The sequence below is a fragment of the Schistocerca piceifrons genome, chromosome 2 (genome assembly GCF_021461385.2).
Source record: "Schistocerca piceifrons isolate TAMUIC-IGC-003096 chromosome 2, iqSchPice1.1, whole genome shotgun sequence".
NCBI lineage: Eukaryota > Metazoa > Arthropoda > Insecta > Orthoptera > Acrididae > Schistocerca > Schistocerca piceifrons.
In genome coordinates this window covers 92,962,294-93,034,382 of record NC_060139.1, presented here as the reverse complement: position 1 = coordinate 93,034,382, position 72,089 = coordinate 92,962,294, and the positions used below count along the sequence as shown (strand labels likewise).

Below are 72,089 nucleotides of genomic sequence, written 5' to 3'. Positions count from 1 at the left end.
CTTCTAAGATAAGTTGTAAGGTCAGTATTGCCTCACGTGTTCCAGTGTTTCTACGGAATCCAAACTGATCTTCCCCGAGGTTGGCTTCTACTAGTTTTTCCATTCGTCTGTAAAGAATTCGTGTTAGTATTTTGCAGCTGTGACTTATTAAGCTGATAGTTCGGTAATTTTCACACCTGTCAACACCTGCTTTCTTTGGGATTGGAATTATTATGTTCTTCTTGAAGTCTGAGGGTATTTCGCCTGTTTCATACATCTTGCTCACCAGATGGTAGAGTTTTGTCAGGACTGGCTCTCCCACGGCCGTCAGTAGTTCCAATGGAATATTGTCTACTCCGGGGGCCTTGTTTCGACTCAGGTCTTTCAGTGCTCTGTCAAACTCTTCACGCAGTATCATATCTCCCATTTCATCTTCATCTACATCCTCTTCCATTTCCATAATTAAGATGGTCGATATGAGCGACATCTAAGTTCTCCTTGTAGCATTAATCTGCCTTGTGTAGCTCCAACACTCACTGGTACGAGAGCCGTTGCCAACTAACACCCTTGCAGTTTCGTACGGGTGGGTGACGAGAGAGACGCTTTCCATAACTGACTTCAGGAATGTGTGCGTGCACAGGGAAGTGAGGAGTGCTTTCCCTCCTACAGTGTCATATGCAGATCTCAGATGAATGAGTACGACTGATGACATCTCTTTACTCTGGAAGCCAGGTTCTAAGAAGACTGTTAGGGATTTGATTTCTGCAGCTCTGATTAGGCTTGAATACTGCCTGTTAAACCGACATGCTAAGATCTTGTGATATATGTGACTGTAGGCTTTCCCGGCGTAAACTATTGATGAAAGTTTCTCGGGTCTCCAGCCGGGTGGTAGCGTTGGTATCTCGCGACGTTTCGGGAAGTATCATACTACCCATATTCGCCAGAAGATGGCAAAACGAGAAGGAGAAATTAAGATGTCGCGCATATCGACCATAACACCTGACTTCCCGAAACGTCGCGAGATATCAACGCTACCACCCGGCTGGAGACCCGAGAAAACTTCATCAATCGTGTGACATATTTCATTGTATGCCAATGTTACCAGGAGCTTATGTAGCATTCTAGTAAAGCTATGAGTCTATAACTTTCTGGCTTGCCATATTCTTTAGCTGGATTCAGTAAGACTATGACTCTTACTCGTTACACTTGACACAGTATATTGCCCGTTTGCAGATTTTGTGAAGAACTCAGTAAGCCACTTTTCTCATATTTTCCACAGCACTTTCCCTGGTTTCATTTATTTTATGGAAGTCGTTAATTTGTTAGTGCTGAATGGCAGGGAATATTGTTTTGACTTAGCAAGCTATTTTGCAAGGCTTTCATTTCCTTTTAACCTCATTTTCTCGGACTTGAGGAATTCTCAGAATGGACACGATGTTGGGTGCTACTTGGTAGAGGGTACGAGTGTCACTGAATACTACGTCGGCTCCTATCGATACCTGACGGGAGCAGTCAAACAGGATGCTGCACCACGGAGGGGTGCTTTTGTGGCTGCCCTGCAAGTCGAGCCAGGAGCAAAAGAGGGGATTAATACCCAAGACGGAAAGCGGCAGAGGACCTTGCTCGCTGGGGTCTTACGCTAGACGGCTGGTTTCGTTCGTCGCCTGATGTGGGAGAGTGCAAAAGCACCACACATTGCAGTGCGTAACACCATTATAGATTATGAGTAGTAAGTATAGTGTAATTAAGTGTATGTAACTATGAAGTGTTTATTCTGTATGGGTTAAGATCTTTGAATTGTTGGATGGAAATGGGACTTTATAATGTATAATTTGTTTAACTTAACAGTGTGCTTAAATAATGCAATTTTATAAAATATGTCTCTTTGAAGAAACAAAATTGGATGTAAATAACTGCTTCATACTCAGGGAAATTATATTATGTAACTTAAAAGACGTAAGAAACCCCTCCAATACGGAAGGAGTTTGGCGCGCAAGGAAAGGCGTAAGTGGCGGCCAATCTGGGCGGCAAGAGAGAGAACACAGTAGGCAGTCAGTAGCTGGCAGTGGCTTAGTCAACACTGTAGGTGCCAAGCGAGGCAGTCTGAAACCAAATCTATGATGGAATAGCCTCGGATGTGGTTCCGGCTGTTAAATGGTGCTCTCGCATTTGGAATTGCTCTAAAAATGATTAACTCGTCGCCAAGAAGAAATGAAATAGAGCATCAGAAGACCAAATAGCCGCCGCGTGCTTGTCACCACTGTAGCGCAACTGTTTCTACAACTTCGGAGAACAGAAATGTATATCAGTATAAACCAGTGTGTTTTAGCAACAATAATTCAAGTGTTGCAAAATTTGTGTTTTATCGTTGAAATTGTCCTCTTCATAGTACCAAGCAGGATCCTATCCTAAAAGTGCTAAAGACCGAGTGTACTGTTTATGAAGAAATGCTAATTTGTTTGTATTTCAATGTGCCTAAGTTTCAGTTTTAAAGCATATAAAAGTTGCTAGTTAAATCATTGGTTTCAGCAGATAAAGAGAGAGGCACATAACATTAAACTTATGAAAAGCTTTAATTTGCTATGAACTGCTTTTACTTTGAAATTGCGAAAGTTCCAGTACCAGTGAACGTAAATGTGGTTAATTAAATTCACTTGCTTCACAAGTGGTGTTATAAGATACTTAATTTTGATCCTATTTCGAATTTAACTCCAACTTGAAATCATTTTGAAGTTAATTACGTATATTGTCAGTGAAAATGTTAAAAAAGCACTGCGAGATAATTAATATCAAGTGGGATTGGAAATCAGTATTATTGTAATGAAAAGTGTTTCTGTAAGGTGTGCATAGTTGATGATGAAGTAAAGAACAGTTTAAGGGGCCCCACTTTAACTTTACCAGCAGGAGAAAGTTAATTTGAATCTGGTTTTTGTTCATGCCTCTGTAACATTACCACTGTGTAACGAATATGAATTGTGTTATTTCAGTGTTATATTATTACTTTTGTGATGTGTAACATGCGTGTTAGTCAAACTTGAACTCTTGTCAGATGCTATGTAGTCTCGTGTTGTCTTTGGAAACATTTTTTATGCTGAATTAGTTAAAGGTTCAGGTGATAATTGTATTTAACATGGGAAAAGTCTGCTTTACATTTCTCTAATTGCTAACCTACGCTGTTTATAATTATAGCTACCCATGAGTAGTTCGTCCGGTTGTTGTAGGTGTTCATTGCACTTTACCAAGAATAAATTTGTGAAACTTACGTTTGCAAGAGTATATACAATTCCATCGAGACTAATGTTTGCACATTATTATGCCTAACTAGGCTGCCGACCGTTTCTTTTTCTTTCATTTTCGCAATCTTTCACTACTTTCATTATTTTCTAAATTATTGTCTGTTTTCTGCTAATTGCCACCTAAACGGAATTCAGGTTAGATTCCCTCTGTCCGTTACGTCAAAGCACAGTCAAATTTTCACATTTTCACCAAAGGGCAAGGCTTACAGTAAGTTAAAGTCATATTTGGCAGATTTAAAATTCCGCGGTAGCGTTATAAGTGGGCGCGTTGCACCAACGGTTTATCGATGTGTAGTGCACAGTGAGGAACGGTGTTATCGATCAATGTCGTCTGGAATCATACTGCTTATCTTGCATAGAAGGTTTCTGACACGCAGGTTATGAACTTGGCTGAAGCGTGCTGAGGCATATATGCAGGGGGATCGAGCTGCCCCTACCTATAGGCTTTAAGCAGCCAGCAACACCTTCAAAAACCACGCTTACTAGGAATACACTTCTTTGCTGTACTAACAGCACCACCAACAAAGAGTTCGAACTTCTTTGTGCGATCTATCCTGCACAGTTATCTGAATTGGCCTTTTGGAAATTCCACAGGCTAAGTAACGCTGTTATTGAAGGGGCATTAATTCCAAATTCAACAGTCATCCTACTTCTTCATTTCAGGAAGAACTTAAGAACTTCCTCTATGTAGCGGAGTGTGCGCCAATTTCAAACCTCCTGATAGATTAGAAGTGTGTGCCACACTGAGACTTGAACTAGGAACCTTTGCCTTTAATGAGCAATTACTCTCTGAACTGAACTATGCAGGCACCGTCACAAATGCACTTCCGCTAGTACGCTGTACTGGAGAGAGATGCTTAAAAGAACCAAAAGTAACAGTGAGTGCGCTGCAAGGAAGAACAGCTCATGTTCTCAACGTCCATACTCGTTTTATCAAGCGAAATTATCCCCGTAATCAGACTGTACCATGGAACTGATGTTGTGTGTGGTAAAGAACAATCGTTGGAGGATTTTGAGGAAAGACTGTAGAATTTGGACTAATTTTACATTTGGTGTAATGAATAGAACCCCTATCTAAATGTGCACAAATGCTGGAGAATGCTCTTAGAAAAACGGAGAAAAGGTGTTGATTCAAGTTTCTAGAGCTCGTCGCAATGTGTAGGCGTTCCTGCAGAAAGTACAGCTCAGCGCCAGTACGGAGTGGCCGTGCGATTCTAGGCACTTCAGTCTGGAACTGCGTGACCGCTAAGGTCGCAGGTTCGAATCCTGCTTCGGGCATGGATGTGTGTGATATCCTTAGGTTAGTTAGGTTTAAGTAGTTCTAAGTTATAGGGGACTAATGACCACAGATGTAAAGTCCCATAGTGCTCGGAGCCACTTTTGAGCCAGTAAGGACACGAAAATTAAAGCTGATAACCGGTGCCTGCCATGTCCACGTATATGTTCTGTTGCGACACGCATAACCACATTTTCCAGTTACACCACCGGCAGGCACTCCTGTAATTGACTAACGGATACAGCAGAGATTGGCCGGCCGGAGTGGCCGTGAGGTTCTAGGCACTACAGTCTGGAACCGAGCGACCGCTACGGTCGCAGGTTCGAATCCTGCCTCGGGCATGGATGTGTGTGATGTCCTTAGGTTAGTTAGGTTTAATTAGTTCTAAGTTCTAGGCGACTGATGACCTGAGAAGTTAAGTCGCATAGTGCTCAGAGCCATTTGAACTATTTTTTGAACAGCAGAGATTCCCAACCTTCCTTACTCTACCGCCTCTTATTCGCAAAAAAGTTACTATATGCCTCATTTTCAGATACATAAACTCACACACATACTCCCGTTCGTGAAATCAATAGGGTAAATATTTCAACTTTTCCTGATTATATGAGACATTTTCCCATAATGATCCTATCACATTTCCCTTGGATGGACGATATTAAATATATTGGAAGAACGGTCACTTTTTTTTAATTTAACGTTAGTAACAGATGTTGAAACTATTGGTGTATTACTCAAAAATGATTAACAGAAACTCGTCCTTTCATCTTGTTATGGCCACTACGAAAAAATGAATGAGGATGCCCGGACTGGTATTTAAAACTAGGGCCCTCTCAAGTTCAGTGTCTACTGCTCCACCCTCTCGCTTGGTGCTGCAACGTGAGGTGTCCAGTTCAGCTGTTGCGCTCCCGACGTGGCTTCGAAACCAAACTACGTAATTGTTGAGAAAACGCCTGTGAGATCTTTTTGTCCGCGATGGACGCTGTAAACTCTTGAAGCCGTGGTCGATGTCTTGCTTATTCTTTGTTTCTTTATAATGAAATCAGAGTTATAAACGCCATGGTAATTTCTTTCATAAGAATTATGAGATGCAAGGCTATGTATGGTCATGCTTTCCGCGGATTGTTAAGACTAGTAAGTGACTAGTAGCACGACCAAGCAGTAGAAAATATTTCAAATATAAATTTCAAAACAATATTCTGCCTTTACGGAGACTGCAATCTGCGTAAACAACGGAAAGGAATACAGTAAAACGAAAATTAATAATAAAATCTCATAACTGGTCGTGGTTTAAATAAATATTAGTACAATGAAGCGCATCTCTTTAAATTAATTACTATGCCTCTCAGTTGCGGACGTCCTATGTGCCAAATCTTGCAAAGTAAAATGAACATACTGTTTCTCATCCCCTGTGAAGGGAATTTAGCCTTGTCTCCGACGGCGTTTACTGAATGTTATATTGCCCGTGACATGAATTAATATTATCCAGAGTGCATTAAATAAGTTAAAATGGATGAACTAATACTGCAACAGCTTACATAAAATCTTCTTCATCTAGTAGGAAGACGGGCGTAAATTCTTTTACCCTCTTGGTTTGTTACTCCACTGGCCTTTCGCTACGCTGGTCAGTTTTCAGCTACGCAAGGAGTAGCTAATATAAAGTGCAAATACCTAACCGTAATGAGGACTGATCTACTTTAATACGGTAGTGCAGAGTTGGGTAACAGACGTCACAAGAGGCGAGCCTACCAGTATAAAAGAAGGCAGGGATTACTGCGTTTTCAGTATACAAGCAGTAACAGCAGGGTAAGTGCGTCAGAAGGGCTTTGTGACAAACTGCCTCTTGGCTTCTGTCTCGCGTTCTTGTCCGACGTTTGTTTCAAGACTTACCTGATATTTCATCAGCACGAGTGGCTGGCACTGCCAAAGCTGGTGGTGGACTGGAGAATCGCTCGAGCGCGGCCTTAGATTATATCTACCTGGCGTGCCGATGACCAAGGGCCTTTCTGCAGTCAAGAGAGGAGGAGATCTTCAGATTTTTCCGATACCTTCACCAACGACGGATGAAGAAAGTGCGATTTATATTCTCTCTCACCTTCCTGTAACTGTGCCGGGATGAAGGGGTTACATCGAAGTTCTTGGCTGGGACAAGATCGACAGAATCACTCACAGGAGCATGCAGAACGTGCTCGAGCGCTGCAGTGTGAGACAGAAGTAAGAGTTTATAAATGTAAGCGCCAAGTACATCGTATGTACGACAGGATGGAACGGGCTGTTCTTCGTGAGCACATTTATGTAGCACGGAGACACTTGACAAGAACGTCTAGAGGACTAATCGTGAAACATGAGGAACTTTTGGACGTTTTCTGTCAGCTTAGTTGCAGAATACATCGAGACAAAGCCTCAAGGTGAACGGGACCCAGATTTCCACGCTGCAGCGAAAGAGCGTTGGAGGTAGCAAAGGGAGAACCGCACCGGAAATGACCACGGTAAAGCCTTTGGGCCTTGGGACGTCGGAGGCCGCGAATTCGTCTCCAGTCCACCACCAGCAATGGAGGGTGAAGCATTGACGATGCCAGACACTAGAGCTAGCGAAACGTCAGAAAAATCATCAAACAAATGTCGGTCGAAGAACCCGAGACAGAGGCCAACAGACAATTTCTCGGTACGTAGGTACGAAAGGCTTAACACTTTTGTCGAGCTCTGCGACTTAGTTCGAGGACTATTCATTGGATGTCCTCTAAGTAACAAGTCAATAAAGAATATTTGCATCTTTCTAAAGCTGCCCAAGTGGACTGCTGGTGACGTAATCGTGAAACAACAACCCCATCTAAATGAAGCCTAGGCAGACGTCATGAACTGACGGACGACTGTCGAGAACTGCGGAGGGTGGTTGTAAAAAGCCGCATGAGATCAGCGGAGGAAATAACTCGTGAATTCCAAGGTGACAGCAGCAATCTAGCTAACACAATGACTGTGCGCAGGCACTCGTAGTTAGTGAGAATGGTGCCCAATGCTTGAGCAACGCCTCGTACGCCCCACATTTCTGCAGTGATTCTAACCGACACTTGAAGTAATGTGAAGTTCGTCTCCACTGAACAGCTGGAGTGCTGAGTCACACTATACCCTTTGGCAATGCGACTGGAGGTCTGAGTTAGGCGAGTTCCTGAAGATTGTTACCTGCCATCTTGTGTATTTACAAGGGTGAACTGCAAAGGAGGTGGTGTTGCGGTATGTAGGTGCTTTTCGTGTTCAGACTGTCTCTCTTCATTGAGTTTAAGAGGATGTTAAATCTGCAAGTAAATTCATACGTTTTAGATCAGTGTGTACTGCGTACAGTAGAGGAACATTTCGGAGAAGGTGTATCAGCATAATAATGCATCCTGTGCTACAACTGCATCTGTGAGGTAATAGTTTGTAGAAAATAGCCTTCCTGATATAGACTGGCTGACTCCTAGTCTCGACCTGAACCCAACCGAACATCTCTAGATTGACGTAGAACATCGAATTCTCTCCGGAGTCCAGCGTCCAACGTCACTATGTTCTCTAGGTTATGCTCTTGAGGAAGAAGTGGTTGCCATTCCTCCACAAACAGTAAGCTAACTCACAGAAAACGTCCCGAGCAGTGTTCAGATCGTCATAAACGCGAAGAGTTGACACACCTCGTATTAATGTTCACTAATAGATGTCCGATTACTTTTGATCGGGTGCATTATTTAGAACTGCATTTTGAGATATGTGTGTGTGTGTGTGTGTGTGTGTATGTGTGAAATCTTATGGGACGTAACTGCTAAGGTCATCAGTCCCTAAGCTTACACACTACTTAACCTAAATTATCCTAAGGACAAACACACACACCCATGCCTGAGGGAGGACTCGAGCCTCCGCCGGGACCAGCCGCACAATTCATGACTTCAGCGCCCAAGACCCCTCGGCTAATCCCGCGCGGCTTTCAGATATGCATTGGGTTAGTTTAGCATTGATGAATCTTTTCAGCTGATTTTTTTTAGGGTATTGCCCAGTTATGTGGTAACTGATCCCCAACGCCCACTAAGTCTACCATGGGCCAGGGACACGCTCTTGTATCTTCTTGACGTCCACCAATCCCGTTGGTAGTCACTAGTCTAAAGGTTTGCACCAACGACGTGCTTTCAAAAAATGGTTCAAATGGCTCTGAGCACTATGCGACTTAACTTCTGAGGTCATCAGTCGCCTAGAACTTGCAACTAATTAAACCTAACTAACCTAAGGACATCACATTCATCCATGCCTGGGGCAGGATTCGAACCTGCGACCGGAGCGGTCGCTCGGCTCCAGATTCTAGCGCCTAGAACCGCACGGCCACTCCGGCCGGCGACGTGCTTTCGAATCACGAACCAATGAAAATGTGGTTTGCACTGTTCATAGTCTATAGTTATTCGAAAGTTAACTATAATTGCTGCCTGATTCTAAGGATCAACGGAGTCTACTAACCATCTTGCCTGTTGAAACAGTTTTTAAAATTTATATTTTGTCCTGGACTACAGAGTTCACAGTACTTGCGTAACACTCGGGTACCTTTTCACAAGTCGTCGTGGCACGGACAGAAGTAGATGCTTATAACTTCCACAAGTCACACGGACTCGAAAGTCGTCTATAGTTTTACAGGTATTCAACGCTTATTTCACTAGGAGACCATATATACAATATCTAAACAGAATATTCATCAGAATGGATGCAATTATTTGAATGTTAATTTACAGTTAATGAAGCACAAGCCGATAATACGCACTGTAACGGGGATGTCATAACACGCGCTACTGTTTAGCCGTAACTTCTACTTGCAAACTACTGCATTCACGCATTCAGAGTTCAGAGGGAGCACGATGTCGATATGAGCAGCAGATGGCGACTTGACTTTACACTCACAGGGTATAGCACTAAGAAACGATATGGAATGAAGTGAAGAGGTAAAATTTTAAATTGTAGATGATGAATGGAATGTTTGCTGGTTTTTGGAGTCCGTATCAAGTTGGTATGACAACACATGTTTACGGAATTAAGACACCTCTGCTAGGTCCTAACTGATCGGTATGGCTTATATTGTACGAAAGAACAACAGAGATGCAAAGGAATTGCTGTAGCAATTTAGGAAAATCGGTTACGTTCTTATTCCGAAGCATTTTTGTGGTTTGACTGAAGAAAGTATGTCCTGATACACCTATCTGTTTCTGAGTAGGGTTCGTAGAATGAATAATTACAGTGCTTACAAAGGCAAACAGACTATTATTCTTCCCTCTATCACTACAAGATTAGGTTAGGACAGAAAACTCTTAAGTTAAAGCACAGTTGACGTTTTTCTGCAGATGACTACAGCCTGGAAATTCATTGCGACGAGAGGCTACGGCCACAACGACGGCCAATGAGCGCAGAGGGCGCCGAAGTATATCCGGTAAGCGAACGCGTTTGGGTGAGTCTAGCACCCAAGTTTTGTACGACTAAGTAGCAGTTGTGTTACGCTGTGGTGTTGTGCTCCAGTACACTTAAAGGCTAGAATTTTGCTATATAAAGTGCGATTTGAAAGAAAAGAGCGTTTAAAATATTATTGCAGCTTCCTATCATTTTCTTAGTTCACACTTAAGGATTTACTTACTTATTAGTATTAAAGTTCGTTTATCCTCTCTGAACATCAACAGAAATTTAAAATGTGGCATTTGGATTTTGCTATTATTGCGTCTTAAAAACGCCATACGTCAACTATCTTAGTCCAGTGACGTTAACGCATTTCATCTTAATATCGTGAGAAATTCAGAGGCTTATGGCGATTTCAGAAGTAGCTAATTCAATGATAAAAAAAGCTATACATAGCAAACGTCACAGAAAATTCGTATCGATAGGAACACACATACGAATTAAAGACTTTCCTGGGTTTGACCTTTTTAGCTAATGTTATTAGTAAGTGCGCACTTTAGTAGAGCACCTGTGGCAGATTAATATCAATGGATACATTACCTCACGGTCGCTCTTGATCAGCTGTCTTTTCGCAGCCGTTGTTTATATTTCCACAGTCGCTTAACAATCGATGAAAGGTTGATCAAGGTACTTAAGTATTCTTCGAAGGTAAACAGAATTCATATCACATGAATTCTACTTTCTATGTGCATAAGGCATATTAACGACAACACAACACTAATTGCTCAGTACTTGCTGAACCCACTGACACCATACAACCCTTCCGTAATTATGTTTTACGGTTCCCGTAACGTTGATTTTCGAATCCAGTTCAATACGCTATCCCATATCCTGCTATTGTGAAACGAGCATCGCTACTCACGCCAGACGATACTAAGATAATAGATTTCCATGGAGAGTGCCAGACGATACTAAGATAATAGAATTCCAGGGAGAGCAGCTCATTTGGCTAATTCAAAAATGGTACCGCACTTGAACAACAGAAGCAGCTGCGTGGTATTCAGGGTTAATTAATTTGCTTTGGAAAGTATCCTACTTGCATTAAATAACTAATTAAATGTCTGCCCCCGGTAGCTGAGCGGTCAGATTGTCAATCCTGATGGCCCGGGTTCGATTCCCGGCTGGGTCGGAGATTTTCTCCGCTCATGGACTGGAATCTACCACAGCCACCAGATTCATCACAATACATCGATGAAATCCACAAGCTCGATTTGTGGCATGTCGTTGCGAATGAACTCTCGCACTTTCTTTTTGATCAACTCCATGATGAAGTGGATAATTTCCATCGATTCGACGTCCACTACCCTGCTCGGACCTCACTGTCAGATTCGCCATCATCACACTGTAAACGTCGACGTAAATTCGAGTAATAGACATCATACATCTACGCGTTACACAACTTTGACAGACTGGAATTTGCAGTAGTTTAGAAGTCACAGTGAGAGTAAAATATTCCTTGAGTTACCATCGCAACTTAAATAAACAAGCTGACAGTCCCGAAAAATTTATTTAGGCTGTGGTTTTAACAGACGCTTATAAACATAGACGTTACGCTGATTACGGTGTAGTAATCTGAATACGTGATACGTTTTCACCGGGAATACTCGAGGGCGAACGATGACAGTTAAGCGGCGAGCGGCCGCAACAGTTGCCAGAACTGAACAATGAGGCCCCCTGCGCCTTTGGCCCCGCTCTGGGCGACAGCGGAGAACAAGGGCGCTCGCTGCAATTAGCGGGTGTCAACACGCACGGCCGCAGAACAATGCGCTACGCGCAGGCGGCCGCAAGAGTGGAGTTAAGGCGGCGCAGGGGCCTCAGTCGATTAATCTGCGCCCGCCTATGAGGCATCTGGCCGCACCAGCGAGTACGTGTAACACGTTTCCTCTGGGTAGCAATTATAAGTAACATAAATTTTTGTTTGAGGGACTTCCCCAACTTTTCTGCAAAAATGTTCATAGTAAACAAATCCACGACAGTTGCAAAAGACTTTACTGAGCAAAGTCTTGCATAACAGAGGTCGCCATGCAGTACCATGGCTTCGGGATCTTAGCCCTATCATCAGTTGTATCTGAAACCTAGCCTACGCGCCAGGGGTTAGAAAACCACACTTTTGTCCATACCTCCGCTCTGTTGGTGCTAGGAGGTTGTGAACCACTCGATGCTGACACTAACGAGACCTGCTGCTTCTCTGCAAAATTTTGTTGAAAACGATCCAGGGGGTTTGGGAGACGTACACACCAACACACATACACGCTGCTTTATTTTATGTAATAGATTACTTTAGCATCTACTGCTTCACCTGCCTAGACTGCAGGGCCTGCAGAGATTTTTGTTTTGTTTTTACTATTCGAATTTTTCTGTTTTCACAAATTGCAACAGCTTCTAAGCTTTTCACACTAATGAAGACAATATAAGCATAATCTTTTCCGCATGTACTGCTGGACTCCAAAGTTTTTATTAATCATGCCTTTTGCGTACTTGTAGAAATACTTCAATAGCAACTTTCATCCCCTAAATATTTCTTTATATCTAATCGAAAAATCAAATATCAGTTTTCATAAATTTAATTTTAACATTTTTTTAAAGTAACGAATTATTTTCGTAAATTTTTTATCCCATATTGCACTCCCTTAGGGGTTGAATTCCCAGATAGACTGAAACACATATTTCTTTATTTCTAGCTGAGAAGTCAAAATACTAATTGTCATAGTTGTAACCTTTAAAATCCTTTAGTAGTTCTTTAGTAATTATTTAATTTCGAAAAAACAAATTTGTTGCCAAACACAAAATTCTTAGTAAAAAGCTCTTATTTAATTTTTACATCATTATTATTTCCTAATCCCATCACTGCAGAATTATTATTAATTTGTTTATAACCAATCTGAACCTCTCCCTATTATACAGACACCTCACATGAATACGCCTGCACAACTGAACTAGTTATGAAAGATGACAAAGTGGGAGAGGTAGCCCAAATCTTATTGGCCCACTAGGATACAGACGAGTTTTCCGCCATATTAATATGCTCTCATTGGTGCAGGATTTTCCACCAATTTTATATCGAATTACATAGTGACCTAGTTCATAGGCCTAAGGTGTGTGGGTAGTGTAAGGATTTACCTGGGTCGACACTTTGCCACCAGAGTGTGTATAAAATTTTATAGTTTTCACACTTTGGGTTTAATGAATTGGCCATTATCAGTGTTGTTAGAGACAAACTGGTAGTGTGAAAAATATAAAAAATGTACACAGTCTGATGGAAATATGTTCTTCATAACAGGAACAACTCCACACAATTGCATAATGTGTGTGAATAGGCCAGAGGCCAGAGGTTTCCCTCATGTGACATTAAACAGGTCCCTCTCTATGAGTGGATCGGGGGAGGGGGAGGGACCTTAAATTTACATAGGAAAAATGTGTAACCTGACACTGGAAGTCCTTATCAGCGATCTGGGATAAGATGGTTAACTAGGCCCCTTCTCTGACTGGTAACCTACTATTACCATTTACAATGAACACGCCATGGCGATAATAAAGGACCAGCGTGATGAAAATTGATTCAAACAGCCGTAACTTATTCCCAGGTATGTGCCGGTGGTTCTTTTGAAGATTCTTCAGATTGGCAGTGAATCTAAGAATAACTCACTAGTTGTGAAGGACGTATTAATTCGTTAACTCTTCCTTCTATAGAACTCTTGCCATTATTTGTTCCACAGTTCTGTAGCTAAAACATCAGCTCTCGATAGGAAGCTTGAAACATGAGTAGACTCCATAGCAAAAACATGCTATTTCGTTTTCTTGTATGCAGTAACGCCTTTTTACTCAACAGAAAAATGTTTAGAAGTTAATATATGTCATGCAAAAGCGGCGAGTATTCCTCCTGCTGTCTATGCGATGAAGTATACAATGCATTGATCGGGAGTCCGATAGTGTATTGATTGGTTCTTTTATTTATTGGTAAGTGTATCGCTGTCCTAGTATAGCGGCTGTGATCTCTGTTGTTAGCACAATGATATACAATCGAAGCACATTTGCTTTTGTCAATGAGATTCCAATATGATCCTCCGCTTCCTTTCCCACTCACAGGTACCTGTGTCTGCTGAACTGACACTGCTTTAGCCTGAAACGAACCTTGCAAGGATATCCGTCACTGAAGTCTTTCTCAAGCCAACTACCAAAAAATTCAAGACTCCTAGTACACTACAATAAACACTGGAGGAGGTGCGTAAAATATTCGGGTCATAAAATCCTGCGGGGCAAATGAACCAAGACGAAACAAGATATAGTTTTAGGCTTTATTTATTATTGCGCTTGCATCCAGCAGTCCTTTGGTTGTATAGCAATATGTATAAATAACACAACATCGCCTTCATCTTCCGTCACCTAGCAGTGATTTTACTGTCGATATTTAAACAACTTTGTTTCAGTTTACAACCAGAAAACTCGGTGATCTGTGAAACCTTTCGTTCACTTAATGCAAACAATTTGCACGTTTGCATTCGTCTAACAATGGAATGTTCCCCCTGATGAGCTCTCAAATGTGAGCATGATGAAAGCCGTTTAATTAATCGAAAGCAACAAAAATGACATCGGCAGGTTAAATTGTATGAACGTATAATTGACTTTAAAGGGTAAAGCGCTGTTTCCATCCATTTGCTCTATTAGTGGGAAGTATCTGTTTTCAAGCAATTTTCTCCTAATGGAGGACGGACAGTCATTTTACACATTGATATGACGTCAGGGAATTAGTATAGCTGTCAGACAGTTGGCAGGAGTCTTTGTATTTGACGTATGAAACGATGTTACTGTTCCACACGTGCATTCAGCCGCCACATAAAACTCTCACCTTGGTCGGTCTATAAGTAAATTCGCTTTAGATGAGTAACAGAAAGTTTCATTTGTGACAACGGCGGTGACTCAAGTCAGAGATAGTGGCAGTAGCTTACAATTTAAGAAGCAGTCGCCTCTGATTCTGAAACAAAGAGTGACTTTAAAAAGACCCCTTGTTCAATGAATAATAGAGCTATTTCTATCAACGAAAAAGAAGTAATAAAATTTCCTGTACTGTAGCACAGTCATATGAATTATATTTTACTCAGAAATTCATCATAATCACATCCAATTATGGTTCAGGCTCCCTTGCTTTTCGAGTTTCAAGTGGATTGCAGCTGATCTTTCCATCTCTTCTTAGGACGCCCAACATACTTTTTACCTTTAGGTGTAGGTTTGTATAATATTTTAGGTATTCATTTTTCTGGCATCATTTTAACGTGTTCATGACATTCCTTTCTGTACTCCTCTACTTTCTGAAACATGCTTTTGACACCCAGTTTATATTTTTTTATCCGAACTATAAGTTTGTACCCTGCTGGAGGTCGTAGGAGCTTCAACTATACTGCCTCAGTCCTCCTACTTTGACTAGTTTAGAACTGGTACTGTCATCACATTATAAAATTTTTCCACCTTCTCTTTTCTGCCTTTTTTTTGTTTGTTCTAGCGGCCTATCATCAATTATTACATTGGCTATTAAATGCTCCTTACCATCGAATGACATTGTCTTAGTTTTAGCTTTACATTTGTCATGTTATAATAATTTGCCACCTTATGCAAGGACCAAATTGTTCTTTGTTATTTATCTGCTGAGACCGCTAAGATTATTTTATTACCAGCAAACAAGAGTGTATTTATAACTTTATTACCAAGCTTTACTTTATTCTACTGTACTTTAATGACATGGTCTATGTATGCATTAAATAATGTGGGTAATAGCGATCACATTTTTCTCATTTCTTGATAGATGTTTCTGGCAAACGGACTTTCTTTTTGTACTTTTATTTTGTTATGAATACACATACTTTCAATTACATTTATTAGATCCTGGGGTATACTATTCTTTTCTAAAATTTCCCATAATTTATCTCAGTTAACTTTATCAATTTCTTTCTCATATTCAATAAAGTTTATGTGTGTGGGATAACTGTATACTTCGTGTTATTCAATAATTTAGGATACCGGAAATACGACGTCAAAGCTAGATCTGACATCCATTTCGTTCTTCAGTATGGAGAGTTTCCCTAAGCACCTTTAGAGTCCAAGAGTAATTAACTTGGTATATATGTTGTATCCAGAGCTCAGAAGACTAAAACCTCCATAACTCTCACGTTTCCCGCGATCCCCTATAGTAAATAATGTGATAATAACTGCTGTTTGCCAGTCCTCCGACATTTTGTTATATTTACATCAAGGATTTAGAAAATTCCATAGTTTTGTGAGTAATTATTCTGAAGCATTTCTAAATAATTCCACACGGAGATTGTGTTACACCAGATATTTTCTGCTTTTAGATGTTTTAGCACAATCTTTAGTTCTTCCATTGATATAAGATCAACATACTCATCACTAATTGCAGTTTTCGCGTTCTTCTCATGACCTGCCTGCAGATTTTGGTAATCGTTCAAACACTCATTTTCTGAAATTTTGTTAATTTGTACCATATGTCTTTCACCTTTATTAAGTTGTTTCAGCGCCCTATAGGCTTTAGTTTGTTTCCGATCTACATCATGCTCCACGTCCCCCTGAGAATGTTCCAAGGTTTGTTGTTTTATTTCTCATGTCCCTCTTTTGACCAATGCAGGTGTAGCGCTTATAGTCGATATAGTGTTATTATTTATTTGAGTGTAAATGTCTCATGCAGGCCTGTTTCTTACATTTTGTAATGTTTGCTAGTTCTTGGTGCCAGATTGGGAGTCTAATTTGGTTTTTATACTTCATCCTTTTACCTAAAGCTTCACCACCAGTTACGTGTGGTATTCTTACTATTTCTTTCCATTTTTGCATATGTTTTAGTATTTCGTCTACTCATTTCCGTTTAACCGTGTAATGTTTGGTCTTGTAGCAAATGTATTCTATAGATTTCTTCTCGTGTCGGTTTCCCGATTTTGGCATTATTGTTATACAGTGAGATGCTTCTATTTGATATTACGAGATATTGGTCAGCACAGCATCGTGTCTTCTGTAGACACTGGTGTCTTCTGCTGACTGGATGGCTTTCTCATTTACTATAACATAGTCTATTCTAGTTCTAGTACACCCAGCATTCCATGTAAATTTATGAATATCATATGGGGGAAAAACGTTTTGTTATCTTTAAATGATCGAAAAGAGAAAAACTTAACTGATCTCCATTATAGTTTTTGATATGTTCCCCATGTAGCCCCGCTGTTCCTTTAACAGTGGATTTATCTTTCCTTCTATTGAAATCTCTGACAGTTATTAAATATTCTACTTTAAGTATTCCGTCGTCTCACTTTCCCTCCTCCAGCGCATATATACCAATTATGTGCCATAGCTTTCCCAATATCTTTAATCTTAAAAGTATCAATCATTCATTAACGAACGTATATAATTGCAACCATTTTACATCGGTTCTTTTAATCATAGCTGCAACTCCGACTTTTGTCGTTCATTTCTACTTACTCCGCTGTGTGTCATGATTCAAACATCAATTTCTTCAGAACCTTGTCAGTTTCGTCTTTGTTTCTAATATTACAGCTATGTCATTTTTTCTGTCTTTAATTCCCTTCCTAGTTGTTCGTTATTAGTACTCATTCTTCTAACATTCCATGTGGCTATTTCCCGAATTATCCCACTCCTCTTAATATTAAAATTTTATCTCGCTGTGGTAGTAAACAACAGGTCAGTCAATTTTTTTGCTTGATTTTTGTAATATTGGGTTTACGCCGTTAGAAGATACAACTCTAGAGCCGTGGTAATTACCTGTAGCCTGGGCTGCCACCTTTAGGTATCCCAGCTCACTTGTTTTTGTTTAAGCGTTGTAGCCACTTAATGCCTGCCTTCACTACGGCTGTTGGTCCAAGTTTTGTACGGCGTCCTTCCCTGTTTCTTTAATCAAGATTGTTTCCTATAGGAGAGTCGACTTCCCTATGCACAAGAGCCTCCCAGCTCCCCCTCCCGTCTTTCTACGTTGATCACTTCTCTTCGTCTGGCTGGGTTGGTCCTGCTCGGACGATGCACTCCTTCCAGCGTAGCACCCTGGCTCACAGCAGACTTCACAAACCTTCACCGAGCGAGGTGGCGCAGTGGTTAGACACTGGACTCGCATTCGGAAGGACGACGGTTCAATCCCGCGTCCGGCCATCCTGATTTAGGTTTTCCGTGATTTCCCTAAATCATCCCAGGCAAATGCCGGGATGGTTCCTCTGAAAGGGCACGGCCGACTTCCCTCCCCATCCTTCCCTATTCCGATGAGACCGATGACCACGCTGTCTGGTCTCCTTCCCCAAACCAACCAACCAACCAACCACAAACCTTCTCGCCACGGTAAGGAGGCAGTCATCGGGCGGGAGGCTGTTAAGTTGGCATAAACATCAATAATATCATTTCAAAATGGGAAAAGACATAGCCTAAAACTATATAAATTACGAATATACTGGAAAAGTAGATATATTACTTGCAAATAATATATGAATGAATGGTAAACTAAAGCCATCAGAATTTCCATTTTTATTTTTACTTTTTACGAACTGTTTCGGTTGACACCATCCCCTTTCTGTCCATGTTCTACGACGTGTCTGATTCTAACAAATGTCAGATTGAACAGAAAGTTCGAAATATACGAAAAACTTTGAACATTTGTAAAATTGTGATTTTGTTTGTCGAACGGGAACCTGAACTTAAATCCTTTTATTTGTCAGGCAGGGTACTTTAATTCGCTCCTCAATCCTCTGCGTGCAGTGACTGTTCTATTCTTGCATGTCTGACAGAATCTTAGCCTGTCACTTCTGGTCTTATGTAGGGACATGAGAAAACTATTGTGTACTTAGGAGGCTCTGCATCACTTAGTTGCTATATATCCCTATTTGTTCCATCTACACTAATAGCATCCCTTCGTCTTGAAATCCACTCTCATTTGCCTTTTTTTAGGACTTTATACACGAGTAAATTCCTAATGCTGTAACTGAAAAAAACTTTTCATCAATTAGTGACTGTCTTCATTCATCCTAGTTTTCACTTGTGCTACTAGGGGAAACATTAGGTTTCGCGGAAAGCTAATGCCTAACACTAATTTAACGTTTTGTTTACCTGTGTGGTGAGGCGTTGTGAAGTTGTTACGACCTACAGTTTCGCGCGACACGTTTTAGAGGTTCAGAAGCATAAATGGGGCATCGTTCCAAGTATTTTTAAAAACGAATAGCAGACGTGAAAACGTTGACATTGCAGAGAAATAACAAGCGATTTCCCTCTGATGCTCAAACGAACTGTTTGGCATGTCGGTGAGTCACGTCAGTGGGACAAAGAGTGGAGGGAACTGAAGAACGACAGTCTACCATCAGTAGAATAACTGTCTAGTTTCGGCTGCTTCCTTCAGGTCATTCCTAGGTGACTAAGGACCGACGTTGGTGTCCCCTTGACATTGTTTTCTATTTTGAAGAAGTGTGGCAATCACATTCTGGTTAGGGGAGAACGGTAAATCTGAGTGAAGAAAGACTTAAATTGGCGATTAGTAATTTGTGGTACTTCTTACAAGATTTTTTTATATTATATAGACTTAAGCGTAGCCTTTGTGGTATCTTTGTTACAATTCCAGAAATTTTACTTGTGGAATTTTTGCGTTGTATGTCTTCCTCCCATCAGTTTTAATGTCAGACGTCTCGTGGTATCGTGGACTCAATGCTAGAGACCACCAGATACTGAGATGTAACGCCTATTTTGATCGTTATCGCAGTTTGTCGTTCATAGGCCATTCCATGTTTGTGGCATGAAGGATGCATGCTAAGTCTGAGGTTAGGCTTAAATGTAAGTTTGGGGTTAGGCTTAAACGTGAACGTAGCAATGTCAGGTTTAACTGCCTGCTTTACTTTCGTTTGTGTAACGATATTCATTACTTTTGAGGGCTAGGAACATTTATTTTACTTACGGGGAACGTAATGGTGTCAGCCACTCGTCAATCACAACCATACCTACACAGATAGTGCTTTTTCAGATCAGTGTGGTTTATCTCAGTCGAATCAACTGAGGATAAATACCAGTCCTAGATTTCTTCTATCATGCGATACACCATTTTTGGAGTAGTTCTGCAACAGTGTTCAGTGAGTAAGCGGGCAGGGGCTGAGACTACGATCCACCAAAAATTTCCCATAGCCAGGAAAAGATATGGAGCTTTTTGGGCGGACTTTTGCTTGTGGTATAGACCTTTGTGTGAATAATTGATTGACCTCTATTCGTTGATGAATACAGAAAACAGCCTACTGGCCTTATTTTCGGTAGGACTATAAGCTAACTAATCGACCACAATGGAAGAACTAATAGGAGCAGTTGGAGTTCGTATTAGTTCTTATATAGACCGAATTTTGAAAGTAATGATGTTGAACTGATTTCCTTTTTTTTTTCTCCTGCAACGCTAATTTCTTGAATTATTCAGGTCTAAATGGAAAGAAATTTGTGCCATATATCTGATGAGCTGTTTATAAAGTAAAGTTACAAAACGAATATATTAAAACAGTTAGTTCCCAGTGCCAAGTGTTTTGCTGTTTTCATTTCAAGAGAAAATTTTGCCATTTCTCCCATATAAGACGAGGGCATATTCAAACACTTTGCACTGCGATCAGAAAAAGAGACCTGACAATACCAAAATCCTTCTAAGGCTCCGAATGTGTAATAGTAGCAAATGTTCGGTTGGTTATCAAGTATAACATATTTACGAAGTATCTTCTGTAGGCTTTCACAATGTTATGCCGCTAGGATAATGTCATATACATCGACCACCTTATTTCTTAAAGTCACATAACCTAGTGAGGTGGTGCAGTTAGCACACTTGACTCGCATTCGCTACGACGACGGTTCAAACCCGCGTCTAGCCTTCCTGATTTAGATTTTCTGAGATTTCCCTAAATCGTTTCAGGCAAATGCCAGGATGGTTGGGAGGGCATGGCCGAATTACTTCCCTATCCTTCCCTAATTCGATGGGACTGATGACCTCGCTGTTGTTCCCCTCCCCCCCAAAACAACCAACCGAAGTTACATTATACGTTATGCTTAAAATCAGTTCGTGGTAACAGAATAGATTTTGTGGCTACAATACTTTAGAGCAGAAAAGTATTTTATGCTCTGGTCTTGTTTTTCCAGCTAATAATGTCCTTTTTCAAACGGTTACCGAGCATCAACGTGGGGAAATTTCGGACAGCGGTCTGCCACGACGGTAGTACCCGTAGAGTAAATCAATTTACAGCAAGTACACGCTAGCGTGGCAGTGTGTTAGCCACTGCAAGTGATAATTAAACTTTGGAAATGTCAACCAACTATTAAAGCATTCGAAAAACCTCTCGCGTCGGATCATCGCCCTACAGTTAAACAGCAGGTAATCAGTGTTCAAATGTTCTGTGGGGCCAGGTGGATTATTTGTTTTTCTCAACTTTTAAATCACATAGGAATGGAAGTCTTTTGCACCTGTTGCAGAAGTGACAGTTCTTATGGGCCGCTTATATCTGTCGGTCAGAAGCATAAGATTACATTCTGTACTCTACTGAACATGAAACAATTTACAGTCAAGATTCGCTACGTATCTCCAGACTAAAACAACTACTGACCTAAACGTTGACAAAGTTACCGTTGACACTTAGCGTACTGAATGCGATTCCTTTAGAAATTTACTGCCCTTTTCTCTGAACCAGTTCAAGAACTCAGCGTCTTCCATTCGCCTTGCCAGATATTTATTTTGCTTGTGATTCCCAGTTCATATAACTTTTAAGTATTGATCCTAAATACTTATGCGACGTTACGTGCCCTAAATGTTCACCACTAGCCTTGTGAACAGGTACTATACGGTCCCTTCTGCAGGATCTACAAATCGATACGCCCATGCCACACCTCATCCGGTACCTGTGTAGCTGCTTCCTCCGTGTTGTACATGCCTGACTTGAATTAGAGTATTGGAGAAGTTGGTGGAGCACAGGATGGTGAGAGATCCTTCACATCTCTAATAGGTATCACAGACGAATAAATCCGCACCTGAGATCATTCAAGAATTTTCGAGGTGTATGCTTACAAAATAAAGCATAAAATCGCGAATTGTGCTTCCAAAGCATAAAAGTCTTAAGCGCCGTTCGTCGCCTTAAGCAGAGTTCTCAAGGCACTGATGACAATTACTGGGGCGAGGTGACAAATCTCATTCGCACCGATTCTGGCCACAAATGCTATTTCATGGAGTCCGTGCACTGAGTAGCCGGCAAAAATACATTTGTTACACCGACGGCAGAACTAGTCTGACTAAACTAAAGACGAATTGTACTTAACGCAATCTTTGCGAAGAATCGACCATTTTCTTGGAGTTATTGAGCCAAGTGTACGCTCTGTAACGTGCTACATATTCGTATCTGGTTAAGGTTGCTGGCCCGTTGATTTTGGGGAAGAGGACCAAACAGCGAGGTCATCAGTTACATTGGATTAGAAAAGGATGGGGAAGGAAGTTGGCCTTGCACTTTCAAAAGAACCATCCAGACAGTTGTCTGAAGCGATTTAGGGACATCACGGAAAATCTAATTGAAGATGGCTGGACACAAGTTTGAACCGTCGTCCTCCCGAATGAGAGTCCAGTGAGCTAACCACTGCGCCATCCCGCTCGGTCTCATTAAAGCGTGCATGGACAGCCATACGGCCAATATAGACTTTCGTCTGCCATCAAGAAATCCATTATTCCTTCGCTGGTCGCTACTCACTCTGAGGATTTACTACACATTTAATTCCATCACTAGGCGCTCTGGCGTCAGAGACTCCATTCAACAGCGTTAGTACAGGCTGTTGCTGAAGTCACGCTGTAGTCAATGTAGCCTAGAGCAGCAGCCTGAGACCTGAAGAACACGGCTAACGAAGATTCCAACTGTTTGCAAACAGTTGCTAATTCTTCCTTCATCCACACACAACAAATAGTTCCGTATCTTCCTTCGAGAAAGAGCTCTTACACAAGTTCCTTCGGAACTACCATACAGACACTTTCTCTCAGAAACTCTGATCGGATCATTTTCCGGTAAAACGCGTTGTAGGCAACATAATGGTGATCCTTACGTTGCTTGAAAACCGCTGGGAACGGGGAAACGAAATCATCTTCAAATTATCAAAAAGGATCATGGAAAGAATTAGTACCATACAGCAGGCTTCTCAAACATATTTTTAATCGTTTCTCTTATGTAATCCAGAAACTGTACTTCCTAATGTGCTACTTAACAGAAGCGAGTCAGAATCGTTGATGCTAGCCAGGGTAAGCTGCATATTTTCATTACTAGTGCAAGTACCGGCATACAACAATAGTCGTTTTGATAGCATGTTTAAGTGCTGATCCAGTTTGTTTACTTTCATTAATGTTACATTTAACAAATAGGAATTTTTATGCCTGTAGTACCCGTAGAATATCGCCAGAATTAGCTACAAGCGGGACGGGTTTACTTAGAGAGCTACTAAAATTGCCCACCGTGGTCACATGTACTTCGAAGATTGCAGTTGCGGAGTATTCTTGCTGAAAAAGCTTCGACACCATCATCCTTCACGAAGACGAAACATCCGATTCCGAAGTGAGCAGAACTTCTGCATGAACAATTCTAAATTTTAATTTTTACGTTCGTAGCTCGTACACGTTTATCAGGCTTTATGCAAAAATGAATTACAGATAACTGTCACCGTCGGCATCTGGTTTGAAAATCAAAATGTGATCTTCAGGACTGTCGTACTGTGTGCTGATGAAGTCAATTTTAAGTATAGCTGCGAGGTTAACATCCACAATGCTACCTTTTGGACAGAAGAAGATCCATACTGGTTGCCAGCCCCTGTCAGGTTCAGAGATACTTTGGGGTTCCTCAGAGTGTACAAAGACAGACACGGCTGTGCTTAGAACAAAACGTAGAGTACTGTGAGTCTTTATTACCGTAAACTGAACTACAGAAGTTTTATAATTTCTAACTATTTGATGTAACTGTTAAAACTACGAATACTGTTAATTGAAAGAAGTGAAAGAAATAATTTGTAGCTCATAGCAAAATTGAAAGGTAGTGCTACTATTCGACAGTGCAAAGTACCAACAAAGTATGTAAGAATGAAATGTGCAGCTGGGAGAGCTCTTTCCTATATATTATTTTTCTTCCATCTTTCTGTTTAACTTTTTAAATCTCTTGAGTCCCTTCGGGAAAAATGTTATCACTATCCTCGAGAAAAAATATCCGTACTGTAGGTCTGAAATACGGTGTCTAATTATGAAAAGGAAATTTCTAAACACAGTGAGCTCACTTAATGAACTGTTATAGGATATTGATAATCTTCTCATTTTTCAAGACATGGAACTGAGACGTTAAAAAAACGCTACTGGGGCGCTTTCCACGGATAATATTTACAAAGCTGTAAAAACTACCTACACATGTGAAGCATGAGGGGAAAGGGCTAATACTTCCATTCTGTTCGTGTGCTATTGGATTCGAGAATACTGTGATGATAAATGCCAGAATACTAGATCCTGTTATGTTATAATTAAATTGCTGTAGGATTCATAAGTGTACAGCATCTGACAGATATTCAGAATATAGTTACATACTACATGTTAAAATAAATGTAGTGGAAGACTATCACTAATCGGGTAGCAAAATAACCGGCGACGGCAGTAATAGTGCAGACACAAGGCACAGTCTGCAACAGTCGGAAAAACTGTTCTGAAACAGATATGTGTTAACGTCAACTTCGTTAGATTATTTGTTTGCAATGTAGCCTCATACAAAAGTAAAACGTGAGTGGTGACCAGTGCACACATGTAGAGAATGACAGCTTTAAAAAAATGGTTTCGCAGAAGAATGCCACGAATTACATGGGTTGATCGGATACTAATGAACAGGTACTGGATGGAATCGGCGAGAAAGTAAAAGATCTGACAGACCGTTAGAATAATAATGCTACAGTCGTCTCCTTTCGTGGCATGCCACATGACAAAAGGCTGTGCTGAAAAATATGGCATCATAATTTTTTATGAGGTAAGTCTTTTTTTAAAATAAAACGAGTTTTAACATTCTACATCTTTATTCGTTATGTCTACACATTTGTTACACATAGTCACTCTAGCGTCGTACACGTTTCTCACCATTTCCTGAAAGATGATGAAGTGGTGAGGACTACACAAACACCCAGTCCGCGGACAGAGAAAATCTTCGACCGGGCAGGGAATCTAGCCTGGGACCATGTCATTCAGGGGCAGCAACGCTAACCACTAAACCATTAGCTGGAATGGCGGGACTGGACAGAGAAAAGATTTGGAATTTCTACGGTCGGTGATAACCACGCCACTGAGCTCCCCACAAACGAGAATCATCATAATGAGCATCATCATACACATTTCTTCCAACGAGAGACTAGTTTGTTGATGCCGTCAATGAAGAATGACTGACTTTGTTAACGTGGCCCCAATCTCTCCTCTGCTTGTGCAGCTTCATCACTATCAAAGTGAAGTCTTAGAAGTTTTGTACTCAGATGAAAATCGAATGGAACCAAGTTGGGGCTGTATGAAGGATACTCGATGACAGTGAATCCATGTTGGCGCATTGTTGCACAAGTTGCGTCGCTCGAGTATTGTCTGGCATTGTCATGCCAGTTGGGTTGTTTTGGGGGAAGAGAACGAACTGCGTAGTCATCGGTCTCATCGGATGAGGGAAGGACGGGGAAGGAGGCCGGCCATGCCCTTTCAAAGGAACCATCCCGGCATTTGCCTGGAGCGATTTAGGGAAATCACGGAAAACCGAAATCAGGGTGGCCGGACACGGGATTGAACTGTCGTCCTCCCGAATGCGAGTCCAGTGTACTAATCACTGTGCCACCTCGCCCGGTGTCATGCTGAATTAGACGCTGCTCCAAGTGTGGACGAATTGTTCGAATTCGAATCTCGAATGCACTTTGTTATTTTTCACATTCCATCATAGTAGTTACGTTACACACCGCAATATTACGCGCTTTATAGAGGAGCCCTATAGCGGCAGAAGGTTGCGTCACAGAAGTGGGAAAGTCGACTGAGTAATGTGCATGACATGAAACAGCTCAGTAGATACTGAGAACGGAATAGAAAGAATTCGGAGGCGTTACTTTTCAGCACGTCCTCGTAGATACACCAACTTTAGAAGACTGATGCGCCAGTCAGTGTAATTGGTGTAACGTGTGATTAGCATTAACACAGGAATACTACATATCTCTTATCCTACGTGCAAACAGTGGAATATACTGTTCTAACACACAGACTTTGTTCTAATGTTTTTTTTTATATTTCTGATTGGAATCACATTGTTTCGGAATGAAATTAAAAACATGTGCTATACGACTCCTCCTCCTCCAGTTTTATGTAAAAGTTTGTAAAGTTGTAAGGGAGGAACTGAAAATCAGCTAGTTATTGATTCCCACTGGGAATCCCACGGTCCAACTACTAGCTGACCTGGTATCTGGCTGCTGAAGAAACTCCACCTCTCTGACGGATCCTAACAGCCTTCTCTCTCTCTTTATGATTAGAGAAAGAGAAGTGTGAAAAAAAATTACAGTGCTCCTTAGAACATACGTATTGCGGAGACAACTTTAACGCCTGACAAAGCATTTCCCAGCTCTACATAACGCAATCCCCAGCTGCATTGCATCACTTCGCAGAATTGCATCAAAAGAAATAGTTTCAAGTGGATGTAGGTTGCAGTACCTATGCAAATATGAAAATACTGCCAACGTGAATCCAGAGTGGAGAGTTGCATCAAAGAAGTCTTCCGACTAAAAACAACATGAGTAAATAAAAGTTATGTGATAGAAATGCTCCAGTGACTTTCTACATCGTTATACTCTCGACATTCGCGATGATTTTCAACGAGAGTGCTGTAGTAACTGCCAAGAACCTGTAATGCTCTTTCCTTCCCACGTAGAACGCTGTGTCAAACAGGTGTACGGGAGTGGAGACCTAGTGGGAGGCCTCAAAGCAGAGGTGGCGGTGACGAGTAGCGCAAATCTGTTGTTTAATAACGAAAAGTAGGAAGATTGTGGGTAAAAATCCGTATTTTAACACTGTGATGTACAAAAGCTTCAGTATCCCTGTACTCTTAACTTACATTAAGAAAGAGGCAGCGGCGAACAAAGCCTGTCGGAGGCCTGGGGCGGGAAAACAAAAGAGGCCCCCAGTCTTGCACCTTACTGCCCCCTCCCTCCACTCCGGAGGCCCAGGTCGGTAAAACAAAATGAGGCTCTTGTCTTGCACCCAACCCTTTGTCCCCCTCCACACCCACCACCACCCTCTTCTACGCACCAATGCCACGAAATCCAGACTGCCTCTTATTTAATGAACGTATTTTGGCTCTCGAGTTTTGGAGGACCCTCCCAGGACGAGACGCTCGGGATGGGCCACCCCTCCGCCGCCGCCCTCCTCCTTAGTCTGCTACTGTTAAGAGCAGTGAAATAAAGTTTGTGAAATTACTGTACAAACTTACCCAATACCTCTGAAGCCCTCATTCATCAGAAGACTGTGGTAATAAATATGCAACCAGTCGCTTTTTTACCAGTTATTCAACCATAAACATGTTTTAGAGCCACTGCAGACCCATCTTCAGATGGAGGTGCTACAGAAACATTATCTTGTGGACCAAGTGTAGCTAGATGGCGCGTTGGTATTGCTGGCGGAAATAACGGAAATTTACTAATCGGTGACGAAACATTTACGAATCCGAAAGTTTTTTATGTTTTAGGTACTTACTGTGCACTGCCTTGTGGTATTCACATCACATTGCTTCTTATAATGTGCACTATTACGCTATGTACACAAATAGGCACAGTATGCAGCTACACTTGGTATTACAGTGGCTCACAGGATGTAAACATTCGATGTTTTTTACATATCCGTATTCTTTGTAAAAACATCGAATGTTTACATCCTGTGATCCACTATAAAACCAAGTGTAGATACATACCGTGCATATTTGTATACATAGCGTAATATCGCACGTTGAAAGAAGCAATCTGATGTGAATAGCACGAGGCAGGGCACTGTAAGTACCTAAAACATAAAAAACTTTCGGATTCGTAAATGTTTCGCCACAGATTACTAAATTTCCGTTATTTCCGCCAGCAACACCATCACTGCATCTAGCTACACTTGGCCAACAAGGTAATGTTTCTGTAACACCTCCATCTGAAGATGAGTCTGCAGTGGCTCGAAAAAATGTCATGGCTGAATAAATATTAAAAAAGCGACTGGTTGCATATTTATTACCAGATAAACGCCAGTTTAAATCACAGTTGCAGTTCGTCATCCACAATGGAAATACTGAAAAAAAAAGAAAAAACAGAATTCACGCTATTACACAACTATTTGGCCTATACTAGAAGCCAGTAAGTAACCACTACTAAACAGCATACTGTTTACAACGATTTCACACTATTACACAACTGTTTTGTCTATATGGGTATTTAATACTTAAAACGCTTTGAAAGTATAACTATGTCCCACTTTGAGTTTCCTCCACAATGTTGAGCGTATTTATCGTACTTTTCTTGTACATTTTTGTACATTTCACTGTTCACTGATTTGAGAAATGCAGCACTTGCTTTGAAGTTGTAACAGGCATCAGTGTTTGTTAACCTCTTGCAATGGAGAAGTCCTGAAATTGTTCCACTGGTAAATCCATTTCTTGTCTTGGTTTTCACTCTATTCACCGTAGAAACCACTCTTTCATCGCTATGCGGTGAATGAGGCAAGCACAAAAATGTGTTTATTAATTTAGATAGTTTTGGAAACCATGTTCCTCCATCCCCTGTTATATCTCAGGCTGCTATCCAGAATACTGTTCAATCAGAGGTGACAATGTTAATATCAGTATTTCGAAGCTTTCTCCGCTCTGTGTCTAGTTGTTTTAACTCATTGTCTCCAATTAAATTCAGAAACTGCGATTCAAGTCCTAAAATGATGAAACAGATTCTTTTTTACGTTTTCAAGCTCAATAGCTTCTTAGCCCATCAACAGGCTGTCATCAAAATGAAATCTCTTGTATATATGTTCAACACCTTCGATGACGAAGTCCAAGCATAGAAACTTGAAGTACTTCTTTTTCTTGGTCCTTAGTTTTCGGCTTTTGGCTGTGGGAGGAATTGTAGCACCAAAATAAGTATCATCTAAAAGTTGAAAATGAATGGAATTTCAACTTATGACTGTGGCAGGAATTGTAGCACTAAAATAAATATCTTCTAATGGTTTAAAATTACTGGGATTTTTATTCTGCACGTTCTCCAACGTGGTCTTCGAAAGGTATTCATCTCCATTATTATTATGTGCGTGTGGACCCTGTCGGATCACACATTACGTTTATGATTCGTCTTTCTAATAGCCCAGATACCTTTCATTCTTTCGCTATGTGCTTTCTTCGGGCCACTTGGTCCCTGATCTTTTAGGGACTTCATTCTCTGACTTTACTACCCATCTATTTATCTTCTGACGATAAAGTTTCATGTCTGGTATGTCCGATGTTCCTATCCGTGACTCCTTCAAGTCATATTTGACTTCTTCAGTTTTGCAGTGCGTGTCAAAATCTTGTGAGTTAGCCTTGAAGATGGGAGTCTGTGAATGTGTCCATAGAATTTCAGCCTTCGTTTCCTGATATCTGTGGCAAGGTTGGACAGTTCTTCTGTTGATTTGCTTGATTTGAGTCTCCAAGATGCTCTCCAGATCACCTTTCCTCTTAAGTACCAAGCTTTCGTTCGTGTACAGCACTTTAGGTTTAATCACTGTATTATAATGTTTGATCTTTGCATGAATGGACATACATTTCTTGTTGCAGATTTTACGCGTACTCCCATATGCTCGTTTGAGCTTTCGTAAAAGAACATTCTGTGCTCCCTTTTCCTACCCTGTAGGTTCTATGATTTCACCGAGATATTTTAAGTGTGAAATCCGTTTGATCTGCCTGTTTTTGTGTTCAGTTCCTGAATGTCAAATTTAGTGCTAATGAACTTGGTCTCCTCGAATGAAATTTCAGTTTTCTCAGCGCATTCCATGAGAACTTCAGTCTGTTTGATCGGTGTATTTTCGCAGGTTGCTAGCATCGCTAGATCGTCTGTGAAAACTAAACAACTGACCTTGATGTCATCTTTCTTTCGTCTTAGTTGAATGGGTTTCCAGTAGTCCTGGGTTTTCAGTTCTTTCTCTCATACTCGGATGACTTTATCCAGAACAAGGGTGAAAATCAGTGGTGACAATCCATCACCTTGTCGCACACTGACCTTTATCTTAAAGGGATCTGACAATCCATGAATTTCACTTTTGACTTCGTGCCCGCGAGTGCTTCGATGATGAGTCTTAAAGTCTTTCGATCAAGTCCTTGTTCTAATAAGATATTATAGAGGGACTGTCGATCGACCGAATCATATGCCCTCTTGAAGTCGACGAACATAAAGATGGTTGGAGAACTTCTGGTTGCTCTGTACTTCAATAACGTCTTCAAATTGAAAATTTATTCAACACAAGAACGCCCCGGTCGGAAACCGGCTTCGTAGCTACATTTTTTTTTTTTTCAAACTGTTCTTCTGTTCTTTGAAGAAGACACACGGACAGAATTTTGTAGGTGACTTTGAGGAGATAAATCCCTCTGTAGTTATTGACATCTGTTCTGACACCTTTCTTGTGTAACGGATGAATGACTGCACATTTCCATTCTTCCGGTACCTTTCCAGATGTCTATGATGATTTGTGTGAGCTCCTCAAGTGTATTTGGGCCTATGTTCTTCAATAGTTCTGCAACTATACCATCTTCTGCAGATGCCCTGTTATTCTTGAGTCTGAAGACGTGTCTATGGATTTCTTCTCTGGTAGGTCGTGGAGATTCTCGGTTTACTTGTGCGGGAGTCTCTTTGGGCCATCTTGATGTGGGCTCCAGGCAGTTGAGTAGCTCTGACAAAAAGCGAGCCAAGTCTCTACAAATATCCAGGTTGGTCAGCGAGAGTTTGCTGTTTAGTTTTTGGAAACATAAATTCTGAGGGGTGTATCCTCAAATCCTCCCTGAGAACGTCCTGTAAAAGTCCCGAGTGTTGTGGTCTCGGAAGTCTTTTTCTATCGAGTCCAACTGGTCCTTCATGTGCCTCCTCTTTGTCTGTCTGATAATTTTTGAGGCTTCCTTTCTGGTCTGAAAATAATGTTGTTGCGTCTCCAGTGACTTCTTAGAATTACATTTATGGAAAGCTCTCTTTCGTTCTTCCAGTGCTTCTTCACATGCGGAGTCCCACCACGGGTGTTTCGTGTTCTTCTTCAATGGTGCTGCCTGCCTCTTTGACTCTCTTGATTGTCTTGTTACGGAATTGATGCCAGGTGCTTTCCTTTTCCCATTCTTCTTTTATATTGCTTTCTTTGATCTGTTTGGTATCGAATTTTTGAAGGTGATTTTTCTTGTTTCGGATTCCTTTCTGAGTAAATTTCACTTTTTTCCGCACTAGATAGTGGTCAGAGCCAATGTTGGCTCCTCTTCCGACTTGCACATCATGAATGTCCTTCTGTGAGGGGTGTGTGATGGCCGCGTGGTCGATCTGATATTCTCCGAGAGACCGTGAAGACGATTTCCAACTGTTTTCGAGGATGTTTCCTCATTGAGGTGGACATTATTTCTAGGTTGCTCTGTTGGCACAGTTCAATGAGTCTCATGCCATTCTTGTTGTTGCATTTATGGGCGGGGAATTTGCCTACGGTCTTTTTGGGTATTCCTTTCCTCTGCCAATCTGGGCATCGAAGTAGCCCAGCAATATCTTTGTGTCATCTTTGTGGACTAATGTCATAATAATCTCGAGGTTGGACCAGAACTGCTCTACATTTATCAGATCTCTCTTATGTACATTATGTACATTAATTAATGTGTATTTCTTGTTTGCATGTTGTATGCACGTTCGCATTATTCTGTTACACATGGGGGTGACTTCTTTACACGAATCAGCTATGCTCTTCTGAACGACAAATGCCATACCCAGGAGTGGGGTGCCACATCTTCCTATTCGTTTATCTGTTTTACTTTTGAAGATATGGTAATTACCATAGTCTAGTGAGTTTTCTTCTGTAAAGCGTGTTTCCTTTCATGGATCTAATTCTGACATGAAGATGTGTAGTTTACCCAGTTGTCGTAAGGTGTTAATGTTCAAGGTCACGATGTGAGTGGGCCTCTTTGGTGGTAGTTTGCCAGAGAACTCCGACTTTCTCTGTGATCAAGGTAGCCCAAGTCTCCCAGAATCCGAAGACCCAGTTGCCGTCCGTTAACGGGTGAATGGATTACCGCCTAGGGTAATTCTGTTGTTACTCTCATGAATCATAATTGCTTGTAATCGAAGATTTGTCCAGTGTTCCCACTGGGAGTTTAGGACTTGGGATTGCTAGTTCCTGGAACGTAAGGTGTGCAGCCGTACCTACTGCGTAGGCAGACGCTAATCACTTCACCGCTCAGTCCAAGTCAGACGTAAAGTGGATTCGATATTCGGTTCTTCTGCCTTCTCTACCATTGAGACATATGTCCTCTTCTACCATTGAAGCCGTTGACCACTTTCTATTCATCTCAGCTGATCCGCGGTTGCTTATTTGGCTAGGTCTTATTCACACCTGTCCTGCATATCTACAGGAGATTCCCCTACCAGACATTGGGACGCGCCACGTCGGGGTTGAGGGCCCCCATCCCAGTGTCTCACGTAGGATTATGTCTAGCTCTTAGTTCGGAGCTAAACCCCCACGCAAGCTAACCAGCCAAGACGAAAGGTATTCATCTTTCATGAAGCAGCCCAAAATTGTTCTCAACTGCATCGCGCCAAATAACATGAATTTGTGGTGATTCAGTCTTCGTTTTCTAATTCAGATAGTTGAATAACGGCAGTACGAAATCCAGAAATTGAAGAAACTGTTCTGAAGTTCGACTGTTCAATATCTGCAGTATAGTTTCACAGGCCAGAAGTCGTTCGCTCAAGAAGGCATCGGTAAGATACTGCTTCAAGGACTCATATTCCTCGAGATGTCAAGCAACAACTACCTTTAAGAAAAGCGTGTTTGACATTGATGTAGTATCTTGTGAGGTTTTACGTTTAAGATATCTTGAAATCCGTCATCTCAGCTACACGCTTGGGACTTGACTGAAAATAGCTGTGAACATTTCTTGCGAGATCTTCAATTCCTCTTAGCAGTTAGAGACTTGCCCGCGAAGCACTAAGTGCAAATGAATGACATATGCATTTCATTATGAAAGGATGTGGTATGTCCTCGTGCAGAAATGTACGTAATGAAGGGTAGTTCCTAGTCATTAAATCTGCACCGTCTGCAGCAAAACCTATCATGTTTCATTTGCATTGTATGTCAAGGTCATTAAAAATCTAACAATACGTTCACACAAAGTAGTGCTATTAGCTTCATTCACAGCAATAATTCCAAGGAACTTGTCATTGGTTTTACTATTTGTAATTATACGAACTACTATATATAAATTTTGTATTCAACCCTTGTCAGTGGATTAGTCTACAGTAAGGGAAATTGGGTTTCTTTTGAGAAGTTCAGCGAATTGCGTCAAACTTTACTTCCCAGTCACGATATTTATAATGGCCGTTAACTTTGTTCTACGCCACTCGATGTCCTTTAGAATTTCAGAATCTGGACGTATTGCTTTTATCAGACTGGGAAAGTGCTGTATTACTCTTATTGGTAGTCGTGTTCGTAAACAAAACTAGCGAGACGTACTTCACATGCTTTGGTACAATTACTTAATTTGATTCCAACGTTCACAGAAGGCAATTCAGTTAATGTAATCTGTTTCGCAACAGTACTACAATTTTTCACATGTTTTTTCACTGTTACATGTTTCTTCAGATCACTCCTCCCGTGTGTTAGACTAAAGTATTGATCATCTGAGGAACAGTAATAATAAAACCTCTGTTCCTTTTACTTATCCACCCACGAAAAAGAGGATCATGTTCCCATTCTTTATTATGTTCCGTGCTCTATTGTGTTATTTATTCTTACCTCTCTGATGAGACATTGGAATCACTACTTGATCCCGTATTTACCTGTTTAATGCTGAACCTACGTAGCCATGTAAACTGGGTAACTTTCAGTGTAAACGAAGTGCTGCGCTACTGTAACTGGGTTTGCTTTATTCCGATCATTAGCGATTACCGACTACAAGCAGGGCATTCACACCATCGGAGGAATACCATCTATTACATCATAAAACATTAATAGATAAAGAGATTGAAAATATAAATCGGAAGATTTCGGAGGAGAATCCGTATTTCTGACAGAACACAAAAACTGGGAACGTTAAGTTTTCCGACAAACAGGAATCTCTAGCAACGTTGGTGACGGGCTGTATAACTCACTGTGTGTGTGTGTGTGTGTGTGTGTGTGTGTGTGTGTGAGTGTGTGTGTGTTTTACGGTGTGTTTCAGGCCTGGATCTACGGACGCGGGCGGAGGGCGAGGGGGGCAAACCAAGGCATCTGCACCGATCAGCAATTTCAGGGGGCATCAAATTCGTATTCTTGAAGAAAAAAACCTTGTTTCACAAACTCTTAGCATCCAACGCATTTTGGTCTATCGACTGTTCATATGATTTTGAAACGCATTCCTGATGGTTTTTGAAATTTTTTGAACACATTCTAAGTAGTTTTCTGAACTAATCATATGTTGATTTTCGAATCTGTGCATAGTGTACGTGACGGTTCTGTCAGTAGAATCCCCGTCGCATCCAGAAATAAAAAACTTTTCCACAGACAAAAGGGGACAGGGCTATACGAGCTGAGCCGCATAAATCTGAACAGGGAAATGCCAATCGCTGCTTGCTTAAGTTGTTGAGCAGGTGTGCAAATGATCAGCATTGTAATAATTATTAACAAAATCTATACATTCGGACTACCAGAGTGGAAATAAACGACTAACAGTAAAAAATGGTAAGAATGATTACATGTTAATCATCTTTGCGTATTCAAGAAAACGAACTTTTAACAGAACTGTTTTTCCAGATCGCTACGATACGTACTAAGGGCCAGTCGTACAATCCCAGTTAGCAGCCGCGTAAGGTATATTCTCGGAATGGAGCGGGAAACGCGCTGTACGAACTCGTAATAACGCCTAACCGGAGCATAAACGCAGGATAACTAAACTGGTGATTCTGGCAGGGTTAGAGAAATTAAGTGGAGAATAAGTTTCGACAATGGCAGAAACAGATACAGAATTAGTGATGAGAAGATTGTTTGTTAGAGTGAGGAAGGAGAAGAAAATTTTGGAAATTTGGGGATAAGTTCCTATGGGACCAAACTGCTGTGGTAATCGGTCCCTAGGCTTACACACAACTCAATATAACTTACGATAAGGACAACACACTCACCCATGCCCGAGGGAGGACTCGAACCTCCGACGCGGGAAGCCGCGAGGTCCGTGGCAAGGCGACTTAGAACGTGCGGCTACCCCACGCGGTGAAGGAGGACAAACGGGGACTTAACCCAAAGTATATGGACGAAAATGACGATTCCAAATTTATATTAAAATTTCGTACAAATATTTATCGATCTCATGCTTGAGAAAGTGGAGCGTACGAGCGTATGAACAAAATGTCAAACTATTTCCTAACGTAAGAATTTTTGATTGTAATAAGCCTAATAGACGTTAGATATTGGCATATCATGAATTGTATTCTCTGGTGTTATTTATGTAAATGGGGTAGAAAAAATGAACATTTATGCCAAAACAGTCACCCTTATTTGACGTGTTTTACAATTGCTGCAATATTAGAAAGGCCCATTTCGTTTTATCCAGCAGACTATGACGAAATAGACATAATCAAATCGGAAAACCACACCAGTCTTGGGTACTTTCGTGTAAACAGCTCTTTCAGTGTTAAACAAACGTTAGACGAACTTTGGTGAGGTATTACGCACATCAAAAAATGTTTTGCATCACCTCGGCTCCGAGAGTTCCGGACCCCGCACAGAAAACTGGAACAGAGATCACCATAAACATTATTTCAGCAATATTTATTCACGATGAAAACCACAAATTGCATGTTGTGCGACCATACAGCGAAACCTTCAGAGGTTGTGGTTCAGATTGCTGTACACAGCTGTACCTCTAATACTTAGTAGCACTTCCTCCTGCATTGATGCGTGCCTGTATTCGTCGTGGCATACTATAATCCAGTTCATCAAGGCACTGTGTGCCCAGATTGTCCCACTCCTCAATGGCGATTCGGCGTAGATCCCTCAGAGTGGTTGTGGGTCACGTCGTCCATAATCGCCCTTTTCTATCTATCCCAGGCAGGTTCGATATAGTTCATGTCTGGAAAACATGCTGGCCACTGTAGTTGAGCGAAGTAGTTATCCTGAAGCAAGTCATTCACAAGATGTGCACGATAGGGGCGCGAAATGTCGTCCGTGAAGAGGAATGTCTCGCCAAAATACTGCCGATATGGTTCCACTATGGGTCGGAGGATGGCACTCACGTATCGTACGGCCGTTACGGCGCCTTCCATGACCACCAGCGGCGTACGTCGGCCCCTTATAATGCCACCCCAAAACAGCAGGGAACCTCCACATTGCTTCACTCGCTGGACAGTGTGTCCAAAGCGTTCAGCCTCACCGGGTTGCCTCCAAAAACATCTCCGACGATTGTCTGGTTGAAAGCATGTGTAGCACTCATCGGTGAGGAGAATGTGATGCCAATCCTGAGCGACCCATTCGGCATGCTGTTGGGCCCATCAGTACCGCGCTGCATGGCGTCGTGGTTGCAAAGATGGCGCTCGCCATGGACGTCAGGAGTGAAATTGCGCATCATGCAGCCTATTGCCCACAGTTTGAGCCGTAACACGACGACGTGTGGCTGCACGAAAAACATTATTCAACACTGTGGCGCTGCTGTCAGGGTTCCTCCGGGCCATATGCAGTAGGTAGCGGTCATCCACTGCAGTAGTAGCCCTTGGCCTGAGCGAGGCATGTCACCGACATTTCCTGTCTCTCTGTATCTCCTCCATGTCCGAACAACATCGCTTTACTTCACTCCGAGACGCCTGGACACTTCCTTTGTTGGGAGCTCTGCCTGGCACAAAGTAACAACGCGGACGTGATCGAACCGCGGTATTGAACGTCTAGGCATTCCTGATCTACAGACAACATGTGTTGTTTACCTCCTTCCTGGTGGAATTACTGGAAGTGATCGGCTGTCGCACCCCCCCTGTCTAATACACTCCTGGAAATGGAAAAAAGAACACATTAACACCGGTGTGTCAGACCCACCATACTTGCTCCGGACACTGCGAGCGGGCTGTACAAGCAATGATCACACGCACGGCACTGCGGACACACCAGGAACCGCGGTGTTGGCCGTCGAATGGCGCTAGCTGCACAGCATTTGTGCACCGCCGCCGTCAGTGTCAGCCAGTTTGCCGTGGCATACGGAGCTCCATCGCAGTCTTTAACACTGGTAGCATGCCGCGACAGCGTGGACGTGAACCGTATGTGCAGTTGACGGACATATAGTGGGCATATAGTGGGCATGCGGGAGGCCGGGTGGACGTACCGCCGAATTGCTCAACACGTGGGGCGTGAGGTCTCCACAGTACATCGATGTTGTCGCCAGTGGTCGGCGGAAGGTGCACATGCCCGTCGACCTGGGACCGGACCGCAGCGACGCACGGATGCACGCCAAGACCGTAGGATCCTACGCAGTGCCGTAGGGGACCGCACCGCCACTTCCCAGCAAATTAGGGACACTGTTGCTCCTGGGGTATCGGCGAGGACCATTCTCAACCGTCTCCATGAAGCTGGGCTACGGTCCCGCACACCGTTAGGCCGTCTTCCGCTCACGCCCCAACATCGTGCAGCCCGCCTCCAGTGGTGTCGCGACAGGCGTGAATGGAGGGACGAATGGAGACGTGTCGTCTTCAGCGATGAGAGTCGCTTCTGCCTTGGTGCCAATGATGGTCGTATGAGTGTTTGGCGCCGTGCAGGTGAGCGCCACAATCAGGACTACATACGACCGAGGCACACAGGGCCAACACCCGGCATCATGGTGTGGGGAGCGATCTCCTACACTGGCCATACACCACTGGTGATCGTCGAGGGGACACTGAATAGTGCACGGTACATCCAAACCGTCATCGAATCCATCGTTCTACCATTCCTAGACCGTCAAGGGAACTTGCTGTTCCAACAGGACAATGCACGTCCGCATGTATCCCGTGCCACCCAACGTGCTCTAGAAGGTGTAAGTCAACTACGCTGGCCAGCAAGATCTCCGGATCTGTCCCCCATTGAGCATGTTTGGGACTGGATGAAGCGTCGTCTCACGCCGTCTGCACGTCCAGCACGAACGCTGGTCCAACTGAGGCGCCAGGTGGAAATGGCATGGCAAGCCGTTCCACAGGACTACATCCAGCATCTCTACGATCGTCTCCATGGGAGAATAGCAGCCTGCATTGCTGCGAAAGGTGGATACACACTGTACTAGTGCCGACATTGTGCATGCTCTGTTGCCTGTGGCTATGTGCCTGTGGTTCTGTCAGTGTGATCATGTGATGTATCTGACCCCAGGAATGTTTCAATAAAGTTTCCCCTTCCTGGGACAATGAATTCACGGTGTTCTTAGTTCAATTTCCAGGAGTGTATGAGCTGCTCATGCATGGTTGTTAAATCTATGCTGTGGTTTCGTGACATCTCGGAACAGTCGAAGGGACTGTGTCTATGATACAATATCCACAGTCAACGTCTGTCTTCAGGAGTTCTTTGAAGCGGATGATGCAAAACTTTTTTCATGTGTGTAGATTCTTTCTCAGAAGGGAAAGCACTTCGCATAAGGCTGTAGAAAGTTTAGAGAGAAAAAAATGCTGGGACCTAAGGATTGAAGAAAAGTCTACTGTCTTGCTTGTCTCTGGTCTTTATTGGTTCTATGTTTCTCATATTTCATTTTATGTCACACAAGAGAGAAAGTTATTAGCTCATAGGCATCAGACAGTGCAAATTGTCTCAACATATCTCGGTCTCCCAGTTACAAATAATCTCACCCAGTACTAACAGTAAGCTTTTTAAAGGGGAGAGGGTAGGGGTAGGATGTCAAACCGGCTGACTGAGAAAAGGAGAGGCACTCCATGGCACTTTAATCTCCTAGTTCGTGCGTATAGGCTTGATGGGCTCCATTACAAAGTATACATACTTGAATTACACAGAGCCAAATACAAATGGTTCAATCGGCTCCGAGCACTATGGGACTCAACATCTGAGGTCATCAGTCCCCTAGAACTTAGAACTACTTAAACCAAACTAACCTACGGACATCACACACATCCATGCCCGAGACAGGATTCGACCCTGCGACCGTAGAGCCATATACAGTCACGTGCGGTAGAAGAATGCTGTTTGGAGAGTCGTTGCACCGCAATTTATCTCACTTAAGACCAAATAATATGCCTTACATTTCCTAGAACGTTTATGTTTTGTATGTCAAACTTTTCAGGGGGGTATGCGCTATAAAATGAACCTGTTTTTGAAATATCGAATTTTTTAAATTTTTTTATGTTGTATTTCAATTGCTCGGGGAGGGGGGAGGGGGCACTATCAAGTTTTTGCCCCAGTTCGGAAATATCGTAGATCCGGTTCTGTATGTGTGTGTGTGTGTGTATGTGTGTGTGTGTGTGTGAAACGTGGAAGGGGAACAGGTGAGCACTGCAGGTCCGTAATTAGTGGCAGTGGCCAGTGGCGTTGCTGTCTACGTCATAGCCCAGCACTCTGTGTAGAGGCCACACGCACCCCAGCCCCGTCGTATTAGCTTCACAATGGCTCCATTCCTATGTCGTTGTATGTAGTGACGCAACTTGTCTTTTTATGCTGTATCCATTTCGTATTTAAATCACACACTGGTAAATGGTAAATGTACATTACTAAAGTTTGTGTGTTAAAACTCGTATTCCGCTACTGCAAACATTTGTCACTTTCTCCATATTCTGGAACAACTTGAACTCCATGTTCGCCCCGCATGATGATTTCAATAGCCATTTATACATTTGTAAAATTTACCCTTTACTTCAACAATAAACTACGATACAAACTGCGAATGACAGATTCTTTGACCGTCCAGCTGGCCTCCCGAATCACTCGCAGCATCAGATCTGTGTTTCTCCTGGCGTATACATTGATAAAATAACTTACAGGAATGTAAGTGGATGAAGTCGTCGACAACCGCCGATATTTAGGTAGGTGTACACCCAGTCACTTTCAAGGGAAAACTGCAGCAAGGAAGGACTGTGCAAGTGAATTTTAAACGTCGTTTTGCAGAACGACTCCGGAAGATAGACACACACACACACACACACACACACACACACACACACACACTCACGCTAGTACCTCCACACTATCAAAGACCACCGACACCATAGGTAACAGAGAGTTAAAATTACTAAACAACGGGTGAGGTAGCGTAGTTCTGTCCTTCTGTTTTTCGCCAAGTGAGAGAGCAGGATTCCATACTGAACTAAAGCAAAATATTTAGCCTAGGTTACACGTTAATTTAATCTCAGCTGCTTCAATAATAACACTATCCAAATGGCTGGATGCGCATGTCAGAATCGCCTTGTTGTTAAATTACAAAGGATGACCACTGCGAAGACATGTTCTGCAGTAGCCGATTTCCTCGGCTGTTATAAATGTGTGTGCTGCTTATGCTCAGTAACCGGTTCTCCGTGGTCCTGATAGTCTGACCAACATATGACATGCAACAACTGCTAGGAATACAACAGACACCCGTCCCCCCCTTACGCAGAACAAGGTTATGCTTAACGGAAACTGAAAGGACGCTAGTATTAGATGGAAGTCGAGAAACACGTGCTACATATTACTCAAAAGTACGGCCATCTTGTTGGAGAAGCTTCCTTCGTAAGGCAGGCAGGCCTTATACCGTGCTACCAACTCAGTGTTACCACTCATGTGATGCACGATTGGTAGACAGCACAACATACGTTTGATTTGTCTTTCACTATAACAGTTCTGACAGAAGGTGACCTCAACTCAGTTGACAAACTATCAGTGGTTGAAATAACGTTGGCCTTATGAACCGAGGTACGAGGTACCCTTTCACACTGAACCGGTTAATGAAAACCATCAGCCTGCAGACACTAGTCAAAGTAAGTAGGCTTTGTGCAAACAGCGTGTCACAGCCAACCATTAACCTTCCTCTTCACCAACACATCAAGGAAGGGGAGGCACTCATCCTTTCCAACCTATATTATGAAACAAACATGCGGTTAGGTTGAATTCAGCTGTCATAAAATGTTGTTCAGTTTCTCAATTCCGTGAGGCAAAAGTATCTACATATCTGAAAAATCACGTAGGTTTGAAAGTCATCTACTCCAAGGCACGTTCCTCCAAGCCTTCGATAAACAAATTCGCAGTAATGGGTGGCAACGTGCTGTCCATCGGAACTAACCGAGCGAGGTGGCGCAGTGGTAGGACACGGGACTCGCATTCGGGAGGACGACGGTTCAATCCCGCGTCCGGCATTCCTGATTTAGGTTTTCCATGATTTCCCTTAAAAGCTCCAGGTAAATGCCGGGATGGTTCCTCTGAAAGGGCACGGCCGACCTCGTTCCCCATCCTTCTGTAATCCGATGAGACCGATGACCTCGCTGTCTGGTCTCCTTCCCCAAACAACCCAACCCAAACCCATCGGAACTGCGTCTGTCTGCTCAGAGTACCGGTCATATGAAAAAGTAAGTGTAAGTCAACACATGTCCAAATAGACTCGCTACCCCAACATCATACCTAACTTCAGTTAACTGTAACAAATGAGAGAGAGTAACACGAGTGAAGAGAGAGAAGACCCTAATCTAGCTAGAGCCGCGCGGGGTAGCCGTGCGGTGTGCTGTCTGTGGCGTCTTGTCACAGTTCGTGAGGCTCCCCTCGTCGGAGGTTCGAGTCCTCCTTCGGGCATGGGTGCGTGTGTGTTGTTCTCAGCGTAAGTTAGTTTAAGTTAGACTAATTAGTGTGTAAGCCTAGGGTCCGATGATCTTAGCAATATGGTCCCATAGTCCTTACCACATTTTTTTTTCCCAACTAGAATATCAGTGTCATTCAGATGCGTTCGCTCTCACTGACGTAAGAAATCCGCCGAGATCTTAATTTGATGAACACACCTATCAACTAGAGGCTCAACATAATAGGCAGGTGTTTTTCTACATGATACGTGTGAGCACCAACGTTACTAACACTCGAACGTGGAGCAAACCCTTCGTTGTGGATCTCCGGAGACCATATAATATAGGGGAAACATCGAAATAAGTTTTCACACTCTTGATAGTCTCCTGCGAAAAGGATCTTCCCTTCAGTAGGCTGTTAGTCTTTCTCTCAACACTTTTTTTGGGATCAGTACAGACAGTGTTTACTATCTGACTTGTATCTGCAAGCTGATAGCTGTTACCATACGAATCAGCGTGAAGTAATAGTTCGCACCTTGGTTGACAGGGTCCATGTCATTCCAGTTCCTGAGAATTTGTCAGCTGAGTTAACCTGTCCTGAAGCCACCTTCCATCAGAACGGATATAGTGAAAGACCTACCAGAAGTGTATTGTTGCTCTATGGACCACCCGTGCACCGTGTGACTGGTGACAATGGCCGTGTGGAACCTAGGTCTATGGCTTTTCTGCTTGCCCAGGGAGCATCTCCAACAATATTGTCATATTTTGCAGAAATACGACCTCTGCCTAAGCTTAGGGTCCTTTTAGACACCGTTAAGGACGATCTTGGTTTCCGTAAAGTGGTTGTCTATAGCGTTCCTGGCAGTGTGGCATTCACATATTGATCAGACTATAAGCACCGTGAAGAAACAGTGTAGTACTGATGGTCAAATGGCTCTGAGCACTATGGGACTTAACTTCTGAGGTCATCAGTCCCCTAGAACTTAGAACTACTTAAACCTAACTAACCTAAGGGAATCACACACATCCATGCCCGAGGCAGGATTTGAACCTGCGACCGTAGCAGTCGCCCGATTCCAGACTGTAGCGCCTAGAACAGCTCGGCCAACCTGCTGTAGTATTGAGCATAAGCGTCACACTCGTTTACAACACAACCATTCGGCTATTGCAGAACAATGTCATCCTATGTAACATAACACTACGGATGTTCTGGCATGCTCTTCCAAGTACAGGGATAGTGTTGGTGAGGAAGTAGTAGAGATTATAATAGCAAGTAACATTCTAAATAGAGAAGGAAATTTTTAATTAAATTCTGGGTGGAATCCTGCTCTTTCTTTTTAAAAAATCATAAGGGTGGAATTAATGCTACCTCATACTTTTTATAGCAATTTTCTCTATCGATAACTTCCAGCTTCGGTCATCTTTGGTTGTGTGGTGGCGATAGTGTTTACAGTGTGTGTGTGTGTGTGTGTGTGTGTGTGTGTGTGTGTGTGTGTGTGTGTCTGTGTGTGTCTGTGTGTGTCTGTGTGTGTGTGTGTATTATCTTCCGGAATTTTGCGCTTACTTCTGCCTTTTTGCCATGAAAGTGACAGGCCTGCACCAGTCGAAATATCGGCTGCCTTCCCATAAGTCTACATACCACCTGCTGGTTCCTTCCCATACAGACAACCGAAATCCTTTTCCATACAGCATCCCTTCCAATACCTCTCACATAATAATCCCTGACTGCAGTTATCAAGAGACACATCGCATCATCCCCACAAAGGAAAAACACGACACCACCTTCTTGTCATATAAATATGATCGTTTTTTGGAAGTCCAAAAACCATTTTATGTTGTTTTATAAATTATCTAATCTTATGAAAGAAGAGAAGCAATGTGGCTGCTGACAGCTCGCCCCTAAAAGCTTGATTAGAAATCAGGTTAAATAAATGAAAATACCATATTTGTCTGAGGAACCGTAGTACTTAAGTAAATCGCTCATAGCACCTTAAGAAGGACGACAAGGAAACCATCGACTGAGATTGAAAACATACAGAGTATAATAACTGCGAGTGCCATATGTTACTGAAGAGGGCTCATAGTATGGAAGTGGCAAGCGCAGAAGACATTCGGTGACTCTGTAGGTAGGCGTTGCATTCATATTTTCCAATTTTCACGAGATCTTACTGTAGGCCTGCACGTGGATGGTGATGTCCTACAAAGGAATTCAAAGAAACATGTTCCGAAGAAGTAATACGGAAAGAAGCCGGGTCCGGACACAGTCGATGACGTGTTTAGATGTGGAGTCCTTACTTGGATGGGGATGGAAATGACCACGTCTTTTTCAAAGGAACCTTCTACATCTACATCTGCAGTTACACTCCACAAACCACATAATGGAGTGTGGGAGAGTGCACATTGTGTACGTCTGGCATTTCACCCCATTCCTGTTCCAGTCACGAGACGGCTCTTGGTGAATTCATGTGTGAGTGAGATTATCGCTAATTTTACCACCTTCGCAAAATACACGTCGAAGGCAGCAATATACTGGTTGACCCTTAAAGTAACTTACGTTCACGGAACTTAAACAGTAGGCTATACCTAGATGGACAACGCTTTTCTTGTAGAGTTTGCCACTAAAACTCGATGATCATCTTTTCGACGATTTCGTTCTTACAAACTTAATAATAGACGAAACACACTCCCCTCCTTTGGGCGTCGTCAGCTCATCGATCAGTACTACATCCGGCAAAGATCCAAGAATAACGAGTAATAGTCCATAGCCGACGAGCGATGGATTTGTACCCTACCTCCTTGGTGGGTAGGCTACACTTCCTTAGGATTCCACCAATTGGCGTTGGATGGGTGTCTGTCTAGGTTGCGATAGTGCCCTTCACTATGCTGTTCACAGCAGCTTGCTTTAATTCACATTTTCTTATTCACAACTTCTGCAACACCGCTATTTGATTTTGTGTTTGTAACTAATGGTGTGGGTTCCTGTTGTCGTGTCGTAGTTCATGAACCACGGGCAACGTATGAGTGGCCAAGTAAGTGGTCCTGACAGTCGGGATACCAGTTACTTTGGAATAAGGCTGGGCATTTCGGACATGTTCTGAGTGGTGGTCACCTTTGTGCTCAGACGGCAAAGACTACCAAATCCACCGGTTAGTCCCTCAACCGTTAGGGGTAAAACTCAATGGGACCCTGGGCAAGTAAGGCTAGCAACCTGCTTCCCTGGTACTAAAAATATGATGCTGGCAACAATCAGAGCAAAATGCCTCGGACCTTTGAAGGTGACAGAGTCCCGCCTCTAATTGACAAACCAGGGACTCCTAAGATACGACTCGTCAAACGAATGGTAACAAGATTGGGAGCTATTAATATAAATGGAGGCTACTCTGGGAAGAAGGTAGAGCTGGCAGAGGCTGCAAGTAAGATGGGGTTGGACGATTTAGCTGTTAGTGACAATCGGGTAAGGAGTGAGAAAGAAGAGGAAGTGGTAGAATACAAGGTCTACCTGTCAGGAGTCAAAGCAGGAATAACACAATGGAGTGTATGGCTTTACATCAGGAAAGAAATGGAACCCATCGCAGTTGCAGTAAGGTATGTAAACGAACGACTGATGTGGATACATTTGACAGTGTCTAGCAAGAAAATTAGGATTGTGTCAGTATATTCGCATTGTGAAGGGACAGATCAAGATAAGATGGATAGTTTTTATGACGCTCTCAGTGATGTAGTTGTTACAGTCAAGGATAAGTACAGTGTTCTGCTCATGGGTAATTTTAAAGCCAAGATTGGAAAACGAGAAGGGTATGAAAAGGTTATGGGTAAATTTGGAGAGGATATGGAGCCCAACAGGAACGGGAAACAACTCTTGGATTTCTGTGCCGGTATGGGCTTAGTAATCACAAACTCCTTTTCTAAACATAAGAACATTCACCGGTATACTTAGGAAGGCAGGGGAACCAGATCTGTCATTGACTATATAATCTGGAATTCAGGAAGGCTGTGAGGGACACACGTGTATTCAGGGGATTCTTTGATGACACTGATCACTATTTAATCTGCAGTGAAATTGGTATTGTGAGGCCGAAAGTGCAGGAGGTCAGGTCCATATGTAGGAGGATAAGAGGGGAGAAACTTCAGGATAAGGAAATCAGGCACAAGTACATAATAGTGATCTCAGAAACGTACCAGTTAGTAGAATGTAGTCAATTACAGTAATTGGAATGGACATGGTACAGGTACACAGTACCAGAAGTGGCTAAAGAATGTATTGGAACAGTAGTGTGTAAAGGTAGGATGAAGCAAACAGCTTGGTGGAATGACACAGTCAAGGCAGCCTGTAATAGGAAAAAGAAGGCGTATCAAAAATGGCTACATACTAGAACTCAGGCAGACAGAGAAAGTTATGTTGAAGAAAGAAACAAAGCCAAACAGATAATTGCAGCATCCAAGAAGAAATCTTGGGAAGACTTTGGAAACAGGTTGGAGACTTTGGGTCAAGCTGCTGGAAAACCATTCTGGAGTGTAGTTAGTAGTCTTCGAAAGGAAGGTAAGAAGGAATTGACAAGTATTTTGGACAGGTCAGGAAAACTGATGGTGAATCCTGTTGATGCCTTGGGCAGATGGAGGGAATATTTTGAAGAGTTGCTCAATGTAGCTGAAAATACGACCAGTAACGTTTCAGATTTCGATGTACAATGGGATAGGAATGATGATGGAAATAGGATCACATTTGAGGAAGTGGAGAGAATGGTCAATAGATTGCAGTGCAATAAAGCGGCTGGGGTGGATGAAATTAAGTCGGAACTAATCAAATACAGTGGAATGTCAGGTCTTAAATGGCTACACAGGATAACTGAAATGGCGTGGGAGATGGGACAGGTTCCATCAGACTGGACGAAAGCAGTAATCACACCAGTCTTTAAACATGGAAACAGAAAAGATTGTAACAACTACAGAGGTATCTCTTTAATCAGCGTTGTGGGTAAAATCTTCTCAGGTATTGTTGAAAGGATAGTGTGAGTATTAGTTTAGGACAAATTGGATGAAAATCAGTGTGGGTTTAGGCATCTTAGAGGTTGTCAGGACCAGATCTTTAGCTTACGGCAAACAATGGAGAAGTGTTACGAGTGGAACATGGGATTGTATCTATGCTTTATAGATCTAGAAAAGGCATATGACAGGGTTCCTAGGAGGAAATTATTGTCTGTTCTACGAGAGTATGGAATAGGATGCAAACTTTTGCAAGCAATTAAGGGTCTTTACATAGATAGTCAGGCAGCAGTTAGACTTGATGGTAAATTGAGTTCATGGTTCAGAGTAGTTTCAGGGGTAAGACAAGGCTGCAACCTGTCTCCACTGTTGTTCATTTTATTTATGGATCATATGTTTAAAACAATAAACTGGCTGGGTGAGATTAAGATATGTGAACACAAAATAATCAGTCTCGCATATGTGGCTGACATAGTTGTTGAGGCAGATTCGGTTGAAAGTTTGCAAAGTAATATTTCAGAGCTAGATCGGAAATGTAAGGACTATGGTATGAAGATCAGCATCTCCAAAATGAAAGTAATGTCAGGGGCACAGAGATATAAACGGACTGAGTGCCAAATAGGAGGAACAAAGTTAGAACAGGTGGACGGTTTCAAGAACTTAGGATGCATATTCTCACAGGATGGCAACATAGTGAAAAAACTGGAAGCAAGGTGTAGCAAAGTTTGTGCAGTGAGCGCTCAGCCACGATCTACTCTCTTCTGCAAGATGGAAATCAGTATCAAGACTAAGTTATCTGTGCACCGTTCAATTTTTCGACCAATTTTGTTGTATGGGAGCGAAAGCTGGGTAGATTCAGGTTACCTTATCAATAAGGTTGAGGTTACGGTTATGTAAGTACCTGGGATAATTGTAGGTACTAGTAGATGGGAACATTGGCAGGAGGGTGTCCACAATGAGGAAATCAAAGAAAATCTGGGAATGAACTCTGTAGATGTAGCAGTCAGGGCGAACAGGCTTAGGTGGTGGGGTCATGTTACACGCATGGGAGAAGCAATGTTACCCAAGAGACTCTTGGGGTCAACAGTAGAGGGTAGGAGAAGTCGGGGTAGACCAAGGAGAAGGTACCTGGATTCGGTAAAGAATTATTTTGAAGTAACAGGCTTAACATCAGAAGAGGCACCAATGTAGGCACTGAATAGGGGATCATGGAGGAATTTTATAAGGGGACTATGCTACAGACTGAACGCGGAAAGACATAATCAGTCTTAAATGATGATGATGATGATGATGATGATGATGAACTCATTACTCACATGTACTAGAAGTTCTTTTCTTCCTGCCATAACGCTACACTGATTTCCATTACATCTAGCGTAAACCTAACCATTTCGTTTTTTAAATTCTCTAATCCGCCTGCTCTGTTAACTGACGTGACATTCCATGCTCCGAAGTTTCTACTTCATACATTCTGTTGTCTTATAATACGTGTATCTTTCTTGCAGTAAGCAAAAATTGTTTATACCATTAATTTGCAATTTAGCTTACGTATTTCTGTTAGACTTGTCAATTAACTATTACTCTGTTACAGTATAACTTTCCATTTGTGGTAATTCTTCAAGCTATTCTTCAGTATTTATTTATTTATTTTTTATTTATTGATTTATTTAACCTGGCAAGATTAGGGCCATCAGGCCCTCTCTTACATCTAACCAGGCATTCTACTTATTTTACATTCATTTGTTTTAGTAGGCATGTTAAACTACATCTAGTACAAAAAGTGAAATAAACAATTAGAAAGGTACACCTGAAAAAATACATACATATAGAGTTTATATTCGTAGATCATAAGTACCGTTATAATTAGACATTACTTAAGAGACAGATTTTAGATAGGAGTGCTGGCAGCAGGGAGTATGAGGGAGACTCATGGTGAAGGGAGGAGACGTATTAATTTTATTTCATTTTGAGTGTTAATGTAATTTAAATTGTTATCTTGGCATAGTTTTGCGGGTTTCGTTCAACGTTTTTCTCTTTTTTCTCTTTATATTTATTTGCTGTTTAATTTACACAATCATTACCACTGCACGACATTCGTCGTCGTCGTCGGCTGATACTCGTATCCGAGTTTTCATTTCTCTCCTGAGATTTCCTTTGTCACGGTTCAGGCGTGGAAGTGTCGTTGAGCAATCCAATCCTAGCGTGGAACAGGCGGCCACAGACATTACAGCTGATGGAAGGTGGAGGACGTGGCTGAGCCTGGAGGAGTTTACGTCTCTGGCGTTTGTCATTCTCCATTCTTCGACGTTCCAGCTCAAAGTTTTGAAGAGGATTTGAGGTAACTGAGCGCCAGCGACTTCGGTCTTCTGCTATTGTGGACCAGTTACTCGGATCGATGTTCACGTTTTTCAGATTTTTCTTGTACTGATCCTTATAACGTTTGAGAGGGGCACCTCGTGGCCTTTTACCTGTGCTCACTTCGCTGTACAGCATTTGGCGTGGAAGTCTGTCATTTTTCATCCGCTGGACATGTCCGATCCATCTGAGTTGATGCCCAATGATAAGAGCTTCCATGCTATTCATTTTTGCTTCCTCTAGAACAGCCGTGTTGGATATGAAGTCATCCCATTTCAGGTTCATGATATATCTTAGCTTCTGTTGGTTGAAGCGTTCTAGTTTCTTCAGATCGCAGCGATATAACGTCCAGGTTTCGCAACCATATAGCAGGGTGGAAATGACTACAGCTTTGTACACCATCAGTTTGGTGTACAGTGTTAGGTCTTTATTCAGGAAGACACGCTTTGTAAGACGACCAAATGCTACATGTGCAGCACGTAATCGATTCTCCACATCTTTTCCAGATGAGCAGTTGGATGAAAGTATGCTTCCCAGGTAGAGGAAATGGTCCACTTGTTCCAAGAGTGTATCATGGACGGATATGCTGAAGTCAGGAACGGAGGAGCCAGGAGTTGGCTGCGCCATCACCTTTGTCTTTGGAATATTGATGGAGAGACCAAATCGTTCGTATGCCCTGCTGAAGGAATCAACTGACAGCTGCAACTCTGCAGGTGAATGAGCATACTGCAGCTCTGTCACACGAGTGGTACTGGTGAACCTTTTTGAATGGAGTCTGGGCTGGTTGAATAATCCTCCATCAAACCTGTACTTTAGTTCTATTCCTGCATTGTTTACGGCTGTCTCGTAAAGCATAGCTGCCAGATACAATGCAAATAATGTAGGTGCAAGAACGCATCCTTGTTTAAGCCCACTTGTTATTGGGAATTCACCAGTCATTTCATTCTGGCAGAGGACCTGTCCAGTCATATCAACGTGGAGAGCTTCAATCAGGTCAAAATGTTCAGGGCAGCCGAAGCGTTTTAAGACCATCCACGTGGCTTCTCTGGGAACTGTATCAAAGGTCTTTTCTAGATCGTAGAAAACAAGTAGTAAAGGCTTTTGCTGTTCTCTGCACTTCTCCTGTAGTTGTCGTGCACAGAAGATCATGTCAATTGTCCCTCTTGAAGGTCGAAACCCGTATTGAGACTCAGGTAGTATAGTCTCTGAAAGTGTCTGGAGGCGATTTAAAAGGATTCTTGCAAAAATTTTTCCAGTGACAGAGAGTAGAGATATTCCCCGGTAGTTACCACAGACGCTTCTGTCGCCCTTTCTGAAGATGGTGACAATTGTGGAGTTCTTCAAGTCAGCTGGTACCTTGCGGGTTTCCCACGTTAATATAATAAGTGAGAAGAGTCTAGTTTTTAGAGACAAGCCGCCACCCGCAATAAGCTCCATCGGGATGCTGTCAGGTCCAGGAGCCTTCCCAGGTTTCACACTCTTGAGTGCCTTGCAAAATTCTTGAAAAGTTGGAGGATCAGCCAGCCAGGGTTTTGGAGGTTGCTGTGGGACATTTTTGAGAAAATCTCCAGCGGCAGCAGAAGGGCTGTTTAACAGTGAGCTGAAGTGCTCTCTCCAACGATTTAAGATGTCCTGACTTTCAGTAAGAATGGTGGAGTTGTCAGCAGCTTTCAGTGCTCCTGATGAGGAGCGGATAGGTCCATACAGCTCTTTAATACCAGCATAAAAGCCACGCAGGTTCCTTGCATCAGAAAGATTTTGGAGTTCTGTGGCTTTCTGTTGCCACCATTTGTTCTTGATTACTCGTATTTCACTTTGACATTTCTGCTTGAGTTCTTGAAAGTGTGCTTTCTTTTCTGCGCAGGATGGATCTTGAGCAAGGGATAGGTAAGCATCCCGCTTTGCATTGATGATGGCTTGGATTTCTCCGTGGTTGTCATCAAACCAGTCACTTCTTTTCCGTGCACTACAACCAACAACATTCTCAGCAGTTTCTTTGATGATGTTCTTTAATGTGGTCCATTCTTGTTCGACGTCATCTGTGGTTGCTGGAGCTTTGTTAAGTTGTTCAGACAGTATGTCTTGGAAGTGTGAGCGAACGTTTTTGTTGTTCAGGTTGCTTATGTTGAATTTTCTGCGTGGTGGGTTTGAAAAGTGGGATCGTGGCTTGCGATACTTTGGTACTCTCAAACGGCTGACTAAAAGTCTATGGTCCGTCCACCACTCATCGATGTTTAGTGCTGCTTTTGTGATGAGAATGTCTTTCTTGTCACGCTGTCGCGTAATAACGTAGTCTATAAGATGCCAATGTTTGGAGCGTGGGTGCATCCATGTGGTCTTATAGCGGTTACGCAAACGGAATTGGGTATTGGAGATGAAAAGCTCGTGCTCAGCACATAGACCAAGAAGTAGCAACCCATTTGCATTGCAGGTTCCCACCCCTTGTTTACCCATGACATCTCTCCAAAAACGGTTGTCCCTTCCCACTCTGGCATTGAAATCACCAAGTAAAATTAATTTATCTTGAATGGGTATTTTAGAGAGAGTACTGTTCAGTTGGTGGTAGAACTGATTCTTTGTGTCTTCATCACTGTCTAAAGTAGGAGCATATGCAGAGACGAAGGAGATGAATCTGTCTGAACCAATGGGTACTCTAAGAGTCATCAGTCTTTCATTAATTGAGACAGGTGTAAGTCGAAGATCTTTCACTATTTTCGTTTTTACGGCAAATCCTGCACCATGGATGCGTGGTTCTCCTGCATCCTTTCCCTTCCAGAAGATGGTGTACCCTGAACGATCCTCACTAATGTGTCCCTAACCTGAGAGTCTTGTCTCACTCAAGGCAGCTATGTCTATATCTAGACGGGCTAGTTCTTGGGTGATAAGAGCGGTTCTTCTCTCTGGTCTGTAATTGTTCACGTCCAAATTCAAATGGCTCTGAGCACTATGGGACTCAACTGCTGAGGTCATTAGTCCCCTAGAACTTAGAACTAGTTAAACTTAACTAACCTAAGGACATCACAGACATCCATGCCCGAGGCAGGATTCGAACCTGCGACCGTAGCGGTCTTGCGGTTCCAGACTGCAGCGCCTTTAACCGCACGGCCACTTCGGCCGGCTGTTCACGTCCAGGAGGGTCCTGACATTCCATGTCCCTATTGTCATAATCATTTCATTCTTCTTTTGTTTACGTCCGCAGTATAAGGAGTGACCTACTGGGTGCGGATTCCCAGCCCGGTTCAAGTGTGACTTCCGATGTTTAGCCCACATTTTCTAGGGCCTTCCCCATTCAGGGTGGGCAGCGGTCATCCTAAATAGGCCTGCCCAGCCGCAGATGCAGGACCGGATTCCCGAGTAGTCACACGGGTTCTCAGGAAGGCGACCATCACACACCTGCCGCCAGTGTGCAGGTCCAGACTAGTAGCTTCCAGCCTCACCCGGAGCCTGCTACCATCGTCCTTATCCCATCGCCATTGGTCTTTAGAGAAAATGACAGGAGAAATTGCCATTTGCGTGAATTTCTTTAAGGTGGATTACAGCTTGCGAGGAGTTGACCCACACACTATAATTCTGGAACAATTAATCACGGCACATATGTATGTGACATGTGACTTCAGGTACCAGAACTGCAACGAACTGCCGCGAGCTCAATGATGGCTGAGCGGCGCCTTTACAGCCAGTTCGTCTGGCATGACCTCTTCCGCCTCCACGATCTTTGAGAACCTGGGATATAAGATTCTTCTTCCGCTCGCTTCGCCGTTGGGTCGAAGGGTAGATAATAGATACTAGAGAGGAAAGTGAAAGACACCCTTGGGCCTCGGAAACCTAATACCGTTGGGGTCGAAGAAACCAAGAGTTGGCCGAGGGGGGCCGGATAGGAAAGGAAATAGGAGAAGCCTGACACAAGTAAGTGGAAGTAATGCCAGGCTTAGCTAAGGGCCCGTGTGGTTGCCACCCACATACTCCCAAGACGGGAGCCCCCTGCGGAATGCACGACATTAATGATACTGAAACTACAGTGAAATGAATGCATAAAGGCATTGATATAAGTCAACGGGGACAGTTGAAAATGTGTGCCTCGACCGGAACTCTAACCTGGGATCTCCTGCTTACATGACAGACGCTCTGTCCATCCGAGCCACCAACGACACAGAGGATAGTGCGACTGCAGGGACTTATCGCTGGCACGCCTCCCGTGAGATCCACATTCTCAGCTTATTGTGCCGCACTGTATCCTGAGTGCCCCTGCCAATTATACTCTTTACTCGCCTCGAGTCGCCGATTTGCGTAAGAGTTCGGGCACTGTTTGTGCATCCGTACAGAAGAAGATGCTCAAATGGCAGCTGAGCCTTAACTATATATGTATGAATAGGGTATCTGTTCTTTCGGACATGTCCGAAAGAATAGTACAATTTTCATATATATTTACAGTTAATGCTCACTGGCCGTTTGGCCATCTTCTTCTGTGCGGATGCACAAGCAGCGTCCCAACTCTTACAGGAATCGGCTACTCGAGGCGAGTAATGAGTATAATTGGCAGGGGCACTCAGGATACAGTGCGGCACAATAAGCTGAGAATGTGGATCTCACGGGAGGCGAGCCAGCGATAAGTCCCTGCAGTCGCACTATCCTCTGTGTCCTTGGTGGCTCAGATGGATGCCAACACGGCAGCTCAGCGTGTTTGGTCAGAGAGCTGGATGCCCTCTGTAATAAAAAAATAAAAAGTAAAAACTGAGTGAAAACATCAACAACGAGCTTCGACGGATGTAATGTGACGTCCACGACGAAATACAACGAACCATAACGAAACGAACAAAATGGGAAAGAAAATAAATAAATAAATAAATAAATAAAATAATAATCAACGCCTGTATGCAGCCAACGGTATTCATTTCATTGTAATTTCATTCTAACAAGCTGGATGGTCACCGATGGTATCTGTTCTTTCGGACATGTCCGAAAGAACAGACACCTGCTTCATATATACTAATTATACTGCCACTGCACGACATTTACTCCGCAATCGTACTTCGCTCCTGAGGGGTAACAATTTTTTCATCGTTTTTTAAGAATATTGTACCCCCGTTGGACGGAAATTTTAAAGTTTGATGATGGCCTTGTAAGCTGAAAACCGGTTAACAAAATAAATTGCAGATCATACACAATATTATGGTTTTAATTTATAATTGGGAAACGAATTGTTATTTTAAACGGGGCAGCTGCAATATTCACAATGCATGCGATAAAAACGTGGTATTAACGAGTATATGAATGTATCGCTCTAAATGAATACGGGTCAAAGCCCGAAACGCGTCAAGGCACAGATAAAGCCCAAAAATAGGTTGCCTGATGTATTGATTCAAACAGTGTAATCTAAGTGCAGGGAGATGAACCAACATTAATGTCGATAACATAATATTCAGCTAGATCTCGCTTTTCGTCTGATAATATATTTATCAGTAAGGAAGAGAATGGAAACAAAATATACAGTAAATGCGCGGTGGCGCAACTGTTATATTAAATCGATGTGCAATTTTACGAACCTTTCACACGGCGCCATTGGATATGAAGCGTACTGTTTGAATATGATTACCATTAGCAATGAGTTTCATTTGCATTCTGCGTACCGATTTGGGAAATTTTTCTAGATCATTTTAACGACACTTTCATGATATAGATGTATTGACGAACGTTACAACCAAAATGGAATATTCACCTTATTCTCGGCAGAGTCACCTTGAATCGCGAAAAGTGTGCAAGCATGACACCGATATAACTAAGTAATCTCACTGTGCGATGGATTCAGATTAAGCAATTCCGTGAGGCCATACTGAACATCGTATCCTCAGAAGAAGTTCATCAACACAAATTTTATTGACTTTAAAACCATACTCGTTGTTAACCTACTATTAATGTTTCAAAAAGAACATTCGGTCTTCTCAATCTGTATATGTGCTGTGGTCATCCTGGGGGAAAGAATGGGTATTAACATACAAGGTACAAATCGAGAACGCACTACAAGAAGGCAGCCGTTTGATCCGAACAATGTGACAGAAAATTAGGAAGGAAATTCTGTGAGCAACAAATCAACAAACGGAACTTCTTACTTAGCTTACATGTATCGTGAATCACACGCCCAGCGTGACGTCTCAGGCGGAAGGAAAAATGCGCAGATGATAGCTTTACACAAGATGGCTGAAAGAACGTACCCGGACAATAACAGACTAATATCTTTAACATCGGTTTGCTGCAGATTTCTTGAGCAGTTCGGATATAATGAATTTTCTTGAGACTGAAAAGCTTCTGTCCATTTAGCAGAATAGATTTAGAAAGCACCGCTCGTGCGAAAATCAACATGGAATTTTCTCTCAAGGTATTCTGCACAGCATGGGTGAAAGTCAACACGCAATTCAACATTCCTAGATATCCGGACAGCTTCTGTCAAAGCGCCCCTCTGCAGGCTGGTGGTAACGAATGTACGAGCACATGGAGTATGTTCCAAGATGTGTGAAGACTTCTTGCGTAATAGAACACCGTACATTGTCCTCGACGACAAGTGTTCATCGAAGACATGGGCATCGCCAGCGTTCATCAGAGACAAGAATATCGTCAGGAATGCCCCAACGAGGTGTGACAGAACCGATACTGTTCGCTATATACATAGATGATCTGACGGTCAGGGTAAGCAGCAATCTGCAGCTGTTTGCTGATGACGCTGTGTGTACGGGGAGATGTCGTTGAGTGACTGTAGGAGGCTACGAGATGATTTGGTAAACTTTGTTATTGCCGTAGTGTAACTCATGGCAGTTTGCTCTACATGTATAAAAATGTAAGTTTATGCAGATGAGTGTGCTGCTTGACACAGAGAGGTAGGCGTAACGTTGCAAAGCGATGTGAAAAGGAATGAGCACGTTAGGACGATTAAAGGGAAGCCAATGATCACCCTCGTTTAATTAGGTGGCTCTTAGGAAAGTTTAGTTCATCTCAAAAGAAGACCGCATACAGAAACTATTGCGACCCATTCTTACGTAGGTCTATTTCTAAATTGGTTGGGATCCTCATCAGGTCGGATTAAAGAAAGATATCGGAGTAATTCAGACCTTTTAAAGGTAGATTTGATTAGCACAGTATACTACGGAGATGCTTCGAGAAGTCAAATGGGAATCCCAGGAGGGAAGACGATGTTCTTTTCGAGGAACACTACTGAGAAAATTTAAAGGCCCACCATTTGAAGTTGACTGCCGAGCGATTCTACTGCCGCCAACGGACGTTTCGCGTTAAAGCGTGAAGATAAAGGAATCAATGCTCGTACGGAGGCATACAGACAATTGCCTTAAAAATCCTGTAGTTTTTAGTGAATCAGGCAAGGAAATGACTAGTACTTGTACAAGGTACCCTCCGCTGTGCACCATACGGTGCCTTGCGATGTAGTTGTTTATGTAGAGATGAACAATCCCTCGTACTAAGTTATTCTGGCCTTGCTCATCAGTATGGTCACAGCAGGCACCATGACTGTAATGAACACCTCTGATTGTTGTTGTTGTTGTTGTTGTGGCCTTCAGTCCAGAGACTGATTTGATGCAGCACTCCATGCTACTCTATCCTGCACATCCCTTTTCAGCTCTCAGTACTTACTGCAACCTACATCTTTCTGAATCTGTTTAGTGTATTCATCTCTTGGTCTCCCTCTACGATTTTTTCCCTCCGCGTTGTTCTCCATAACTACATTGGTGATTGATCCCTGGACGCCTCACAATATGCCCTACCAACCGATTCCTTCTTCTAGTCAAGTTGTGACACAGATTTCTCTTATCCCCAATTCTATTCAATACCTCCTCATTAGTTATGTGATCTACCCATCTAACCTTCAGCATTCTTCTGTAGCACCACATTTTGAAAGCTTCTCTTTTTGTCCAAACAATTTACCGTCCACGATTCACTTCCATACATGGCTACACTCCATACAAATACTTTCAGAAACGACTTCCTGACACTTAAATCTACACTCGATGTTAACCAATTTCTCTTCTTCAGAAACGCTTTCCAGGCCATTCCAAGTCTACATTTTATGTCCACTCTACTTTGACCATCATCTGTTATTTTTCTCTCCAAATTGCAAAACTCCTTTACTACTTTAGGTGTCTCATTTCCTAAACTAATTTCGTCAGCGTCACCCGACTTCATTCGACTAAATTCCCAACTCCTTAAATTCCCACCTTGTTGCAGTTTCGTTAGTTTTAATCTACAGTTCATAACCAATAGATTGTGGTCAGAGTCTACATCTGCCCTTGGAAAGATCTAAGAATTAAAAAAAAAAATGGCCCTATGGTCATCAGTTCCCTAGAACTTAGAACTACATAAACGTAACTAACCGAAGGACATCACACACATCCATGCCCGAGGCAGGATTCGAACCTGCGACTGCAGCGGTCGCGTGGTTCCATATTGTAGAGCCTAAAACCGCTCGGCCACTCCAGCCGGCCGCTTACAATTTAAAACCTGGTTCCTAAATCTCTGTCTGACCATTATATAATCTATGTGAAACCTGTCAGTATCTCCAGGCTTCTTCCATGTATACAACCATCTTTTATGATTCTTGAACCAAGTGTTAACTATGATTAAGTTATGCTCTGTGCAAGATTCTAACAGCCGGCTTCCTATTTCATTCCTCACCCCATTCCATATTCACCTGCTATGTTTCCTTCTTTTCCTTTTCCTAGTATCGAATTCCAGTTACCCATGACTATTAAATTTTCGTCTCCCTTCACTATCTGAATAATTTCTTTTATCTCATCATACATTTCATCAATCTCTTCATAATCTGCGGAGCTAGTTGGCATATAAACTTGTACTGCTGTTGTAGGCGTGGATTTCGTATTTATCTTGGCCACAATAATGTGTTCACTGTGCTGTTTATAGTAGCTTACCTGAATTCCTATTTTTTATTCATTATTATAACTACTCCTGCATTACTCCTATTTCATTTTGTATTTATAGCCCTGTACTCACCAGACCAGAAGTCTTGTTCCCCCTGCCTCCGAACCTTTAATATGTATTTGTATTTCCTCAGTTCAGAAGCAGATGCCTATATTTTTTACCGCTAGGCTCGATGAGCAGGAAGTTCTATAAAGATACTTCGTAAAGTCAAGTGGGAATCTCTGGAGAGAATACGACGTTCTTTCCGAGAAAGAGATAGACATGGCACTGCCTTAGGGATGTTTCCAGAATGAAATTTTCGCTCTGCAGCGGAGTGTACGCTGATATGAAACTTCCTGCCACGTGAAAACTGTGTGACAGACCGAGACTAGAACTCGGAACCCTTGCCCTCGTGGGCAAGTACTGTACCATCTGAGCTACCCAAGCACGAGTCACGCAGTTTTAATCTGCCAGAAAGTTTCATATCAGCGCAGACTCCGGTGCAGAGTGACAATTTCATTCTGGAAACATCCCTAAGGCAATGCCATGTCCGGGCAATATCCTTTCTTTCAGGAGTGCTATTCTGCAACGCTCGCAGGAGAGCTGTGAAGTTTGGAAGGTAGGAGACGAGGTACTGGTGGAATTAAGACTGTGAGGACGGGCCGTGAGTCCTGCTTGGGTAGCTCAGCTGGTATAACACTTGCCGCGAAATGCAAAGGTCCCGAGTTCAAGTCTCGGTCCAGTGCACAGTTATAATCTGCCAGGAAGTTTCACTTACTAAATTACTTATCAGACTTGCCACACAAACTACAATCGGTTTTTGACCTCGCCGTTCAGCCTCCTCCAACTTCCTCGGCCCATGTAGTCGTCTCCAGCTGGTTCCTTCTTACACATATCCTCTCTGATCCTCTCTATCCATTTCAGCCGTGGTCTTCCCATCGGTCTGTTGCCTCTGATGTCCTCTTCCACCACGCGCCATGTGATATGGTCTTCTCGCCACCTTACGTGCCCGTAACACCTCAGTCTCCTCTTATCACAGCCACTACGCAAGCGATGTAGACACTCCTGTAATTCACGGTTTTTCTTTTTCACCAGTTGTCATTATCCTACATTGGCCCAAAAATCTGTCTCAGAATAGCATTCTCAAATATCAGGAGTTTTAATTTTATCTTCTGAGTCATAGTCCACGACTCTGCTCCGTATAGGACGATATGTTGTATTACTTTGCTGTAAATCCTAATCTTTGTGGATGTCGATAGAAGCCGCTACTTCATCAGCTTTCCGAGCGCAAACCTAGACCTCTTTGCTGCCTGGGTTCTTTCCATTATTTTCTGGCCTATCTCATTCCTTTCACTGAGTACTACCACAAATTTTATGAAGATCTTTACTGTTTCAATGATTTTGCCATGTACATCTAAAGGTCTGCCTTCGTTCTCTGTGATCACAACAAGGTATTTGGTCTTACCCATATTCATCTTTAGGTCTGCTCTCATTGACTTTTCCATTGCCATCTGAACCAGATCGTGTTCATTCTGTGCTACTAAAACTACGTCATCTGCATAAGCCGGTGTGTTCGTCCTTCTACCCAACTGTCTTCCTGTCTCCAAGCTTGTTACCATTGTCAGTGCTCTTTCCAGAACTAGATTAAACAGATGGAGGAGAGGCAATCCCCTCGTCGCACTCCAGTCTTCACCTTGAATTTCTCTGACATCTTTCTATTCGCTTTCACCGTACATGCTGTTTCTTGTATACATGTTTGTGCTAGTTTTATTTCTCCTAGAACATGCGCTCTTTCCAGTTCTTGGGTTATTACTTGCCTGTTCATACTGTCATACGATTTTTGGAAGTCCACAAAAAAGCACCGAACGTCTCTGTGAAATTCCCAGCTATTGGATAGTATGTACCCTTTTATATGTAGTTGGTCTACGGTTGATTTTCTCTTTCTAATCCAAGTACCTCCCCGACGTATAATATTAGCCGCTTCAGAAAGAACATATTCAGAATCTTATAAGGTGTGCATAGTTAGGTAATTGTACTATAGCTGCTGCATCTCATTAGTTTTCCTTCCTTTAGTATTGGGCAGATGCCATACTGCTTCCATTGTTCCGGGATCCTTTCTTTCCTCCAAATTAAACTGATTAGACGATATAGTCTCTCTTGTAGGATATCTGTTCCCTCTGTCAGCATCTCTGAAGGTATGCCAATTTTTTATGCCTTTTCCTACGTCTTCCATGTTGGGCAGCTCATACTCCGCTGTTGGTGTTGTTACTTCGTCTTCTCTGTGTAATTCTTTTTTTTTCCGATGTTGCTGTCGCAACACTGATGATGGTGTAGCCCACATTAAGGAGATTTTCGAAACAGTTTTCCCATTTATCCATAGGTTTTGTATCATCTGTTATCAGTTGCCCTGCTTCACCTGTGGTCATGTCAATCCTCGCGTCATATCCTTTCTCTAAGAACCTAATGTCCTGTAGAAGTCTTCTATATTGCCTACTGTTCGATCCTTTTCTGCCAGTGGTACCTTGCTGTCTCTGTTCTCTTCCTTTTTCTGTTCGGAGGAATTTTCTCCCTTCTTTATCTGCCTCCGTGTATCCCAATTTTGCTTTTTTTTATTTTATTCATTTGTCGGCAATAATATTTTAGCCGCTCTTCTCTTGTTGGTTGCATGTCTACACTTATCATTAAACCATCCTCAGCTCCTCCTCCCTTTCTCCAATGGTTTCAACACAAGATAATTGTTTGATCCAGTTTCTGTACCTCTTTCAGATTTTTCATTTTCAGTAAGACTTCTATATCTAGCGTCCACTAATATGTCGTTTTCTTGTTTCTCTGGGTTTTGGTCGGCTGATTTCCAAGCTATTTTATAAATGTTTCGTGAGATAAATAGGTACTCATAATCCTTAGGTGTCTTCAGGTTTCCAGATTAACTAGTTTCATTCCGGAGTTGTTGGACGAATCGTGTAGACTATGGGGGTCAACATAGGGTCTCAGTTAATCCTCTTTTCCTACTTTGGCGTTGGCATCACCGAGGAACATTTACACATCGTCTTCATACATTGCACCTAAGTTTTCGCAGAAACTTTCTTTATCGTCTTTATACCCTGTAGATGCATGATATGAGACCATTGTTAGGTTGTAAGACTTGCCCTTAATTTTTATCCAGCATGTTTTTTCTTCGTCAGCCTTGAAAGCCGTGATATTTCGTCCTATTCTGTTAGCTACCGAGAAACTAACCCCAAGTTGACATTTACAGCCTCTATTTTCACTACAGAAAAAGCTGTAGAACATATCTTTATGCATTCTTGCTCCATCCCATCTCTTGTGGTACCAGTACGTCTAGCTTGTACAACTTCAGTTCTTCATCTATCACCTTCATCGCTCCATCAGTGCAGACAAACGCTACTGAGAGGCTTTAGAAGAGCGCCATTTGATGTTTAATGCAGAACTATTTTGCTGCCGCCAACGGACGTTTCACTTTGGAACACATGCTAAGATAAAGAAATTAGGGCTCGTACGGAGGAAAATAAACAGCCGTTTTTCCCTCGCTGTATTTATAAGTTGATCAGGAAAGCAAATGACTAATAATGGTATAAGGTACCCTCCACCATCCACTATACAATGCCATGCAGTGTGTGTGCGCAACTATAGATGTAGAAGTCAATAATCCTTCGTACTAAGTCACTGTTGAATTTTTCTGCACGATGGTCAAAGCACATGCCGAGACTGAAATGAACATCTTTAATATGTATGTGAACTTCGTTTGGTGTTTTTTTGCATTGCCATTGTAAAATGAACATGAGTTTTTTACTTCGAAACATAATGTTTTGGTAAGCAATTTCAATGAATCAACAAAATTTTTGATTGGTAGACGTCTCTAGGAAACCTCTTCCATTGTTCCTTCGTATTCTGAGAGCAGTAAGATTATGCAGTTCCTTTAATTTTTCATTTCATCACTAATTCGGGACCAGAATTTTGATTTCTGTTTTGTTCACACAGTATTAAAAACTGAAAGCCTCCAACCATCATTGGCAGCAGCCTCAACCAACGTAAATCTTTCACATCCAAGTCAATCATCTCACAATTGTTTCTACGGAATCTGAAATAAATGTGTAACGAATCTGTAAAGTTTGTTGCAAGCTGTTTCATTTTTCACATGCATAAACGTAAAGTCACACATTGCTGTGCACAAGTGCAAGTGCTGCAACTACAGTTTTCCTGTTTATTTTCACAGCCTGGCACATAGAGAATAAGTTGGTAGCAGTCGATTTACTAGTTGTACCAAACATCACATGTAATACTAAATAGAAGGAATGATGAGATGCTGTTGGACAGTTCACGGGGTATGGTGCACATAATCTTTTATCTTCTAACCGATTCGGGTTGCTACGTATTATAGGGGTAAATGTCAGTATTTTTTTCACTGCAGGTAAATAAGAAGGAAATCGATGGTTCAAATATAAAAAATGAATTGATTCACATTTATGTAAGAATTTAAGCTGCGAAATTGCTGGTACACGTGATGATATAACCATGTTATCCATGATCATATCGGAGACTGAATGATAATGCAAGTCAACAACATGTTACGGGTTTACGTAACCTCTGGCATTTGACACCACTTCCAAAGTTATCCTTTTGCTATATATTTAGTACTCAATAAAAACTGCTTCAAAATAAAGTCTAGGGGAAGTCTCAGAACGTTATGATTAGGATACAGACTGTTGTGCACGATGAGGGATTCGCCAAGTGACGTGTGTAGCCGTGTTTATAATGCTGAGGTAAGCAAAAACGGAAATTAGGCGGGGGTCTAAAAACATACCCATAACGCCGTCTGGTTGTATACAAGGAAGAATCCTGCAGATATTAAAAGGTATCAGATAGATTAAATAATGGTAAGACAGAGACTTAGCAACCAGGTTTTAAACTGTAAGACATTTCCAGGGGCAGATGTGGACTCTGACCACAATCTATTGGTTATAAACTCTAGATTAAAACTGGAGAAACTGCAAAAAGGTGGGAATTTAAGGAGATGGCACTGACTAAACCAGCTCTGAGGGATGAAGTAGTGAAGGCAGCAGAGGATCAAGTAGGTAAAAGACGAGAGCTGGTAGAAATCCTTTGGTAAGAGAAGAAATATTAAATTTAATAGATGAAAGGAGAAAATATAAAAATGCACTAAATGAAACAGGCACAAAGGAATGCAAACGTCTCAAAAAAGAGATCGACAGGAAGTGCAAAATGGCTAAGCAGGGATGGCTAGAGGACAAATGTAAGGATGTAGAGGCTTACCTCACTAGGGATAAGATAGATACTGCCTAAACACAGTTCTAAGCGAAGAAGGGAGAACAGAAAAGTGGAAGGAGTATACAGACGGTCTATACAAGGGCGATGTACTTGAGGACAATATTGTGGAAATGAAGGAGGATGTAGATGAAGATGAAATGTGAGATATGATACTGCGTGAATGGTTTGACAGAGCACTGAAAGACCTAAGTCGAAACAAGGTCCCGGGAGTAGACAACATTCCATTAGAACTACTGCCAGCCTTTGGAGAGCCAGTCCTGGCAAAACTCTACCATCTGGTGAGCAAGATGTATGAGACAGGCGAAATACCCTCAGACTTCAAGAAGAATATAATAATTCCAACACCAAGAAAGCAGGTCTTCACAGATGTGAAAATTACCGAACTATCAGTTTAATAAGTCACAGCCGCTAAATACTAACGCGAAGTCTTTACAGACGAATGGAAAAACTCGTAGAAGCCGACCTCGGGGAAGATCAGTTTGGATTCCGTAGAAATATTGGAACCCGTGAGGCAATGCTGACCTTACGACTTATCTTAGAAGAAAGATTAAGGAAAAGCAAACCTAAGTATCTAGCATTTGTAGACTTAGAGAAAGCTTTTGACAATGTTGACTGGAATACTCTCTTTCAAATTCTAAAGGTGGCAGGGGTAAAATACAGCGAGCGAAAGGCTATTTACAATTTGTACAGAAACCAGATGGCAGTAATATGAGTCGAGGGGCATCAAAGGGTAGCAGTGGTTGGAAAGGGAGTGAGACAGGGTTGTAGCCTGTCCCCGATGTTATTCAATATGTACATTGAGCAAGCAGTAAAGGATACAAAAGAAAAATTCGGAGTAGGTATTAAAATACTTGGAGAAGGAATAAAATCTTTGAGGTTCGCCGATGACATTGTAATTCTGTCAGAGACAGCAAAGGACTGGGAAGATCAGATAAACGGAATGGATAGTGTCTTGAAAGGAGAATATAAGATGAACATCAACAAAAGCAAAACAAGGATAATGGAATGTAGTCTAATTAAGTCGGGTGATGCTGAGGGAATTAGATTAGGAAATGAGGCACTTAAAGTAGTAAAGGAGTTTTGCTATTTGGGTAGCAAAATAACTGATGATGGTCGAAGTAGAGAGGATATAAAATGTAGACTGGCAATGGCAAGACAAGCGTTTCTGAAGATGAGAAATTTGTTAACGTCGAGTATAGATTTAAGTGTCAGGAAGTCATTTCTGAACGTATTAGTATGGAGTGTAGCCATGCATGGATGTGAAACATGGACGATAAATAGTTTCTGTCAGCACGACACAGGTTCGGAAGATTTCGTGATCAGGCAGTGGATAAGGTGACAAGAAACATCAACTGTCCATTGAAAATGACAGTCGAAATCAATGTAGTCCATGACAGATATCGAAGTAAGTTTATACACACATCAAAAAAAAGTTTCACGTCATCTCGATTCCGAGAGTTCCGGAACATGTACAGAAAATTGGAATAGAGATCAAGATTAACATCATTCCCGCCCTTTTTATGATCATGAGAACCACAAACTGCATGTTGTACCACCATACAGTGAGACGTTCATGGTTGGTGTTCCAGATTGCTGTACACACCAGTACCTTTAATACCCAGTATTACGTCCTCTTGCATTGTTGCATGCCTGTATTCGTCGTGGTATGGTATCAGCATGTTCATCAACCACTGTTGGTCCGGATTTTCCCACTCCTCAACGGCGATTCGGTGTAGACCCCTCAGAGTGGTTGATGAATCACGTCGCCCATAAACAAACATTTTCAGTGTATCCCAGGCATGGTTGATAGGGTTCATGTCCGGAGAACATACTGGCCACTATAGTCAAGCGATGCCGTTATTCTGAAGGAAGTCATTCACAAGATGTGCATGGTTGGAGCGCGAATTGTCGCCCATGAATACGAATGCCTAGCCAATATGCTGCCAATATGGTTGCACAACCGGTCGGAGGATGGCATTCACGTATCGTACAGCTGTTAGGGCGCCTTCCATGACCACATTGGCCCAACGCATTGCCACCCCAAATGTGTAGTACACCACCATCTTGCTGCACTCGCTGGACAGTGTGTCTAAGGCGTTTAGCCTGACCGGGTTGCCTCCAAACTGGTCTCCGACGATTGTTTGGTAGAAGACATATGCAACGCTCATTGGTGAAGGTAACGTGATGCCTACACTACGACGGCCGTTCGGCATGTTGTTGGGCCCATCTATTCCACGCTCCATGGTGTCGTGGTTGCAAAAGTGGACCTTGCCATGGACGTCGGGAGTGACGTTGCGCATCATGCAACCCATTGCGCACAGTTTGAGTCGTAACACGACGTCCTGTGGCTGCACGAAAAGCATTATTCAACATGGTGGCGTTGTTTTCAGGGTTCCTCCGAGCCATTATCCTTAGGTAACGGTCATCCACTGCAGTAGTAGCCCTTGGGTGGTCTGAGCGATGCATGTCATAGACAGTTGCTGTCTTGATGTATCTCTTCCATGCCCGAACAATATCGCTTTGGTTCACTCCGAAGTGCCTGGCTGCCTCTCTTCTTGAGGCCCTTTCCTGGCACAAAGGAACAATGCGGATGCGAGCGAACCGCGGTATTGACCGTCTAGGCATGCTTGAACTTTAGACAACACGAGTCATGTACGTCCTTCATGGTGGAACGACAGGAACTGATCGGCTGTCGGACCCCTTCCGTCTAATAAAGCGCTGTTCATGAATGGTTGTTCACATTTTTGGGAGCGTTTAGTGACATCTCTGGACAGTAAAAGGGACTGTGTCTGCGATACGATATCTACAGTCAACGTCTGTGTTCATGAGTTCCGGGAACTGGGGTGATGCAAAACATCTTTTCACATGAGTAGAGGAAGTACCGTTCTGTAACCATATACCACGTCAAGTAAACTTGTCGCCGAATTATAATTACAGCATTGGAAATGCTAGTACGTTATGTTTAGACATCATTGAGTTCAAAATGGCTCAAATGGCTCTGAGCACTTTGGGACTTAACTTCTGAGGTCATCAGTTCCCTAGAACTTAGAACTACTTAAACCTAACTAACATAACGACATCACACACATGCATACCCGAGGCACGATTCGAACCTGCGACCGTAGCGGTTGCGCGATTCCAGACTGTAGCGCCTAGAACCACTCGACCACTCCAGCTGGCCGTCATTAAGTGAAGCTGAAGAAAAATTAAGCTTTGATCACTCACCTGTTGTAGCGTCGCAAGTTGTTCCTAATGAACGTTTGTTTGTGGATAGCTTGCTGCATGTAACTTCGGGGGCTGACATCTAGCGGCCTAACTGAGAGACACACGAGCATCTGTCACTGCCTGCCGTGGAAAAGCTATTCAAGGTCTCTTACTGGACGCATTTATTCACAACCTATAAGAACCTAAATAAATTCTATTAAATTTTATCCAATCATTTTAGAAGTCGGTACACTAACTTTTTTTTATTCAGATGAAGATTGTATAAAAAGTTCAACATCGTAACTATCATAGTTTCGGAATAAAAAAAATTACTAAAAAGGACAAAACAGACACTTAGCGAACTAAATTCAGTTAGGAAATATGATAGTGTATCTTTTGGTATAATTGAAAAACATAAACCGATCTCTCAGTGTGCAGAATTAATTAATTGAGATAGTCATATTAAAACTTCAATAAGAAAATCAGACAAAGTTATTATTTGTGTCTAATATGGTTGTGCGAGTAAATGTTAGTAAATAAGAGTGTTTATGTGGGTCATTCGTTTAATTTCAAAGTAGCATTATATACCATCTTAAGTAACGTGGCAGAGACACAAAAGCTTGTCGTGGGAAAATGATCCTATGGGATTTACTCACTTTGCTGATGACGTATGTCAAAGTGTGATTGATATTGTAACAGAGCAGCTAGAAATTCTGCTGGAGTAAATTCTGTATCTAATGAATATTTCCAGAATTATTGTCTTTTCTTTTTCGTCTATTAAACATTATGTTAATATCTGCATGTCAGATTGACGGAAATAGGTCTGTGTATACGGATTGGTGCTGGCCGGTTTTGGCGCGAGTATGATGATGATGATCGAGCATTGTGATTGGCAGCGAGTGTGGTCACTCAATCACAATTGAGACGTTTCCCACTTGTTACCTGATAGTTATACTGGGAGTGAGGCTGGAAGAAGGGAGTCAGTTGTTAGCGCTGAACGCGCACGGTTATGTTACTACTGCCAGTCAGAATAATGTATAAGATGAAGAATTTCATAGTGTTTCAGATACTGGTGAGCTAAGTCGAAAGCAGTTGCTGTTGAGGACCGCTTGGCGAAATTTTAGAGATTTTGACTAAATCTGTTGGACAGATATTCGCATGTGAAATATTGGCCTTCATAGTATCTGTTGGGCATGTTTCAGAATTCAGCCACTGAGCATTTTTGGCGAACAGTTTCTTTTTTTAGAAACCCACAAGAAGGACCGAATGTAATAACTAAAATTAGTGGTGAAATTAAAGACTGTGAAAACTTTGTTTAATTTGGGTCGGGTTTGGACAGATTTCTGACTGCTGGGCGTGTGAAATGTGTGTATGAGTTATGAACTGGAAGAAAAGAGTTAATAGTTTAAATGTGGTCTGAATAGTACCTTTCTTGGCTATCAAGAACCAAATGAGCATTTTTGTGTGGGATTTCAGACATTATTTTCGAGAAGCCAATCCATTTTCCTACTGTCCAATATAATTGAATGTCACTTTTTCTACAGAACTTTCTTTCATAACGAGAGTTGAGCGGCCTCAGTAACTGTAGGTATTAGGTGGTGTTTTTTATCAACGCTGCTTTTACATCATCTTGTAAGTATCTACGTTGCCGAGTGAAGGGATATCGAACAGACGCCGTTCGGAGGTAGGTGAATTTTACGTAAGGAGGAGAAAAAAACTAACCCTGCCCCACCGCAATTGGTGCTTTATCGGGCGGGGAAAGCAATAGTAACGTTCGAGTATGCAGGAGCTTTATAAAAAAAGCCGCATTGTTTAAATGTACTCATAAAGTGTTCACACGGGAGTGAATAAGGAACTGTTGTGGGACAACAGACACGTGTTGTAATGAATTGTAGTTGGAGTGCAGTAGCAAAGAACTCGAGTACAAAATTATTAGTGAGGTGTATCATGTAGGGGGAACATTTGATGGTGCGCTGTACCAGACGATGTGCCGACAACTGACGACCGACAGGCGCTGCGCTAGTGCAGTTAACAAACCAGACGGAAGGGGAGTTTGGAGGCATGGCGGATGCGGTGGCCCTTAAACTGGACTTGAGTTTGTTGGGCCTGCTGTGTGGACCTGCTGTTCCATCTTGCCGCGGTGGAGACGTCTGAAGACAAACGTTAAGCAGTGTGTGTGGGCTGAAAAACTATCTGAAATGGCTGAAAATAATCAGGCAGTAGTAAAGGAGACACTGGGGGTAGATTTGGGAAATGTAAAAGATGAAAATGATTCCATGATTGATAATTTCACTTTTGACATATCACAAGGAAATGTTAGTAATAGTTTGCCAGATTCGCTGTGTGTTAATTGAGGGACTGATAGTGAACAAAACATGATGGGAGGCGAAGTTAAAAATATACCTATTACTGTAAAAGAAATAAAGCAGCTTGTGAGCCAAAGAACAATATGTGAGAAATGTTAGCAAATATTTTAAAGCATATGGGTCAGATGAATACTAATATGAATGAAATGGGTCAGATATTAAAACATCATTAAGTTCTGAAATAAATGAATTGCATTCTGAAGTTGAACATGGATTTAATAATTTGTCAATTGAAATGGAATCCAAATTGCAGATAAAATTTCGAATTTTGAGAGATTCGTGTAAAATTACCTGACTTCATTTAATAATAATATTAATAGGGAAATGAATCAGGTCAGGCAAGAATGAAATGCTGCAATTGTAACAGTGGAAAGTGAACTAACATCCCAGATTAAGCAGGTTGCTGAGGGTAGCGAACATTTCAAAGAATACATAAATTCCGAAGTGGATAAAATTCACGAACATGTACAGAATGTAGAAGATTACTGCGAGCTTAACCATGCTGCCTTAGAAAGTGAAATTAAAGATGAGAAAGACAGGTGGTAACACCATAGCCCTAATGCTGTATTGACTTATTTTGCTTCTATTTTATTTAATCTTACATCATTGAGCTTCAGTGAATGTTGTTTGATTGAATCGATAACACTAAATTGTATACTCCTTTCTTTGTTAAAACTTTGATGTCGTGGTTTGACTCTATGCAATGTAGTATACCTGTTATTTAAATTCCTTGCCCCATTTGGAGGGAATAAAACTTACAGTATAAAACTGTAATTCCTGTGTGAATAATTTTTTGTAAAAATGTTAGTATGTGCAAATGTTCTGTTTTATTTAATGTGTTTTGTTGCTGTTATGTAAACTGTTGATCCTCCCTTAGGGTTCTTAACTATTCTGTATGGAAAAGGTGGTGTGGTTCCCCTCGGGAACGGAACTTAGTAGCGTGCGCTAATTGTGGCTGGCCTAGGTAGTAAAGGGGGAATTGAGAGTCATTTGGGGACGAGCTGCCAAACTGTGTACTGCCCATGTTAAAGTTGTATATTGTGCTGGTTCCGAGAGAGGCTTTTTCTGCCACTTTCCAATGCCTCAGATGGATGGATAAATAGCTGGAACGATTCTGGAATTGGTATCCATCATCGCCACCAAGAAGGGATAGGGTCCCGCAATTCTGCCTGCAACTCCACCTACCAACATGCAGTTGCCACCACATTGCGCAATCACTGTAACGGATTGCTATAATAATGTACAGTGAAGGATCAGCTTATTGGATGTGTTAGTGTGCTCAAATATAAGTTATCTTATAACTGAATTTATGTACCTACCTTGATTTTTTTCCGATCACAATACCTTTCAGGTTCCTCTCCATTTGAACTATGATTACCGAGAGTCCTATTTCTGTGGAAAAAATGAAAGCCTCAAGGTTAGATAGTTAATTACATGATGTTGTTTGATCTTTGATGAGAAGGGAGTATTCAGAAGTACTGTGGATTTTGTGAAGTTGTGGGAGGCAGTAAATGTATTTTTGTGAAGTTTCAAAGTCACCTATTAAATCATTTACTTGAAAGTGGAAGACTGTGGTAATAAATACAATTTGCTGTTTCTTTTATAAATTAAGGTTCTTGAAATTGAGACATATAAAGTTTTGCTTAGTTAATGATCATAGTGCTACCTGTAGTGAATTTTAAAAGGTGAGTCAGTTTCTTGCAAATTTGTCAACATTGTGTTTCACTGCAGTAAAAGTGGAAAACTGCAATAGCAGAAAATTATATGTTCATGATTGCTAAGTGTTTGTCTCTCTTGTGTATTGGAAGTGCATATTAATAGTATAACAGGATCCACAGTTTGTCTATGCTAATGCTAAGTAACAAGTAACGGCAAGACCACTATTTATGAAAACCACAATTTCTTTATTCAAAAGATAGTGTGAAGTAACCTGTTAGTGAATTCCATTTAACGTTCCTTCTAAACACAATAGTATTAAGTTGAGAGATACCTAACCTGTGACCAGTTTATAATTTTGCAGTAAACTACATTTATTACTCCTTCCCAGCTAGGAATATGATTGAACAATGATACTGTACATATGTCCAATTAATGATTCTGCAGTGAATCTTAATAGTAATGTTATAAAGACCGCTCAGTTTGAACAAGCCCTCAAAGTAATAGTGTGTTTCGGTATCTGTTATGTTTTTGCTGCTCTAGCTGTTAGCTTCAATCTAACCGTAAACATATGTATGTGTCAGAGTTCATTGCACTTGCGTGTGCCCTAAGGTTAGGTTGTGTTTGCCCGTTAAAGTTACTCGTACCTACTTTCTTAAACGAGAACGTTAATCTTTCTCTTGCCTAATTAGGCTCGCGACCGTTTTGCTTATTCTTTAAACAGTATAGCTAAGCAAAAATATTGTTTGTTACTGTTCAAATATTTACGTAATTCTGACTTTCACTTCCGATAAGCCACCTCCATTAGGTATAACACGGTTAACATAACAAAATTCCTCTCAGAGGGTAACACTGCCCTGTTGCTTTATACCATAATTGTTTTAACTAGATAGTTTTATTTCACGACCTGCCTCCTACTTTAAGGTTATGGTATAGCAGTCGCAGACAGGAGTGTTATAAGGTGTACAAAGTTTGGAGCACAAGTGGCTAGTAAAATGACTAATCTAGAAACTAACATTAGTCAGTTAGGTACCAGAGAGAACGAACGGTTGTGTGAACATGACGGTAAACAAAAGTAAAACGGCATGTCAATAGCAGTAGTGGTAACATCGTATCTAACAGTGTAATAGACTCATCTGAAATAGTATATGTAACTCATCCACAATTTTTCAAATTTGATCCACACAAGAATGTGCACCTGAAAGAAATCTGGAGCGACTTTGATGATGCGTTACCTGAGGTATGCAATGACAAGCAAAATATTGGTTTTATTACATCTAATTTAATGGGAGAAGCTAGAATTTGGGGTAATTTGGCTTATGATAAGTATGATAAGTTGGCGAACATCAA

At 42.1% G+C, this 72,089-nt stretch overlaps 1 protein-coding gene across 1 annotated transcript; it reads right to left on the bottom strand.

Moving 5' to 3' along the window:
• Positions 1–29,005: 29,005 nt before the first annotated feature.
• LOC124775171 lies at positions 29,006–51,957 on the bottom strand. The gene is made up of 2 exons (XM_047250011.1): positions 50,715–51,957; positions 29,006–29,169 (listed from the first exon to the last, which is right to left on the bottom strand). Exons 1-2 carry the CDS (start codon positions 51,955–51,957, stop codon positions 29,006–29,008), a joined length of 1,407 nt encoding a protein of 468 aa, XP_047105967.1.
• Positions 51,958–72,089: the final 20,132 nt, after the last annotated feature.

Bases quoted from the DNA above. Each gene is read 5' to 3' on its own strand.
- LOC124775171 (XM_047250011.1), bottom strand. From the start codon at position 51,957: ATGACTCTTAGAGTACCCATTGGTTCAGACAGATTCATCTCCTTCGTC. The intron at 29,170-50,714 runs GTGGCGGCTTGT...TTCAACTTTTAG, and splicing joins CCCGATGGAGCTTATTGCGG to ATGATACTTATTTTGGTGCT.